General features: G+C 43.1%; 2 protein-coding genes across 2 annotated transcripts; both read left to right on the top strand.

The window, feature by feature from the left end:
* Positions 1–3286: 3286 nt before the first annotated feature.
* Positions 3287–19879, top strand: LOC308300715 (uncharacterized protein; the record flags this gene model as incomplete). The annotated part of the gene is made up of 5 exons (XM_080744602.1): positions 3287–3433; positions 4979–5272; positions 11260–11403; positions 14185–14292; positions 19844–19879. 5 exons carry the CDS (start codon positions 3287–3289, stop codon positions 19877–19879), a joined length of 729 nt encoding a protein of 242 aa, XP_080600728.1.
* A 9652-nt stretch (positions 19880–29531) lies between these two features.
* On the top strand, positions 29532–52351 carry LOC308300705 (protein 4.1-like; the record flags this gene model as incomplete). Its single annotated transcript, XM_080744591.1, has 14 exons — positions 29532–29573; positions 30218–30273; positions 30418–30520; positions 31288–31431; positions 32690–32887; positions 37219–37323; positions 38546–38682; positions 40266–40484; positions 41507–41594; positions 42761–42913; positions 43597–43694; positions 50106–50281; positions 51788–51966; positions 52340–52351. 14 exons carry the CDS (start codon positions 29532–29534, stop codon positions 52349–52351), a joined length of 1710 nt encoding a protein of 569 aa, XP_080600717.1.
* Positions 52352–61380: the final 9029 nt, after the last annotated feature.

The following is a 61380-nucleotide window of genomic DNA, read 5'->3' as shown; positions in this document are numbered from 1 at the left end:
GCTCTGATGAGTCCAAATGCTGCTCATTAAAACCTCTCATCACTCTGCTAACGAGCAATTAAGGAACTGTGTGTGTGTGTGTGTGTGTGTGTGTGTGTGTGTGTGTGTGTGTGTGTGTGTGTGTGTGTGTGTGTGTGTGTGTGTGTGTGTGTGTGTGTGTGTGTGTGTGTGTGTGTGTGTGTGTGTGTGTGTGTGTGCGTGCGTGCGTGCGTGCGTGCGTGCGTGCGTGCGTGCGTGTGTGTGTGCGTGCGTGTCTTACAGTGAGAGTGACCTTGCTCTGAATCAGAGACCGTAACAAATATGGACGGTGGGAACAGTCACATGACCCTTTGGCTATCAGAGCCAAAAAGATGCTTTTTTCCCCTCATATGGGTGTAGCCATCATTGTATCAATGGTACCTCATATGGGTGTAGCCATCATTGTATCAATGGTACCTCATATGGGTGTAGCCATCATTGTATCAATGGTACCTCATATGTGTGTAGCCATCATTGTATCAATGGTACCTCATATGGGTGTAGCCATCATTGTATCAATGGTACCTCATATGGGTGTAGTCATCATTGTATCAATGGTACCTCATATGGGTGTAGCCATCACTGTATCAATGGTACCTCATATGGGTGTAGCCATCACTGTATCAATGGTACCTCATATGGGTGTAGCCATCACTGTATCAATGGTACCTCATATGGGTGTAGCCATCACTGTATCAATGGTACCTCATATGGGTGTAGCCATCATTGTATCAATGGTACCTCATATGGGTGTAGCCATCATTGTATCAATGGTACCTCATATGGGTGTAGCCATCACTGTATCAATGGTACCTCATATGGGTGTAGCCATCATTGTATCAATGGTACCTCATATGGGTGTAGCCATCATTGTATCAATGGTACCTCATATGGGCGTAGCCATCATTGTATCAATGGTACCTCATATGGGTGTAGCCATCACTGTATCAATGGTACCTCATATGGGTGTAGCCATCATTGTATCAATGGTACCTCATATGGGTGTAGCCATCACTGTATCAATGGTACCTCATATGGGTGTAGCCATCATTGTATCAATGGTACCTCATATGGGCGTAGCCATCACTGTATCAATGGTACCTCATATGGGTGTAGCCATCATTGTATCAATGGTACCTCATATGGGTGTAGCCATCACTGTATCAATGGTACCTCATATGGGTGTAGCCATCATTGTATCAATGGTACCTCATATGGGTGTAGCCATCATTGTATCAATGGTACCTCATATGGGTGTAGCCATCACTGTATCAATGGTACCTCATATGGGTGTAGCCATCACTGTATCAATGGTACCTCATATGGGTGTAGCCATCATTGTATCAATGGTACCCCAGGAAGGCACGTTTAGAAACATACTTTGTGATCTTTAGATGTACTGCTATAAATTGACACGGTGCACACATCCAAAATCAACACAGCCTTCTTTTATTTTCCTGAGCTGAGTATGTTGTAAAGGTCTCACTTGTTCATAAATAGTGTTCGTTCATGAGCTGCTCCCACCGACTCCAGTGCGTTCTACCAAACCTCCGGCTGCAGTTTGGCACCCATGGTGCGACGAATCTGCCGGTTGGATTTGGGGGCGTGGGCACCCTGTAGACAATATGCCTTCCGGTGTGTTCCAAGATTTCTAGCGGAAGTCTGCGTTTAACGGACGTTACGTCATGTGGTGCGGGTCTGTTAAACTAAAATAGATTGTAGCTCTTAACTCACTCTTAATAGGTGTAACATTGCTTGAATCAATGTTTTTGTTTGTATATTGTTTATTGCGAGCGCAAACGACGGAGCAGGAGACGTAGACCAGAGTTAATTTCGTGCAGGGAATACGTTTGCAGGAACACCGCACCGTGAAAAAAATACAGCTTCCGGTGAAATTCCTACGGCGGAAGTTGAACACTTTCTGCCTTCTATTGTCACCAGGCTTTTCTCTTCGGAGATGAGTAAGCCTGGCTACGCGAGGCTAGGGCGTGGATGTCTTTACCTCCTATTTACCTTGGTTATCTCTGCATTCATTGGTCTCCTCCTCTTACAGTACAGATCAGCGATATTAACTAGAAATACTGTTGCTACGAAACAGTGTGACACCATGTATGGGCACAAAGATCTTAGCCTGGCGGGGCCTGACGTCATACTGACGTCATACTGACATCATACTGACTGACGTCATACTGACGTCATACTGACATCATACTGACGTCATACTGACGTCATACGGACTGACGTCATACTGACATCATACTGACATCATACTGACGTCATACTGACGTCATACGGACTGACGTCATACTGACATCATACTGACTGACGTCATACTGACGTCATACTGACATCATACTGACGTCATACTGACGTCATACTGACGTCATACGGACTGACATCATACTGACATCATACTGACATCATACTGACTGACGTCATACTGACATCATACTGACGTCATACTGACATCATACTGACATCATACTGACTGACGTCATACTGACATCATACTGACATCATACTGACATCATACTGACTGACGTCATACTGACATCATACTGACATCATACTGACGTCATACTGCGTTCACTCACTCATTCCTTCCCCAGTATAACGTCTGGCCTTCGGCCTATTGGCAGCTTGAAAAGTGGGCGGGAGTACTTGCCTTGACAGACAGACTCCTCTAACCAATCAGCGAACGTAGCCAGTCGGAAGAACGGCAAACAAACACTTTTTTCGGCCGATGAACTCCGCTAGCACATACTCCTGTTCCTTTTTAATTGTTGTAATTGATTCCAACTCTGAAATAACTGCACTTTATTGCTTGTTTTATCGTTAGAGCGTTAACTGTTACACCTGTTGCATCGCGAGGGCAGCCATTGTTGTTTTGAAAATGTTGCAGCAAGCATCTACGTCACCGTCTACACATGGACCAATCAGGGAAAGCTTTTCACTTGTTGTCAGGAAGACTACGTTTGTTGTGCGGACAGCAGTCACTGATTGGCCCCGATCAGAACATAAATACCCGGAATGCCAGACGTTATACTGGGGAAGGAATGAGCTACAAAGATCTACCCTTAGGCTGCTTCTCATTGGCTGAGGGCCCTGCCTTTGTACTGTGGAGAACTTGACTGATAGATAAATAATGAAGATAACATACGTGTGCTCGCTTCAATACCATGAATTAATAAAGACCAAACTGATCTCCGTCTGTGTGAAGAAATGAATCAACATATTTACCCCCCCCCCCCCCCCCACAGCCGCTACCATGACGACAGAGGCGAGTGCGGTGAGCGAGGGCGACACCGAAGCCAATCAGAAGCCAGAGCCTGACGCAAACAACAAGCAACAGGCCAATCAGAACGCAGCGGGGGCGGAGCCGAACGCCCCTGAGGCCACACCCACTGCCGCAGAGGTAGGCCTGCCGCATAATCGTCCAATCGCAATTATTTTGTCAGAATCGTCATAAACGTTTCCTTGTTGAAAACTTAAAAAAAAAAGATTGACGGTGGAAATAGCCGATCTACAAGCTCACAACGCGTCGTAGCTCGGCTATTTCCACTATCAATGTTCTTTTTTTAAGTTGTCAAATATGTCAGTAATTTCTTTGTATATTTATAGGTTATGTGTCATATCTGTGTATTGTATATTTATAGCTTATGTGTCATATCTGTGTATTGTATATTTATAGCTTATGTGTCATATCTGTGTATTGTATATTTATAGCTTATGTGTCTGCCATGTGCAACTTCAAAGCCTGCAAGCCAAGCTGAAATCTTAATTGTCAACGACAAATACACAATTAAATCGTTATTGTTAATTTAGTCAGGAACACTCAGGCTTTGCAGCGAACGATTCCGAAGCTTCGGAAACCAAGCATAGGTAGAGAAAGCAAGCCGTATTTAAAGGAGCCTTTCCTACTGATTGTTGGAGCATGGCAGTCATGTGACGTAATGACCAGCAGATATGTTAATGAGGAATGAGAGCAGAGCTGGCTGACAGCATAAACTAACGCGGTCACTTCAGTTAATTGAGTCACAATCCACTCTTTGTCAAGTCCCACCCCATGTCACTCTGTTACTAGGTGGGACAACAAAGCCAGGGAAGACTATTTTTATAATGGAAGTGAATGGGGAAAAAAGATTTTTCATAGCCTCATTATTGCTATTTAAAGTACCAAAAGAAAAACATCTACCTGATATTAATAAAAAGGGAACAAAAAAGTACAGTAGTTACATTGCAAAACAGGGGTTTTCCCCCGAAAATACATGTTTTAATTAGTTTAATCCTCTGAAACAGGCAGAGGACAGAGAAGAGAGAGAGAGAGAGAGAGAGAGAGGGAGAAGAGCAGTGCATCTTGGGTACCTCACACTGACCAGGAAGTTATGGAACTATAGGTTCACCCTCAACATAACATTTATTTTAATTGTAATTCTGTCCATTTAAAATATATGTACCCAAACGAATATCTTAGTTACATTGATATCGTTCATGTGAACTATAGTTTGTTGAAGCTTATTCATTATACTCATCGAAATCGCTATGACCGCGCCGCGCCGTACCGCATCGTGGCCGTACCGCGCATCACCGCACAATGCAGTGTCTAGCAGGAGACGTCTATGCAAGACTAGTAATCCATATAGCGATTTATTTTATCATTTCAACAAATATTCACTGTGTATTCACTCCATTTTGTTCCAAAATGTTCCTATTTATCATGACAAAGCAACAAATAAAATAAAAATATAAATAAATATCAATTTAAAACTACACTCTTGCCATTAATATTAATGGTAGAATGTGGACTTGCCATTAATATTAATGGTAGAATGTGGACTTTGTCCCACTGCATAACTCCGCCCCCGGTAGCAAAAGAGAATGATTTTTCTGGTTGGCCAGTCTGGGACCAATCAGAAGGCTGACAATTAATCGTCATGTAAAATGTCCTAATCGTTGACAGCCCTGCACAGAGGCCACGCCCCCTGCCGCGACAGCGACCGCCGCGGAGGCGGCGCCCGAGGGCGAAAAGGCCGCCGCCCCTTCCCCCGAGGAGGAGGCGGAGCTTCAGCTGAAGCCGCGGACGCGCACCTCGGCGGGGAAGGGCCTCTCGCGCCTCTTCTCCTCCTTCCTGAAGAGACGCTCCACCTGCTCCTCCGACGGAGAGGAGGCCTCTAGCGCCCCCTCTGGCGGGGAGGAGAAAACACAACACCAGAACGACAAGGTAGAGGAGGACCAGGAGCAAGAGGAGGTCAAGGTAGGGCTGGGCCGCACGGTGATGAATATAAATATCTTACCATGTCTCCACCACGATATGCCTTTTCAGAGATATCCTATATATATGTGACCCAGCATAGCAGAGGGGCAGTCATTTCGGAAAGCACAGCTTTAGACCAGCCCTGAAATTACTTTTTTTTTTCTTCTAAAATGTGATAAAGCCACAAAAGCATTTAATAAATATCAGGCTACATTTCACTTAAACGCCAGAGCTTAACTCTGCATGTAAATAAGACTTTTTTAAATTAATGTGAAGAGAAACCTCACATTTTGCAGGTTACATTTCATCTAAAAGGCTGAATTTCTCAGATCTAGTATTTCTGCATGGCATAACTCTATAAGCCATATCTACAAAACTGTTGGGTCAATCTTCACAACCAATATATCATTTTGTAGCTATGATTCACAGCTTTCAAATGAAATGAAAAAATGAAAATGAAAAAAATGTCAATGACTAGCCCTCAGCTGTGTTCGGACACATATATTAGGGCTGGGCCGCACGGTGATGAATATATCGTTGAGACGATGCCATGTAGGGCTGTCACGATATGACATGATTTTACATGGCGATTAATTGTCACTCAAATAATTGGCGATTAACGATTTAATTGCGTTTTTGTCGTTGATAATTACATTTCTGTTTGGCTTTTAGGCTTTGAAGTTGTACATGGTAGATATGACACATAACCTAAATATACAAAGAAATGACTGACATATTTGACAACTTACTACTTAAAAAATAACTTTGATAGTGGAAATAGCCGATCTACAAGCTCACAACGCGTCACGATGCGACGCGTTGTGAGCTTGTACATCTGCTATTTCCATTTTTTTGGACATTTTTCAACATTCACGATTATGACGATTATGACAAAATAATTGCGATAATGTCAAATAATCACGATTAGGCGATTATGTAATAATTGTGACAGCCCTAATGCCATGTCTCCACCACGATATGCCTTTTCAGAGATCATGTATATATATATATATATATATATATATATATATATATATATATATATATACATATATATATATATATGTCATAGTATATTAGAGAAACAGCACATTCGAGAAGCGGAGCACTCGTGGTGCGGCACGGGGCGGAGCAAGCGGTCGCCACAACAACGTATTCCAGGCGGTGCGCCGCTCTATTGTCCACGACACTGCGAGCGGCTACCGAAGCCCCCCTGTATCCACGAAGCCCAAACGAGTTACGAGGCCCCCCTGGGTCCACGAAGCCCCAAGCGGCGCGAAGGCCAGCGGACCTTGGTCCTGCTCTTCGCCCCCGAGCGCCGCAGGCGCGAGTGGCCGCGAAGAGCGGGCCAGGGCCGCGCGGCCGGCGGAGCGCCGCGTGAGTTACGAAGCCGTGGTGAATGCAATCGTTATATTTATGCCCAGGCCGTAAGGCCTGGGCAAGCGCACGTTAAACGCCCTGTCCAAGTGACTACAATGGAGCTAATGGCTAGGCTAGGCTAGGCTAGGCTAGGCTAGGCTAGTAAATAAAGAGTAAACACTTCCGGTCTGCGGCGAGTTCAAAGCGTGACGTAACTCTCTTATCCAGTGGCTGACGTCGCCATCTGGTGGTGATTAGTGTGTGGTGAACGTCAAAACGAGTGCTCCTTGACAACTTTTACTGGTTTCTTGAACATACTGTAACATATATATATATATATACATATATATATATATATATACATATGTATATATATATATATATATATACATATATATATATATATATACATATATATACATATATATACATGTATATACATGTATATACATATATATATATATATATATATATATATATATATATATACGTATATACATGTATATATATATGTATATATATATATATATATATTGGGGCTGGAATGTGATTAAAAAATTGTAATCTAATTAATTACAGGCTCTGTGATTAATTAATCGCAATTAATTGCATTTTAATCGCACATCGATATTTGACCTGAGAAGAATTTTCTTTTTCAAGTAAAACACATTTTGTTTTACGAGTGAATCAACGAGTGACATTTTTAAATGTAAATTTCGCATCCACTGGGCCAAGCAAAGCGCTCTGATCGGCTACTTCTCCCTTTGCGTTTGTTGTCTCTTCTTGGTTGGTACATCGCGATGATCGGTATGCCCGAAACTGAAGGTTCTGTGGTGCAAAAACTAAGTGCAATTAAAATGTATTTTTTTTAATCGCGTTAATTTTCTGTAATTAATTAATCACAATTAATCAGTTAATGTCCCAGCCCTAATATATATGTATGTATGTATGTATGTATGTATGTATGTATGTATATATATATATATATATATATATATATATATATCTCATGATACAATCATACAATGCCTTACGGGTCCATTTGGTTTTATTTGTATACTGTCAGAGTTTCATACTTGTAAGGATTTAGACCCCACTTCGAGGACCACTGGTCTAAATGGTCTGTTACTCTTTTTTATTTTAGTTTTTGTTACCTTGTACTGTTGGTGATTGTACCGTTAAAGGACAACTTTGTTATTTTTTACAACAAGGGTTCATATTTTAGATTGTAATCAGATAAATGATGAGTGTTAAAATGTTTTCATTTACTTCTTTCTATAGTTTTAGCAATTTTAATGACCTTGATGTCAGTGGGTGGGGGCATGCGTGCAGGTGGCTAAATATGTCTTTTTAGACACAATAAGCCGGTGATTTCTTTACAGTAACACTACTAGTAGCCACCAGCTTGTATTTTTGATATATGGTTTATATTTTAGATAGATGGTGTATGGTGATACATCTTGTATTTTAGATAGATGGTGTATGGTGATACAGCTTGTATTTCAGATAGATGGTGAATGGTGATACAGCTTGTATTTTAGATAGATGGTGTATGGTATTTTAGATAGATGGTGTATGGTGATACTGCTTGTATTTTAGATAGATGGTGTATGGTATTTTAGATAGATGGTGTATGGTGATACAGCTTGTATTTTAGATAGATGGTGAATGGTGATACTGCTTGTATTTTAGGTGTATGGTGATACTGCCTGTATGTTAGATATATGGCAGTGACGTCAATACGTGCGTGTCACGCGTCTCTGACGCATTCACGTTGCCTAAAGACGCATTCACGTCAGTGTCCTTGGGTCCCATGGACGCATCCACGTTAAAATAATTTACCACGTCGCGAAAAAAATATATTTTAAAAAGTCCAGACGCCACCATTGTTCATGGGTGAAGGCATGCTACTTAATGCTATGTTAACACAAATGAAATCCGCGTAGAAGGTCTTAAAACAGACGATAGAACTAACGACAGTGCGTTCTATCGTCCACCGATGCCATTTTGGGCGACCGTAGATGGTCACAGAATTCAATGGGTGCCTGAGTTTTAGCGTAGCACCGGGCCGCTCTCTGACCATAGTGGCACAGCATGTTTGGTGATACACCGAAAAGGGTTCCCCCACAGAACGTGTGCAAGGCACAGCGCTGAAATATGACGTCTCTACACTGCAGCGACACAACAAGCAAGCAACACTTTATGCAGCTGCACCCATCAGAACTTGCATCAAAGCCCTGATAATATTTATAATAAATAATTGCTCTTCCTTGCGTTAGCATGGAGTCTGTTCTTTAGAGACTAGAAGCGGAGTTTTACAGAGTCCATGGAACGTAGTGGGGGCGCTCAGGCTAGCGCACCCCAGGCTAGTGTAGCTAAGGCTAGTGTTAGTGTATTAAATGTGGAGCAGTGTCTGCCTCGCTCTCTCCCCGACCGCGTCCACGGTGGTGTCGCATTAACGTGTATTTTGCGATCATCGCACACGACGGCGACGCTGCCATTAACAAGCGAGCTTTTCGTGTCAAGCATGCATGCAGAGGCAGGAGGTAAACAAAAGCATCCAGTCCATAGAGTTGATACAGTCAGGCAAGTCAACGCGCATTCGCGCACTGCTATGACGCTCGCATCAGCCCGTTCCAGCAGTGTTTCTCAATCAGTAGTCCGCGGACCTGACTAGCGCCGCATGCATGTTAATGCACAACACAGGCATGCACTCGTCTCCGACACACACACACACACACACACACACACACACACACACACACACACACGGTCCTCTCACATATGGAAAACATTAACGCTTATAACGTTTTGAACGATTAAAACCTTTTTTGGGGGAAAAACTTTTGAAAAATAAAGAAAATATATGTTTTTATTTTTCGATAAAATAATCTTACAATTCCAAATTGTAAGATTTGGAATTGTGGTTAATTTCTTTCATACACATTTCTACGTAACATGAACATAACCATATAATAACCAATTCAAGTTAAATGCTGCACTTTGTCAAAAATGACATGACGCGTTGAATTTTTGTGGGACCCATAAAATATCCCTGGGACTCATCCGAAAGACCCCTCTTGGGTCCCGGGACTCATTACATTAAAAACCTATTAACATCACTGATATGGTGTATGGTGATACATCATGTATTTTAGATAGATGGTGTATAGTGATACATCATGTATTTTAGATAGATGGTGAATGGTGATACTGCTTGTATTTTAGATAGATGGTGTATGGTGATACATCATGTATTTTAGATAGATGGTGTATGGTGATACTGCTTGTATTTTAGATAGATGGTGAATGGTGATACTGCTTGTATTTTAGATAGATGGTGTATGGGGATACTGCTTGTATTTTAGATAGATGGTGTATGGGGATACTGCTTGTATTTTAGATAGATGGTGAATGGTGATACTGCTTGTATTTTAGATAGATGGTGTATGGTGATACATCATGTATTTTAGATAGATGGTGTATGGTGATACTGCTTGTATTTTAGATAGATGGTGAATGGTGATACTGCTTGTATTTTAGATAGATGGTGTATGGTGATACATCATGTATTTTAGATAGATGGTGTATGGTGATACTGCTTGTATTTTAGATAGATGGTGAATGGTGATACTGCTTGTATTTTAGATAGATGATGTATGGTGATACAGCTTGTATTTTAGATAGATGATGTATGGTGATACAGCTTGTATTTTCCATCCATGGGTCAAGGCCCAAGGAGGAGCGGACAAATAGCCCCAGAAAACGATGGTTTAGTGATGAAAAGTGATGAGTCATCAGTTTCATCAGTTTTGTGGGCGTTTTCTGGGGCCATTTCTAGCCCAAGGAATGTTTTTTTGTGCAAAACAAATGCTTGCAATGGATTCAGCATCATGACAAACCCCTAGTTAGACCCCTCACATCCTAATTGAATACCCAGAAAAAATAAAATGTTTTCTGGGTATTTTCCTCCTGTATAGAAAGTCGATGGGAGACCGACTATAGCGGCTGATAACATCAATTAAGCTGGGTCTCAGAAAGGGTTATCATACCAAAATGTAAGCTAGAGACATGTAGGAAGTCAAAAAAAAATAAAAATGGACGATCACCTTGGGTGGTACCAATTTGTGAAGATATCAGAAATGGCCTTTGGCCTAATTGGTGATGTTGTATTTTTATGGTGATAAGGTATTTTATTGGTGATGTTGTATTTTTATGGTGATAAGGTATTTTATTGGTGATGTATTTTTATAAGGTATTTTATTGGTGATGTTGTATTTTTATAAGGTATTTTATTGCTGATGTTGTATTTTTACAAGGTATTTTATTGCTGATGTTGTATCTTTACAAGGTATTTTATTGCTGATGTTGTATCTTTATAAGGTATTTTATTGCTGATGTATTTTTATAAGGTGTTTTATTGCTGATGTTGTATTTTTATAAGGTATTTTATTGCTGATGTTGTATTTTTATAAGGTATCTTATTGCTGATGTTTTATTTTCTCAAGGCCCAAGGAGGAGCAGAACAGGAGGAAGACACTGAGGAGCTGAAAGAGGAGAAGAAGAAAGAAGAGGGGGAGGAGGAGGAGGAGGAGGAGGTGAAGAAGAAGAGCGGAAAGAAGAAAAAGAAAGAAGCCAAGAAGAAAGCAGAGGAGAAGAGGAGCAGAGAGGAGGAGCAGACGGAGGAGAAGAAAGCGGAGGAGGAGGACAAGGAGCAGGCGGAGGAGAAGAAGAAGGAGGGAGGAGGAGCGCAGGAGGAGGACAAGAAGGAGGTGAAGAAGAGAGAGAAGGAGGAGCGAGCCAGGAAGAAAGAGGAGGAGAAGAACCGCAGGAGGGAGGAGGAGAAGGAGCGACAGAAGAGGAGAGAGGAGGACAAGAACAAGAAGAAAGAGGAGGAGAGGTTGAAGGAGGAGAAGAAAAAAGAGGAGAGGCTGAAGGAGGAGAAGAAGAAAGAGGAGGAGAGGTTGAAGGAGGAGAAGAAGAAAGAGGAGGAGAGGTTGAAGGAGGAGAAGAAGAAAGAGGAGGAGGAGAAGAAGAGGAAGAAGGACAAGAGCAGGAAGAAGGCAAAGAAAGAGGAGGCTCCACCGGAGGAGGTGAGTTCATAGCGTTAGAGTTCTCCTCAACTATGTTTACACTATGGTAAAGCAAGGAGGAGGTGAGTTCATAGCGTTAGAGATCTCCTCAACTATGTTTACACTATGGTAAAGCAAGGAGGAGGTGAGTTCATAGCATTAGAGATCTCCTCAACTATGTTTACACTATGGTAAAGCAAGGAGGAGGTGAGTTCATAGCGTTAGAGATCTCCTCAACTATGTTTACACTATGGTAAAGCAAGGAGGAGGTGAGTTCATAGCGTTAGAGTTCTCCTCAACTATGTTTACACTATGGTAAAGCAAGGAGGAGGTGAGTTCATAGTGTTAGAGATCTCCTCAACTATGTTTACACTATGGTAAAGCAAGGAGCCAAATCTGTGCGGGTTAGGATACACTTCACTGGTAGTGACTTTGGTCCAAAGTCATTTGCATTGTGTTCTACAAGTTTTTCTTTTTCTTTTTCTGCATAGGGTTAGTACTGTGATTTGTCTGTCATTCTATGTTATAAGTTAAAAAAGGACCCAAATTGCTGGACAAAAGCTTTTTTGAAGTATCCTTTTAGTTGACTGTAACACTACCAGTGAAGTGTACGGTCACAAAACTGTAAGGGGGAGTCAACTTTTGGTTGCAACCTGCACAGATTTTGCTCCTCGATATGGTAAATGGTAAATGGTGCATTTATACTGCGCCTTTATCTAGGGTTGGGGCCGTATGGACATTTTGTTATCGCGGTTATCATCTTCCCATTACCGACGGTATTGCGGTAATTACCGCACCCCCGCATCTATGAATTAAGGTTCGGCAATAAGCGAAAATATTCCTATCATCTGCCCAAAATTCGCCGCTCCACAGCCAGAGTTATACATCCCCGTACAGCACAGCGGGTCTGGCTTCGAAAGCATCAGATCTACAAGCTCACAACACGTCGCATCCACGACGCATTCTGAGCTTGTAGATCTGTGCAATGTTGGGTTACTATAGTAACGTAGGCTGGGGCTTTTCAAACACAGCTGTGTGTAAACAGAGTCAACAAACCAGATGAGAGACGGGTAGATCGTGTACAGTGATTCCTACGCCTGTATGAATAAAAAAGAAACTGCCACAAGGTACTGTGTGATAAACATACAGTATGATAAACATACAGTATGATAAACATGGTTTATGGAGAACGTTTAACGCTGCTGCAGCCTGTCGTAGCAGCAGACTCTCCCACTCTCTGTATCACGGCATGAGCTTCCAAACATGTGGTACGCGGCCCAGAGCAGAGCGGCATGGAGCGCATGCGACCCTCGCTTCTCCCACGTTTTAAAACTTGCTCGTTCTCAATGAAAATTGAGAATTGACTGCGGTAAGGACCCTGACACCTGACACCTGGCGGTTACCGTCCCCAACCCTACCTTTATCCAAGACACCTTAGGCAGGGTACCAACACTGGTACAGGGTAACCTTAGGCAGGGTACCAACACTGGTACAGGGTAACCTTAGGCAAGGTACCAACACTGGTACAGGGCAGGGTGATGACTGGCACACTGGCATTATGTGTGAGGATTTAGGTTTTAAAAGCGTGGTCAATTACATTAAAGGGATATTTCACTTTTTGTCATTTTATCATCTAACCAGGCTTTTGGGAACACCCAGGACAGTTTTTGAATTTCTTCATTCAGTATTTAGATATTTGACATTCATTTCCCCCATTTCTCCCCTTCCAGGACCTTCCTATACACATTTACGCCTGTTCACATTTTCGGAGGGTGTCAGGAGTCACCAGAAAAAAGGACAGTTGTTTTCATTGAATCTATCATGGTTAAAATGGAGTTTGAAGTTATAATGGGTTTGTATAGGAAGGTCCTGGAAGGGGGCAAAATGGGAGGAAATTAATATCAAATATCTAAATACTGAATGAAGAAATTCAGAAACTGTCCTGGGTGTTCCCAAGAGCCTGATTAGACGATAAAATGACAACAAGTTTTTTTGAAAGTGAAATATCCCTTTAAGTCATTCTATTTCCTGTGTGTCTGTTTGCTCTTCCTCCTGAGCCTCTGTTCTGATCCATAACGTTTGAAGGAGTTCTCTTTACACTATGTAACGTTTAGCTCAACTAGCTCTAGAAAATAACCTTATACTGCTGTGCTGCCTCTGGGCAACTGATTGGGATAATAAAGGCATCTATCTAGCTCTAGAAACATTCCTTTGAATTCCTTTTGACCAGAATCTCAGACGCTATCAAATGTAACTCAATATCACAAACACACAGAGTCATTTCTCTAAAGGCTTTTCACATAATGAAAACTAAACTCAACAGCAAAGCAAAACCCAGCATTAAAGATACATTAAACCTGAACTGACATTGATATGTATGAAGTCTAAACGATTTGAACATAAAGTAAACATTGTGACATTTAAAATCCTTGTTAGGAGGTGAAGAAGCAGGAGGTGGAGGTGGTGGAGGTGAAGGTGGAGGTGGAGGAGGTGGAGGTGAAGAAGGTGGAGGAGGTGAAGCAGGTGGAGGTGAAGGTCAAAGCTCCCATCGCTGACCCTGAAGATCCTGAAGTGAAAGCTGAAGACCAGGTGAGGATCAAACCAAGCAAGAACACAAAACAACACAATTCAGAATTCAGGCCGACACCATCGCATTAACACATATGGTGCCAACCCCGAGTTTAACAAAAAAAAAAAAAAAATCAATTTTTTTTTCAAAAAGTCTTTTTGGACCTCCAGAAATGTATTAGGCATGATCGCGATCGCGAAATTGCATGTTTAACCCCCATACCAACTCATTCTTTCAAACATGGCAGCCATGTTTGTTTACATCTGAAGAAAACATAATGGCTGATAAATCATGAATGCCTGAACGGATTTCCAAGCGGATTTTTTTGTTTGAAAGCTGTGAACAGCATCTACACACGTGGTGCATCATCTAGGCATGGGCGTGCACTTTTTACACAATTGCACAATTACATGGAAGTCTATGGTAACCATGGCAACGCGAGACATTGAAGAGAACTAGAAAAGAAAATTTCTAAGAAATTTTAAGTGTGCCTGCAGCTCGCTAAGTGTGTGCAACCTTGTATGTGTTAACATTAGCATATTTGTTAGCATTAGCATTTGTTAGCATTAGCATGTGTTAGTATTAGCATTTGTTAGCATTAGCATTTGTTAGCATTAGCATTAGCGGTTACGTTTTGCGTGTTTGTGGTGCCCCCTATGGGTCGAAGTGGAAACACTTGTGGTTAAAATTTGGTGTTGACTGGATGTTTCGTTTGTGATTTATGGCTACTTCTTACAAAACAGGCTCCTCCCGCTAACTTTGGAACCTTGTTACGGAAGAACGGTATGGACTATCAAAATATCGTTTAAATATGTTTATCGCATGAGTCCATAGATCGTGTGTATCGATTTTTGTGACATTTGGAGAAAATATGTAGGAAAAGGAGCAAAAAGTGTGTTTTGAAGAAAATTCAAAATGGCGGAAAATCTATCCTGACGCAAATGGGCGTGGCCTATATGAGGAGATGCTTCATGACCCAAGGAATCCGGGGAAAAAGGAATTTTAATTTTCCGACCCACGGTTCAAGAGTTACAGGCCGAAAGGTAAAGTGGACTGTTATAGCGCCACCATGAGGCCAACTGACGAAATTATTTTTTATTTAATCCTTGATATCATTATAAATCTCCTCTCTAAGTTTTGAAACTGTAGCCCCTATGGTTTGCGAGAAAAAAAATATTGAATGTGAGTTTTTGCGATTCCCATTATAAGTCAATGGGTAAAATTAATTCACTAATAAATTAATATCAATTAAACGATACAACTTTTCTCTTAGAAAAGTAATAGCACACCATTGCGGCGGTGGCGTAAATTGTGCGGCAGTTTTTACCGCACCAAATTTGTGGGATCATTATTATTAAGTGTGCCTGCCATGCAATGGCAAAACACGCCACCCACGCAATATATACATCAAAATGTGCGGCTCGGCCGGGAATGGTGTGCTATTACTTTTCTTTCCGATCCGCGTTACCATTGCGTCGTAATTCGCAAAAAACGACGCCCAAAAACCCCCATTGACTTTGAATGGGGGACTCCGAAAAAAACCAGAAACTTTGGCGCCACATAACTCTGCCATACTTTTGCCTAGCAACGTGATTTAAACTTTAAAATGCACACACAACTTTGGTCTTTTTCCAGCCAATAGGGATGAGCTGTAATTGATTAAGCCCCGCCCCCTCTATAACAGGAAGTGCCCTTTGCCAAACAGGAAGTGCCTCTATAACTCATGAACCGTTTGTCGTACAGACTCGCGGCTGGTGTCATAATTAAGTGTGCCTGCCATGCAACGCAATGGCAAAACACTTATTGTAATCCGCCATACTTAAGTAAGTAATGTTCTTGCAAATTTCGGCACGTAATAACTGCCGCACGATTTACACCACCGCCGCAATATATACATCAAAACGTGCGGCTCGGCCGGGAATGGGGTGCTATTACTTTTCTTTCCGATCCGCGTTACCATTGCGACGTAATTCGCAAAAAACGACGCCAAAAAACCCCATTCACTTAGAATGGGGGAAATTTCGGCACGTAATAACTGCCGCACGATTTACGCCACCCCCGCAATATATACATCAAAATGTGCGGCTCGGCCGGGAATGGTGTGCTATTACTTTTCTTTCCGATCCGCGATACGATTGCGATGTAATTCGCAAAAAACGACGCCCAAAAACCCCATTGACTTAGAATGGGGGACTCCGAAAAAAACCCAGAAACTTTGGAGCCACATAACTCTTGCCATACTTTTGCCTAGCAACGTGATTTAAACTTTAAAATGCACACACAACTTTGGTCTTTTTCCAGCCAATAGGGATGAGCTGTAATTGATTAAGCCCCGCCCCCTCTATAACAGGAAGTGCCCTTTGCCAAACAGGAAGTGCCTCTACATCTCATGAACCGTTTATCGTAGAGTTGTGGCTGGTGTCAGACATTTTTTTTTCTCAAATTTTTTTTTTCTCAAAATCTTTTTTTCTCAAAAAACTTTTTTTCTCTCAACATTTTTTTTTTCTCAAAAAATTTTTGATAATTTTTTTTCTCAAAAACGTTTTTTTTTCTCAAAAACGTTTTTTTTCTCAATTTTTTTTTTCTCAAAATGTTTTTTTTTCTCAAATTTTTTTTTTCTCTCAAAAATGTTTTTTTTCTCAATTTTTTTTTCTCAAAATTCTTTTTTCTCAAATTTTTTTTTTATCTCACATTTTTTTCTCAATTTTTTTCTCAAAAAACTTTTTTTTTCTCAACTTTTTTTTGTCAAATTTTTTTTTTTTTCAATTTTTTTTTCTCAAACATTTTTTTTTCTCAAAAATGTTTTTTTCTCAATTTTTTTTCTCTCAAAAATCTCTATTTCACCAAACAGGAAGTGCCCCTCACCAAACAGGAAGTGACCCTTTACCTCGTGAACATCGTGTCGTGTCGTGTCGTGTCGTACAGACGCGTAGATGGCATCAAATGACTTGATTAAGAGTCCTTAACCTTAATTGGGGCCTATTTCGCCAAACAGGAAGTGCCCCTCACCAAACAGGAAGTGACCCTTTATCTCGTGATCTGTTTGTCGTACAGACATGTGGGTGGTGTCATATGAAGAACCATAATGTTAAAGCTTATGCAAAAAATGCTAATGTTAAAAAATTTAACGCTAATGCTAACACCAACCGCTACACAAGGTTGCACAGACTTAGCGAGCTGCAGGCACACTTAAAATTTCGTATAAATTTTCTTTTCTAGTTTTTTTTTTCTCAATTTTTTTTTTCTCAAAAATTTTTTTTTTCTCAAATTTTTTTTTCTCAAAAATGTTTTTTTCTCAAAAAAATTTTTTTCTCAAAAAATTTTTTTCTCAAAGATTTTTTTTTCTCAAAATTTTTTTTTTCTCAAAAAACTTTTTTTTCTCAAAAAACTTTTTTTTCTCAAAAAACTTTTTTTTCTCAAAAAACTTTTTTTTCTCACAAAACAATTTTTTCTCAAAAAACTGTCGTTAAAGTGCGACCCGTGATAACGGCCAAAAATGCGCCAAAACGCCACTAATTAGTCAAAATGGCTGTGGGTGGTGTCATATGAAGAACCATAATGTTAAAGCTTATGCAAAAAATGCTAATGTTAAAAAATGTAACGCTAATGCTAACACCAACCGCTACACAAGGTTGCACAGACTTAGCGAGCTGCAGGCACACTTAAAATTTCTTGGAAATTTTATTTTCTAGTTATTATTATTATTATCATTAATTAAGTATGGCGGATTACAATAAGTGTTTTGCCATTGCATGGCAGGCACACTTAAAAAATCATTGCAACATAAGTGTTTTAACTGAGGTGCCGGCTACACAGAGCTGGATATTTAAATCATTTAAATGAACATTAAGGTGCCGGCTACACAGAGCTGGATATTTCTGAAGCTAGACATTTGTCTGTGCTGTTGTTGCTTGCAGCCTCATGAAGCTGGATATTTCAGCTGTGAAACTGGATATTTTGAAGACATTAAAACATGTCTGATTCACTGGATCCGTGTAGACATGGAACCCGGATATCTCTGAAGACTTTACTGTGTGTGTGCTTGTCCCCCTAGTGGAGGTCTGGGGAATCAGATTATTTTAGACCCAGATATCTTTGTCGTGTGGACCTAGATATTTTTCTATGTGGATATCTGAAAAACCGGGATATATGAAAAATTCGGCTCCGTGTAGCCATGGCCTGAGTTCCAGACAGACAGACAGACAGACAGACAGACAGTGTGTACACACATACGCGCGCACAGCTGGCTGAGCCTCGTATATCACAGAGTTAATGATGGCTGAGGGCCAAAACACATGAGGTCTCACACGCGCACACACGCACGCACGCACGCACGCACGCACGCACGCACGCACACACACACGCACACACACACGCGCACACACACACGCACGCGCCCGCAGCATGCAGTATGTTTAACATACAGAATAAAACCAGACGCAGCATGCAGTATGTTTAACATACAGAATAAAACCAGACGCAGCATGCAGTATGTTTAACATACAGAATAAAACCAGACGCAGCATGCAGTATGTTTAACATACAGAATAAAACCAGACGCAGCATGCAGTATGTTTAACATACAGAATACTATGGAATGCAATGATTGTACTCTAAAATGTCCACTCAAGGATAGACAAAGCATGGCCTCTTCCAGACAGAGAGCCTGCCGATCGTTGCAGAGACTGAGCAGTTCTTGGCCAGTCTTTAGAGAAACTGCCGAGTTGCAGTCCACTGAGCACAAGTCTGTGGGTTAGGGTTAGGTAACCCTAACCCTTAGGGTTAGGTAACCCTAACCCTAACCCTAACCCCAGACTTCAAAACACCAGCAGTCTGACGTAATTTACCCATCCTACCTGGTTCCTGTTTTTTGCCCCCCATTCTGAATTCCTAATTTTTTTTCATATCACGTAATATAAGAACTGTGTTCCAAACATAAACAAATGATCTCAGTGGTTTGACTCATATGGATATGAAGAATCAACTGATGGTGAGAAAAACGCTAATGTTACTGTCACCCAATTGGTTACATTTTCACCAGAAACAGACTGTATCAAATATGAGTGACTGACTATCATAAACCATACAGAGCCTCCTCCCCGACAATATCGAGGAGACAGTTTGTTTATTTTTGGAACGCAATGCTTATATGAGACGATTTTTAAGAGGTGGTGCCATGATTCCCCCCCCCCCCCCCCCCCCCCCCCCCAAAACATGATTATCAGGTATTATGATTATACTAGGAGGAAGATCTTTTCCAAAAAAGTATACAGAAAGTGTGTATGTGGCCACACCCCCAGTTCATTAAGTATGCATGGATGGCATGGTGGGTGGTGACCCAGCTGAAGTTAGCCACACCCCACAGTGTTGGATGAATGGTAATTAGGGGAGGAGTTGATACTGTGACATACTTAGTATCTGTGTTTTTTAACTGTGTTTTTTGACTGCTGATAAAAACCACACCAGGGGGTCTAATGAAGTACTTTCAACCTCCTAGACACATGAAGAAAAAGAAAAAGTACAAAACTATGGCACCACCTCTTTAAGATGACCCAATGTTATTCTCCATAGGGAAATTACTGCATGAACCGGGGGATGAGCGAGTGACATCATGACTTCACTGCTCAGTACATTTTAACAACAAGGCATCTCAATCAGAACATCCAAAAATAACAACAGATACAGTTAAGCTCTTTGCACACAGGACAGTTGCGTTTTTTTTCCTTTGCTGCATGAATAAAACGCATTGGATTTGGTGTGCAATGCTGTGCGGAATCGGCGCTGCGGATCCCAAAAAGAGTCATTAAAGGAGTGATGAGTTTTTCATCGCATGCGACAAGACGCACGAATCGAACTGGGTTCGATCGAGAAAAAAACGCATGGCCGCAGCCACTCGTCGCACGGCTAATTCGGATCAGGTGTGCATGAGGTCGTAGAGAATCATTGTTTTCTTTTAAAAAAATGAAATTGTCCGTTTTATCCGTGCGGATAAACGCGCCTGTGTGCAAAGGGCTTTATAGTGCACCCTAGTGGAGAGAAAGGAAACAACACATGGTAACAGAAAGAAAAGAACTAGGGTTTTTGTGCCTTGTATTTAGCAATTTGAAGATGAAAAATGAAAAAGAGGGGTCTAAGTACGTTTCCATTCCATTTAGCTAGTCTTGGTCTATGGATAAATATGTGTAATCTCTGTCTAAAGTGTGTTCATGTCAAGGTGCGGGTTTGTCCATATGTGGTGAAATATAATGTCCATGTATTTGCTAGAGAATCACAGCGTTTAATTATTTATGTCCATAATAATACGATTTTCCTTAAAAGAAACTGCGTTATCGACAAGTTTCACGCAGATTTAATGTCTTTGCTAAATAGTTACTATAGGGATTTTAAATCATTGAATCGTATCGTATCGCCATGAATGAACCAATATCGTCCATGAATCGTATCGTCAACCATGTATCATTAATGCGTATCGTTGGTATCGTTCTGTTAAATGTATCATTAAACCCCTAAAGCAAGGTTTAAACCACACCAATTCGGCAGCTGCAGAAACAAAGCCAGAATAAGCCAGAGACATTTTCCCATCGCACATTTTAACTAAATACCATATTCTCAATCTCAACTCTCAATTCCTATTTTTATTCCAATCTGATCCAAAGCAAAGCTAGCAGTAAGCTAGTAATGGTGCTGCAGCTGCCTGTGTTTTTTCCTCGGTTGCCAGATTCTGTGAGTGAAATAAGCGACCAGGTCTATGAAAATAAGCCCAAAAGCAGCGACCAGTTTCACCTATTGAGCTCTATTACATTAGCTATTTTCAAAAATAATGTTGAAAGCAAGGCCAAATAAGCAACTACACTTCAGAAACAAGCCCAAACAAAAGCAACCCACAACTAGCAACATTATAGGAAAAGCGGATCAACGTTGCTTATAACGAGCAGACCTGGCACCACTGCCATACAGAAACTACAGTCGGCGTCGGCTGAAAAAAAAAGAAGTGCTTATTCAGTTTTTTGCCAACACATTTTGATGTAGTTTTAGTCATAGTCTTTTGAATAAAATGTCTTTTAGTTTTAGTCATAATTTAGTCACCTGAAAAGTTTTATTTTTTGTCTAATTTTAGTTGACTGAATATCATAAGGTTTTAGGTCGACTAAATCTACAGTTGATTCAGTCAACTAAAATGTGTTTTGGCAGGCCTTGATGGCATCGTAATGACTGGTTTTACACTTGGTCTCCTGATAGTAAGGTAAAGTTAGCCGAGTATTAAACCAATCTGGGAACTAAATCTAAATCAATATCTTTAGTTCCCAGATTGGTTTAATACTCGGCTAACTTTCCCTTACAATGTAGACTGTTTGGTGTGTCCAGTCAGAAGGAGTCTCCTGTAGGCTGTTTGGTGTGTCCAGTCAGAAGGAGTCTCCTGTAGACTGTTTGGTGTGTCCAGTCAGAAGGAGTCTCCTGTAGGCTGTTTGGTGTGTCCAGTCAGAAGAAGGAGTCTCCTGTAGACTGTTTGGTGTGTCCAGTCAGAAGAAGGAGTCTCCTGTAGGCTGTTTGGTGTGTCCAGTCAGAAGGAGTCTCCTGTAGACTGTTTGGTGTGTCCAGTCAGAAGGAGTCTCCTGTAGACTGTTTGGTGTGTCCAGTCAGAAGGAGTCTCCTGTAGGCTGTTTGGTGTGTCCAGTCAGAAGAAGGAGTCTCCTGTAGACTGTTTGGTGTGTCCAGTCAGAAGGAGTCTCCTGTAGGCTGTTTGGTGTGTCCAGTCAGAAGGAGTCTCCTGTAGACTGTTTGGTGTGTCCAGTCAGAAGGAGTCTCCTGTAGGCTGTTTGGTGTGTCCAGTCAGAAGGAGTCTCCTGTAGACTGTTTGGTGTGTCCAGTCAGAAGGAGTCTCCTGTAGGCTGTTTGGTGTGTCCAGTCAGAAGGAGTCTCCTGTAGACTGTTTGGTGTGTCCAGTCAGAAGGAGTCTCCTGTAGACTGTTTGGTGTGTCCAGTCAGAAGGAGTCTCCTGTAGACTGTTTGGTGTGTCCAGTCAGAAGGAGTCTCCTGTAGGCTGTTTGGTGTGGAGACACCTTAGAAAGAACACATGGAATCAGAGCAGGAACCGTCGTGATCTCCTCCTCCTCCTCCTTTTCCTCTCAGTTCTTCTGTTTCTCATCAATTTTTCATTTCTCTGCTGCTTGTTCAGCGAAAGTAAAGACCCTCCCCTGGCTGGGAGAGAGGACACACACGCACGCACACACGCACGCACATACACACACGCACGCACGCACGCACGCACGCACGCACGCACGCACGCACGCACGCACGCACGCACGCACGCACTCACTCAGCAGTGTTACCAGAGGTAATAGAGCTACATAAACAGCGTGTCTGTCTACATCCGGTACGTCGTTTAAAACCTACTTATGATGTCATATGACTGTCCAGCATCACCTGTGATGATAGGACATTTATTTTATATTGTTATTAAGATCAGAGGCTGTTATTGGTTCATCAGATGATCTGCTCGGCCAATCAGAAATGAAACTTGCCTTTCATAAATAAACAAACACAAACGCTAGCATGTTGCATCGTTTATTGTGACCGTAGGTCGCAGTTAACCATGAAAACCGGCACATCTTGTCCGTCAGAGTGTGGGTGGGTCAGTGACCTGTTGTGACATCACGTTGTTGTGACATCACGTTGTTGTGACATCACATTGTTGTGACTTCAAATTGTTATGACATCACATTGTTGTGACTTCACGTTGTTGTGACTTCAAATCGCTGACCCATATTTGGCAATACCCATATATGGATGCTCCCAGATGATGCCCTGTTAGGGGAACCAATCTAACAGAATCCCTTTTATGCCCATATAGGGAGATCCCTGATGTCATCAATATTAAGCCCATATCTGGGAATGCCTATATATATATATATATATATATATATGTGTGTGTGACCGCTCGTTTTTACATTTTATGAAAGTACAGAATGTAAGCTTTCATATGATGTATCATTCATTGCAATTGGACAATATTTGAAGAAGATTTGATCAATTGAAACGTGTTGATCCAGAAACAGCAAAGGGGAGAAAATGCCCTTCAAAGAATTCTCATTTTAACACCTTTTCCAGGCTCAGAAAATGGGAGTGACATAGTAGTTAAAGGGCCTACACCATGCTTTTAAAACTATATTTTTTGTATAAATATATGCTCAAAATTGAGTCTAAGGTTTTAACCCTCGACAAACACTCTGACCATTCTTTTTGTTTGTTCTAGCTCTACTATAATGAGGCTCTCCAGCTGCAATACCAAAACGGCCTCTGTTTGCTCAGGGGCGCATCTAGTGGGGTTTTTCCAGAAAAAAAAAAAGTTTTTGAAAAAAAAAAGTTTTTTGAAAAAAGTTTTTTGAAAAAAAAGTTTTTGAAAAAAAGTTTTTTGAAAAAAAAAGTTTTTGAAAAAAAAAAGTTTTTTGAAAAAAAGTTTTTTAAAAAAAAAGTTTTTTGAAAAAAAAAGTTTTTTGAAAAAAAGAATTGAAAAAAAAAAATCTTTTGAAAAAAAAATTTTTTTGAATTTTTTTTTTTTATTTATTTTTTTGACAGTTTTTGACTCTGAAAAAAAAAAACGGGAATCCGTGTGACGTCACACGGATCAACTCTCAGAACAGCACTGTTCTGAGAACCCGTGGAAAGCTTTTCATCTCTGTCTTCCCAAAACCAGAGAAAGACACAATGTACAGAAATAGGACTTTGTGAGGATAGAAGGTGCCAGTGGGACCCCAAAAAAAGGTTTTAAAATAGAAAAAGTGAAAATTCATGGTGTAGGTCCTTTAATCCCACCTCTAACCACTCCCCCACTAGCTGTCAACTGTCTGTCAATACTTGAAACACATTTCACAAGACAGGCCTTCAAGCCAGTAGATCAAATAATACTCATGAATGGTAATGCCTATATATATATATATATATATATATCAGAGATTGCGTTAGACCGGGAATTGCCGGATTTGACCGATTTTTTATGGCCAAGACCGAAAAATAAAATTCCTCCCGGACATCCTGACCGATTGAAAAACCAATGGTCATTTATTATTATCGCTGTCTGCTCCTCTGCGCAGGCTGCCTGCCTCTCTCTCTCTCTCTCTCTCTCTCTCTCTCTCTCTCTCTTTCTCTCTCTCTCTCTCTCTCGCTCGCTCGCTCGCCCGCGCGCTCCCCCGTTCTCTCTCTCTCTCTTTCTCTCTCTCGCTCGCTCATTTCAGTGTCAGTTTGCGATGCACGCACAGCATGTAAAGCCATGGGAATTAAGGAATGCACGCACGGTCAGCAATCAACCCATAAACAAACATTATACACTTGATTGAAGTTATGATGAGAGGAGATGGAGTGGAGACAGTAGGAAGAACAAAGCCTTTTCAACTCTCCCAAAGTTGCATAACATGCGCATGGACGCACTGTCACCACTTGACAGTGAGTATTGGATTAATTGCTGGCCAGATGAATCTATCAACCTTTTCATTATTCTGAAGTCAAGACATGGTATTGTATTGTTGTTGGCATGAAACATGATGCAACAGAAATACGTTGTTGTGAAAGCAGTGTGCGTGTGCCACATGCAGACAGCCTGCGCGAACAGCGCGATTAGTCCAATATAATTAATTCCCTTATGCAAGATTAAAGCGTTTTTTTCTTTTTAGCCTATACTTTTTCATTCAATTCGTTTTCAGTCCCAACTATGCAGTAGGCCTAATACTTTAACTGTTGCTATTGGCTGTTTGTGCACCTGCTTGTAATGTATGCATTAAAATGATTATGTCCGGTATATTCTTCAGATGTCCGGTAAATTTTAATCATGTCGGTCACGGTGACCGGCAGTTAAAAATCCTAGCGCAATCACTGATATATATGTGTGTGTGTGACCGCTCGTTTTTACATTTTATGAAAGTACAGAATGTAAGCTTTCATATGATGTATCATTCATTGCAATTGGACAATATTTGAAGAAGATTTGATCAATTGAAACGTGTTGATCCAGAAACAGCAAAGGGGAGAAAATGCCCTTCAAAGAATTCTCATTTTAACACCTTTTCCAGGCTCAGAAAATGGGAGTGACATAGTAGTTAAAGGGCCTACACCATGCTTTTAAAACTATATTTTTTGTATAAATATATGCTCAAAATTGAGTCTAAGGTTTTAACCCTCGACAAACACTCTGACCATTCTTTTTGTTTGTTCTAGCTCTACTATAATGAGGCTCTCCAGCTGCAATACCAAAACGGCCTCTGTTTGCTCAGGGGCGCATCTAGTGGGGTTTTTCCAGAAAAAAAAAAAGTTTTTGAAAAAAAAAAGTTTTTTGAAAAAAAAGTTTTTGAAAAAAAGTTTTTTGAAAAAAAAAGTTTTTGAAAAAAAAAAGTTTTTTGAAAAAAAAAGTTTTTGAAAAAAAAAGTTTTTTGAAAAAAAAAGTTTTTTGAAAAAAAGAATTGAAAAAAAAAATCTTTTGAAAAAAAATTTTTTTTGAATTTTTTTTTTGATTTTTTTTTTGACAGTTTTTGACTCTGAAAAAAAAAAACGGGAATCCGTGTGACGTCACACGGATCAACTCTCAGAACAGCACTGTTCTGAGAACCCGTGGAAAGCTTTTCATCTCTGTCTTCCCAAAACCAGAGAAAGACACAATGTACAGAAATAGGACTTTGTGAGGATAGAAGGTGCCAGTGGGACCCCAAAAAAAGGTTTTAAAATAGAAAAAGTGAAAATTCATGGTGTAGGTCCTTTAATCCCACCTCTAACCACTCCCCCAACCACTCCCCCACTAGCTGTCAACTGTCTGTCAATACTTGAAACACATTTCACAAGACAGGCCTTCAAGCCAGTAGATCAAATAATACTCATGAATGGTATAAAGTAATTAAGTAAATGTAATTAAGAAATCTACTTAAGTATAATTTTGAGGTAGGTATTTGTTCTTACTTGAGTATTTCCAGTTTCCAATACTTAGACTCTACTACAGGGCTACTCAACTTGAGATGGCTCAGGGGCCACTCAGTAAAATACCAAAAGTCCAAAGGGCCGCAAGCTAAAAATGACGGTCCTATTTTGGACGTTTACATTGATTTTGTACAGTACACAGTCTAATAATTAAGGAAACGCACAGAAAACAGCCACATTTCCATAAGCCAGGCCAAACCTCATTGAACCAAAAGATTGTCATGGATGGAATGATGAAATTGATGACATTTGAATTTTTTATCAAATTAGGCTTTATTCACAAAATGTGAAGTGAAAATGAACAGTTCTGGTTCAACCCTCTGGGTATGCAAGGCTAGTGAACTTTGGCAATGTAAAGGTATGTTTTCCCATGCCACTAACACTCCTTTTCATTAATAGGACAGATTTAAAATAAATAAACGTTTATACTTATTCAATCACTCAAACCCCAGCATCCCTATTCTTGGGGGACATTCACCAAAAATAGCCGATCTACAAGCTCACCACAAGATGCATTGTGAGCTTGTAGATCGGCTATTTTTGGTGAAGAGAGTTATTGTATGGAAAAACAACTCAAGTACAGTTCAACTCCCCCTCAGATGCACTGTACTTGTAAAACAGTTTGATGCTTTGAGCTTTGTAAAACACAACAGCTCGTTGGAGGAGATTTGTGTTAATAAGCATAGTTCCTTGGCTGCAGCGCGATCTGTTGGAATGCTTGCACTGTCGGTGCCATAGAGTTATAGTCGGAGCTGACTGGCGGAGTCGCGGAGGGAGAGACAAGCAGCGGAGACAAGGGCTAGGTCTTCATTAGCCTGAAACATGACGATCGCGGGATTCGCGGCCGTTCATATCGCACGACCGTCATGCGTCTCCGCTCCAGTGAGCCCGACTGTGGTTGTCTGCTGCAAAATCTCCGCATATTTGTCTGTCTGACTGTCTCGTTGTACTGTAGCTCTAGTGTAGCCGCCTGCATCTCTGCACTGCTACTGCATTCGCTTCCTGACTCTTATCCCTAACTACGGAGTGCACCGAGGGTCAAACATCACGGCGTTTTGCGTTTCGCGTTAACTTTGACAGGCTTAGAAAAATCATATTTTTTTTGGCATGATCATGACGGGCCGCACAGACATGCGGAAAGGGCCGCATGCGGCCCGCGGGCCGCGGGTTGAGTAGCACTGCTCTACTACACTGTGAGCTTGTAGATCTGCTATTTTCAAATTAGTATTTTATACTTTTTGAAAACAATTTGAAATGAAAGATGGCTACTTCATGATGTATTAATAGGCTACTTTAAGTACATTTTGAAATAGTTTTATACTTTTACTCTGGTATTCTGAATACCAGACTTTTACTAGTAACAAATATTTCTGCATTATAGTATTGATACTTTTACTTGAGTAAAGATCTGAGTACTTTTCCCACCACTACTCTCTTATTTCTTTGCCCAAAAATGCGCTATCCTCTCTCTCTCTCTCTCTCTCTCTCTCTCTCTCTCTCTCTCTCTCTCACGGGGATCTTAGCCGTTGTTTTGTAACATGATGGAGACGGAGGGAAGGACAGAGTCACAGAGAGTGGTCATATAATGCATGCAATAATAAGAATAACGTTAATCTGGCGTTGATTTTAAACCAATTGAACCCCGGATCCTTTGAGCTTAAACCCACCAAGCCATGACAAAGAAAGAGAGAGGGGGAGGGGGGGAGAGAAAGATAAAGAGAAAGAAAGAAAGAAACGTCCCTCCTCGCAAACAAGCGACTCCTCTACAACTCAGTGAAGCCGGACTTTAACTTCGCCGTACGACATGTTGCATTCTGAAACTAGTTGATCTATACAACACGTTGCATTCGCGACGCGTTGTGAGCTTGTAGATCAGCTCTTTTCACCACGCTAAAACTTGCAGATCGAGTCACCGCCGCTATGATTTAGGCAAGGCGTCCTGTTGTATTCCTGGTACATTCACACACATTCCACTGATTCTCCTGTGTCACTGTTTTATTTTACGTCGGGGAGCGCTGTAATCAGCGCATCGCCTGATTTTCGCCTCCGTTTACTGGCTGTCCTGTACATTAAAAGCTTTAAGCTAGCGTGCTGATATAAAGTGAGTTGCAAACTAGCCATTATAAGAAAGATACATTGAATCTGTTGTGTTTACTGTTTAGAAACACATGTGCTTATGGGCGGTGCTCGGCCAGTGGGGAGAACCACCGGAGAACAATGGGCGAGACCAATCGCAAGCACTCTATGTAAATATGCGGAGGAATGTTCCACCCCCAAATAACTACGGAAAATGTCTTAAAACAGAGCCATGTTTAAGACTATGAAACGATGACTGTATGAATGTAAAACGCCTATCTGTTGTTATTAAAACCCTCATCAACATTCAAACTGTTTTATTATGCCTAGAAACGAAAAAGACAAAAAAATAAAATCGAATGCATTTTGTTCTATTGTAGAAATCCATTACTGCCGAGTTTGTCTGAAAACTCTGTGAGTGGTCACACACATATATATATATATATATATATATATATATATATATAGCGATATATATATAGCGATATATATATATATATATATATATATATATATATATATATATATATATATATATATATATGTATATATATATATATAGCGTCAGCCTAACCAGTGTGTCACACTTGCAAATTAATTCCATCATTGTCCCTTGTATCATCAATATTAAGCCCATAGCTTGGCATGCCCATATATGGACATATTGTGTGAGTCATGTGGTCTATAACATAAGACATCTATGATGTCAGACTTAAGCACCTCCAATCACACTTGCAAATTAATTCCGTCCTGTGCAAATTCTGTCCTGTTTTCACCCTTAGGCGTCTTACTGGTATTATTATTATTATTAGTAGTTCTGTCTCTGCCAGGCCCACACTATGTTTTATTATTAGTAGTTCTGTCTCTGCCAGGCCCACACTATGTTTTATTATTAGTAGTTCTGTCTCTGCCAGGCCCACACTATGTTTTATTATTAGTAGTTCTGTCTCTGCCAGGCCCACACTATGTTTATTATTAGTAGTTCTGTCTCTGCCAGGCCCACACTATGTTTTATTATTAGTAGTTCTGTCTCTGCCAGGCCCACACTATGTTTATTATTAGTAGTTCTGTCTCTGCCAGGCCCACACTATGTTTATTATTAGTAGTTCTGTCTCTGCCAGGCCCACACTATGTTTTTGCCCCCGTCTGATCGTCCGTCCGTCCGTCCGTCCGTCCGTCTGTTCAAAGCTAATCTCCAGTGTGAAACTGTGCACACTCTCCCAGCATGGCAGAGCAGCTGGGGTTTTCATCGCCCAAAGATCCCAGGGCACACCTAGATATACAGTGTGTGTGGCTATTCTCAAAATGTTTGCCTCTTTCTTATATATTATTTTACAATTTGGCCAATGTTTTATCAGTTTTTATATTGTTTGTTGATTACATTTGATGCAGTAATGAAGCAATAAGCCACAAGAGGCGAGTGGTTTCCTGGTATGCGCCTCGTGTCTCCCTACACCTCTCAGCCTCGTGTCTCCCTACACCTCTCAGCCTCGTGTCTCCCTACCCTCGTGTCTCCCTACACCTCTCAGCCTCGTGTCTCCCTACCCTCGTGTCTCCCTACACCTCTCAGCCTCATGTCTCCCTACACCTCTCAGCCTCGTGTCTCCCTACCCTCGTGTCTCCCTACACCTCTCAGCCTCGTGTCTCCCTACACCTCTCAGCCTCGTGTCTCCCTACACCTCTCAGCCTCGTGTCTCCCTACACCTCTCAGCCTCGTGTCTCCCTACACCTCTCAGCCTCGTGTCTCCCTACACCTCTCAGCCTCGTGTCTCCCTACACCTCTCAGCCTCGTGTCTCCCTACACCTCTCAGCCTCGTGTCTCCCTACACCTCTCAGCCTCGTGTCTCCCTACACCTCTCAGCCTCGTGTCTCCCTACACCTCTCAGCCTCGTGTCTCCCTACACCTCTCAGCCTCGTGTCTCCCTACACCTCTCAGCCTTGTGTCTCCCTACACCTCTCAGCCTCGTGTCTCCATACACCTCTCAGCCTCGTGTCTCCCTACACCTCTCAGCCTCGTGTCTCCCTACACCTCTCAGCCTCGTGTCTCCCTACACCTCTCAGCCTCGTGTCTCCCTACACCTCTCAGCCTCGTGTCTCCCTACACCTCTCAGCCTCGTGTCTCCCTACACCTCTCAGCCTCATGTCTCCCTACACCTCTCAGCCTCGTGTCTCCCTACACCTCTCAGCCTTGTGTCTCCCTACACCTCTCAGCCGGTGTAAAATACAGCTAACCACAAGCCTCGCGTGGCTTATTGCTTTTCTAAAACGGTTACAATATGGCAACATGAAAAATCATTAAAACTGTTCTGTTTCACTAATAATTCACTATAAGGTCTGCTGCTCTGCAAGAAAGTAGTTCCCAGCTACAAGAAAGTAGTTCCCAGCCAGGCTGTAGAAACAACACAGGTGCAGATAATTGGTGCACTGTGGAAAGAAATAACACACCTGGGTTTGATATAAACTGATTCAAGGTGTGGGTTATAGTCTCATATACCACAGCAACCTGCCAATCAGAATCAAGGAATGGAACTAGCCGTTTTAGAATGGTCTTTTTTCTTTTCTTTCTTGAGGTATTAAAAACGTTTTTCAATGTCAAAGGGACACCAAAGGTCCACGGCATACTGGTTGAACAACACTGAACTAAAGCATGTCTGTCTGTCTGTCTGTCTGTCTGTCTGTCTGTCTGTCTGCCTGCCTGCCTGCCTGCCTGCCTGCCTGCCTGCCTGTCTGTCTGTCTGCCTGCCTGCCTGCCTGCCTGCCTGCCTGCCTGCCTGCCTGCCTGCCTGCCTGCCTGCCTGCCTGCCTGTCTGTCTGTCTGTCTGCCTGTCTGTCTGTCTGTCTGTCTGTCTGTCTGTCTGCCTGCCTGCCTGCCTGCCTGCCTGCCTGCCTGCCTGTCTGTCTGTCTGTCTGTCTGTCTGTCTGTCTGTCTGTCTGTCTGCCTGTCTGTCTGTCTGTCTGTCTGTCTGTCTGTCTCCCTCCAGTCCGCTCCAGAGGAGCCCAGGGAGCAGCAGGAGGCGACCAATCACCAGGAAGCGCAGCAGGAGGCGACCAATCAGAACCAGGAGGAGGTACAGGAGGAGGCGGAGCCTACAGGGGAGGACCAGGGGGAGGAGTCCAAGAAGGAGGTGAGCAGTGATGGAAAGTAAAGCCCGTATCAGAGTGTACGGTGGAGAGCTATCCACCGCAAATTTGAGGTGGAAAGCTTTCCACCTCAAGTCAGAAAATAAGTGCAGGACATCATAGTCACTCACGGTGGAGTCCTGTACACCGTGACTGACTGGTCTAGATCGACCAATCAGTGAACGGGGTGTAGAGCCTGTCTGTCTGATAGTAAAAACAGAGAGATGTGTTGGGACTTGCGGTGGAAAGCTCTCCACCGTGAGGAATGATGTAACGTTGTAGTTTCATGACTCAAAAAGACTCGAAAAGACTACACCGCGGTGTAAAGCCTTCCACCGCCCAGGCGACTATGATGCCCCCCAGATGATTAACTTAATGTTTCACATTAACTCATTGCATGCCAGGCCCGATAGTCCCGAGATTATTTCAATGTCTTTCCCTGCCAGGCCCGATAGTCCCGAGAATTTCCGCCATGTTGAAAAAAAAAAAAAAAAAAATCAAAAAATTCTTTTTTTCAAAAAAAAATTCTGACCCCAAAAAATGTAGTAGGCATGATAGAAATCGCGAAATTGCATGTTTAACCCCCATAGCAACCCCATCTATCAAACATGGCAGCCATCTTTGTTTACATTTTAGGAAAACATAATGGCTTGTATCTCATGAATGCCTGAACGGATTTCCATTCGGATTTTTTTGTTTGAAAGCTGTGAGCAATGTGGACACACGTGGTGCAAAATCTAGGCATGGGTGTGCATGATCCGTGCACTATGAATTACATGGAAGTCTATGGAGACCAGAGGCACCGTAGAGTACGAAGGTATGTTAAAATGGCGGGGAATGTGTTAAGTGAATCATCTGGGGGGTCCCCAGATGAAGATTAACTTAATGTTTCACATTAAGTTAATCTTCATCTGGGGACCCCCCAGATGATTAACTTAATGTGAAACATTTGCCCCTGCACTCCCGCAGTGGGAGTGCAGGGGCTGTCGGTTACCATGGTAACCAGTTAACCCTTAAGTTCTGTTCGGGTCATTTTGACCCGTTTTACATTTTCATTTGAAAGAAAAAGGTAGAAGTTTATATTTACCATGTTAACTGGTTACCATGGTAACCAGTTAACATGTCTGTTAATGTGATAATGGGGGAATGGATATCACGTTCACAGACGTGTTAGGCATCCCATGTAGCCATCAGCCGTTTGAAAATATACGATCTACAAGCTCACAATGTGTCGCAATGCTTGTACCTTTTCCACCACTGAAGGAGGTGAAGAATCAGGAGAATAAGGAGGGGAAGAAGGAGGTGAAGAAGGAGGTGAAGAAGGAGGTGAAGAAAGAAGGGAAGAAGGAGAAGACTAAGGAGGACAAGAAGACAGAGGACAGTAAACTGTCCAAGCGTCAGAAGACCATGCAGTGTCAGGTCGTCCTATTGGACGATACTCACTTTGACTGTGAGCTGGACGTAAGGCCCCTCCCCTTTTCTCTTCTATTCATGAATACTTAGTTTTCACTTCTCTCTTCTATTCATAAATACTTAGTTTTCACTTCTCTCTTCTATTCATAAATACTTAGTTTTCACTTCTCTCTTCTATTCATAAATACTTAGTTTTCACTTCTCTCTTCTATTCATAAATACTTAGTTAAGTGTGCCTGCCATGCAACGCAATGGCAAAACACTTATTGTAATCCGCCATACTTAATTAAGTGTGCCTGCCATGCAACGCAATGGCAAAACACTTATTAAGTGTGCCTGCCATGCAATGCAATGGCAAAACACTTATTGTAATCCGCCATACTTAAGTCGGTAAGTCGGTCATGTTCTTGCAAATTTCGGCACGTAATAACTGCCGAACGATTTACGCCACCGCCGCAATATATACATCAAAACGTGCGGCTCGGCCGGGAATGGGGTGCTATTACTTTTCTTTCCGATCCGCGTTACCATTGCGACGTAATTAGCAAAAAACGACGCCCAAAAACCCCATTCACTTAGAATGGGGAAAATTTCGGCACGTAATAACTGCCGCACGATTTACGCCACCCCCGCAATATAGACATCAAAATGTGCGGCTCGGCCGGGAATGGTGTGCTATTACTTTTCTTTCCGATCCGCGTTACCATGGCAACGTAATTCGCAAAAAACTACGCTCAAAAACCCCCATTGACTTTGAATGGGGGACTCCGAAAAAAACCCAGAAACTTTGGCGCCACATAACTCTGCCATACTTTTGCCTAGCAACGTGATTTAAACTTTAAAATGCACACACAACTTTGGTCTTTTTCCAGCCAATAGGGATGAGCTGTAATTGATTAAGCCCCGCCCCCTCTATAACAGGAAGTGCCCTTTGCCAAACAGGAAGTGCCTCTACATCTCATGAACCGTTTATCGTACAGAGTTGTGGCTGGTATCATATGACTTGATTAAGAGTCCTTAACCTTAATTGACGCTTCCTTCGCCAAACAGGAAGTGCCCTTCACCAAACAGGAAGTGCCTCTTTAACTCATGAACCGTTTGTCGTACAGACTCGCGGCTGGTGTCATACATTTTTTTTTTCTCAAAAAAAAATTTTTTCTCAAATTTTTTTTTTCTCTAAATTCTTTTTTTCTCAAATTTTTTTTTTCTCAAAATTGTTTTTTTTTCTCAAAAAAAATTTTTTTTCTCAAATTTTTTTTTCTCAATTTTTTTTTCTCAAAAAACTTTTTTTTTTTCAAAAAACTTTTTTTTTTCTCACAAAACAATTTTTTCTCACAAAACAATTTTTTCTCAAAAAACTGTCGTTAAAGTGCGACCCGTGATAACGGCCAACAATTTGCCAAAACGCCACTAATTAGTCGAAATGGTTGACTTCCTGTTTGGTTTCTGATTGGCTGCTGGCCTTGTGACGTGGGTAGAGCTGCGAGGGCCCGGTCATCGCTGCTTGCAGCTTTAATTCATTAATCGTCCATGACCTTAATTGGGGCCTATTTCGCCAAACAGGAAGTGCCCCTCACCAAACAGGAAGTGACCCTTTACCTCGTGAACCGTTTGTCGTACAGACGCGTAGATGGCATCAAATGACTTGATTAAGAGTCCTTAACCTTAATTGGGGCCTATTTCGCCAAACAGGAAGTGCCCCTCACCAAACAGGAAGTGACCCTTGATCTCGTGAACCATTTGTCGTACAGATGCGCGGGTTGCGTCAAATGACAAGAATAAGAGTCCTTAACCTTAATTAGGGCCTATTTCGCCAAACAGGAAGTGCCCCTTACCAAACAGGAAGTGACCCTTTATCTCGTGAACCGTTTGTCGTGCAGACGCGCGGGTGGTGTGAAATGACTTGATTAAGATTCCTTAACCTTAATTGGGGCCTATTTTGCCAAACAGGAAGTGCCCCTCACCAAACAGGAAGTCACCCTATATCTCATGAATTGTTTGTCGTACAGACGTGTGGGTGTCATCAAATGACTTGATTAAGAGTCATTAACCTTAATTGGGGCCTATTTCGCCAAACAGGAAGTGCCCCTCACCAAACAGGAAGTGACCCTTTATCTCGTGATCTGTTTGTCGTACAGACATGTGGGTGGTGTCATATGAAAAACCATAATGTTAAAGCTTATGCAAAAAATGCTAATGTTAAAAAATGTAACGCTAATGCTAACACCAACCGCTACACAAGGTTGCACAGACTTAGCGAGCTGCAGGCACACTTAAAATTTCTTAGAAGTTTTCTTTTCTAGTTTTCACTTCTCTCTTCTATTCATAAATACTTAGTTTTCACTTCTCTCTTCTATTCATAAATACTTAGTTTTCACTTCTCTCTTCTATTCATAAATACTTAGTTTTCACTTCTCTCTTCTATTCATAAATACTTAGTTTTCACTTCTCTCTTCTATTCATAAATACTTAGTTTTCACTTCTCTCTTCTATTCATAAATACTTAGTTTTCACTTCTCTCTTCTATTCATAAATACTTAGTTTTCACTTCTCTCTTCTATTCATAAATACTTAGTTTTCACTTCTCTCTTCTATTCATAAATACTTAGTTTTCTCTTCTCTTCTATTCATAAATACTTAGTTTTCTCTTCTCTTCTATTCATAAATACTTAGTTTTCACTTTCCTCTTCTATTCATAAATACTTAGTTTTCTCTGACTAGTTTAGCTCCTGTCAGAACCTCTCCCTCCGCTGCTCTGCAGCTTTGAGATGAGCTTCCTCCCCGTCGTACAGCAGAATCGTCTTGCTGGGTGGAAGATCCACCGTTAGCGATCACTTCTTACCTTTGGTGAACATTCTATCCAAAAAGTGAAGGTTTTCTGCTGATCTATAATCGTTTTACTTCTTTAATGTGGAAGGCAAGGTGTTGAAATAAAGAGTTTATATCGCTCATTTTGTCAGCCAGTTCTGTGTTTTTCCCATTGACTAACTTCCGGGCTCCTGACAAAATGAGCGATATAAACTCTTTATTTCAACCCATTGCTTTGATTTTTCTTCCACATTAAAGAAGTAAAACATCTCATCTTTTCGACACCCGACTCTAACCCTCACCCTAACCTTAACCTCCGTGGAGTGAGTCGCTAACCCTCCGGTCGAAATGATGGGCGTTCGCAAAAGCGAGATTTCCCCTCAGCAGAAAACCTTCAGTTTTTGGATAGAATGTTCACCAAAGGTAAGAAGTGATGGCTAACGGCGGATCTTCCACCCAGCAAGACGATTCTGCTGTACGACGGGGAGGAAGCTCATCTCAGAGCTGCAGAGCAGCGGAATGAGAGGTTCTGAAAGGAGCTATGACTGGTTTAAAGCAGAGCCGTTACCCGGGGGTACCCACACATACCCTACTCTGGTTTAAAGCAGAGACGCTACCCGGGGGTACCCACACATACCCTACTCTGGTATAAAGCAGAGTCAGTACCCCGGGGGTACCTGCACATACCCTACTCTGGTATAAAGCAGAGACGCTACCCGGGGGTACCCGCACATACCCTACTCTGGTCTAAAGCAGAGCTGCTACCCGGGGGTACCCGCACATACCCTACTCTGGTATAAAGCAGAGACGCTACCCGGGGGTACCCGCACATACCCTACTCTGGTCTAAAGCAGAGCTGCTACCCGGGCCCGGGGGTACCCGCACATACCCTACTCTGGTTTAAAGCAGAGTCGGTACCCGGGGGTACCCGCACATACCCTACTCTGGTATAAAGCAGAGCTGCTACCCGGGGGTACCCGCACATACCCTACTCTGGTATAAAGCAGAGACGCTACCCGGGGGTACCCGCACATACCCTACTCTGGTCTAAAGCAGAGCTGCTACCCGGGGGTACCCGCACATACCCTACTCTGGTATAAAGCAGAGTCGCTACCCGGGGGTACCCACACATACCCTACTCTGGTTTAAAGCAGAGCTGCTACCCGGGGGTACCCGCACATACCCTACTCTGGTTTAAAGCAGAGCTGCTACCCGGGGGTACCCACACATACCCTACTCTGGTTTAAAGCAGAGCTGCTACCCGGGGGTACCCACACATACCCTACTCTGGTTTAAAGCAGAGACAGTACCCGGGGGTACCCACACATACCCTACTCTGGTTTAAAGTCTTCTTTCAACTGGAGACCATAGCTGTCCAGTCAGGATATGGAACTGTAAGCACCACTACAGATCCCATAGTCTGCCAGGACATGATCAGTGTATGATAAAAACACTGATCTCTCTCTCTCTCTCTCTCTCTCTCTCTCTCTCTCTCTCTCTCTCTCTCTCTCTCTCTCTCTCTTTCTCTCGTTCTCTATATTAAATGTATGTTTATGATATTTATATTTCAGAAACATGCCAAAGCTCAGGAGCTGGTCACTAAGGTGTGTGATCATCTCAACTTGATGGAGAAAGATTACTTTGCTCTGGCTCACTGGGAAACTCCTACTGGCAAGGTAACTACCCAACTACCTACCCAACTCCCTACCTAACTAACTACCCAACTACCTACCTACCTACCTACCTACCTACCTACCTACCTACCTACCTACCTAACTACCAAACTACCTACCTACCTACCTACCTACCTACCTACCTACCTACCTAACTAACTACCCAACTCCCTACCCACCTACCTACCTACCTACCTACCTACCTACCTACCTAACTAACTACCCAACTCCCTACCCACCTACCTACCTACCTACCTACCTACCTACCTAACTAACTACCCAACTCCCTACCCACCTACCTACCTACCTACCTACCTACCTACCTACCTAACTAACTACCCAACTCCCTACCCACCTACCTACCTACCTACCTACCTACCTACCTACCTACCTAACTAACTACCCAACTCCCTACCTACCTACCTACCTACCTACCTACCTACCTACCTACCTACCTACCTAACTAACTACCCAACGCCCTACCCACCTACCTACCTACCTACCTACCTACCTACCTACCTACCTACCTACCTACCTACCTACCTACCTACCTAACTAACTAACTACCAAACTAACTAACTACCAAACTAACTAACTCCTACTGGCAAGGTAACTATCCAATTGCTGGAATGACCAACAAGCCAAGAGCTGATAAAAGGCATTGGTTAGATTCTGTTCAGTGTCTGTGATGATTGGCAGTGGCCATATATGGAGGAGGAGATGCTTCTTGTACCCATGATCTGTATCATAAAATGCTGTTGGGTTTCCCAGGTGTGTGAGAGGCCTGCAGATTGAAGCCTCTGTAATGTCCATAAACTAGTTGTGAGGCCTGCAGATTGAAGCCTCTGTAATGTCCATAAACTAGTTGTGAGGCCTGCAGATTGAAGCCTCTGTAATGTCCATGAACTAGTTGTGAGGCCTGCAGATTGAAGCCTCTGTAATGTCCATAAACTAGTTGTGAGGCCTGCAGATTGAAGCCTCTGTAATGTCCATAAACTAGTTGTGAGGCCTGCAGATTGAAGCCTCTGTAATGTCCATAAACTAGTTGTGAGGCCTGCAGATTGAAGCCTCTGTAATGTCTGTAAACTAGATGTGAGGTCTGCAGATTGAAGCCTCTTGAAGTTGAAGTTTGTGTGTTAAAGGTGTGTGTGTGTGTGTGTGTGTGTGTGTGTGTGTGTGTGTGTGTGTGTGTGTGTGTGTGTGTGTGTGTGTGTGTGCGTATCAGACATGGATCGATCCATCTAAGGAGTTGAGGAAGCAGGTTCCAGGCTCCTCCCACCAGTTAGGCTCCTCCTACCAGTTCACCTTCAACGTTAAGTTCTATCCTCCGGACCCCGCCCAGCTGACTGAAGACCTCACCAGGTATCTGACCACGCCCCTAACCACGCTCATAACCCTTTAACTCTTTTGCTGCCCCCTCCCGAGTATCCTGAGTTATTACCATTGCCAGGGCCCGAGTTTCCCGAGTTGGCAGCCATTTCTTTTTTTTTCAAAAAAATTTTTGGACCTAGGCATGATCGCAATCGCGAAAATTTTATGTTTAACCCCCATACCAACCACATCTTTCAAACATGGCAGCCATGCTTGTTTACATTTGAAGAAAACATAATGGCTTCTATCTCATGAATGCCTGAATGGATTTCCAAGCGGATTCTTTTGTTTGAAAGCTGTGAACAGCGTGCACACATATGGTGCATCATCTAGGCATGGGCATGCATGATCCGTGCACTATGAATTACATGGAGGTCTATGGAGACCATGGCATCTTGGACCTTCAAAAGAGATTAATTGATTGCAATAATTGTGTTAACAGTGTGGTGTTATACCTCCTGTCCTCTAGTTTACAGTTTACAGTTTAGGCATTTAGCAGACGCTTTTAATCCAAAGCGACTTACAATAAGCAGATAAAACATCACAATAATAAACAAGATAATATGTCAGTACATCAACAGCAATATAACAAATGCAAATGAATATCTATCTAGAAAAAACAATATAATCAGTAAAGAAAAAAAGGATTCTAAAAACCTAAAAACAAATGCAAACTAGCTTCATGTATGGTCATTGAGTGTTTCATTAGTGCTAAGGGTTTAGGTGGAGTCTGAAATGGTGAGTCTTCAGTCCACGGCGAAAGCTAGCGAGTGAGTCCGTTGTTCTAAGTGCGACAGGGAGTTTATTCCACAGTTTGGGGGCCAGGAGGGCAAACTGTCTCGGACGAGTGGATTTTCGTCTCTGGCTTTTAGTGAGGGTTCTGTCAGCATCCCTGTGTTGGCTGATCTGAGTGAGCAGGAGGGGGTGTAGGGGTTGATCAGGTTTTGGAGGTATGGAGGTGCCGTACCTTTGGCTGCTTTGAAGGTCAGCATCAGTGTTTTGTATTTCTACCTCCAGGTACCTGCTGTGTCTCCTCTCCACTAGAGGGCAGTGTTAACAGTGTGGTGTTACCTGTCCACTAGAGGGCAGTGTTAACAGTGTGGTGCTACCTCCAGGTACCTCCTCTCCACTAGAGGGCAGTGTTAACAGTGTGGTGCTACCTCCAGGTACCTCCTCTCCACTAGAGGGCAGTGTTAACAGTGTGGTGCTACCTCCAGGTACCTCCTCTCCACTAGAGGGCAGTGTTAACAGTGTGGTGCTACCTCCAGGTCCCTCCTCTCCAGTAGAGGGCAGTGTTAACAGTGTGGTGCTACCTCCAGGTACCTCCTCTCCACTAGAGGGCAGTGTTAACAGTGTGGTGCTACCTCCAGGTACCTCCTCTCCACTAGAGGGCAGTGTTAACAGTGTGGTGCTACCTCCAGGTACCTCCTCTCCACTAGAGGGCAGTGTTAACAGTGTGGTGCTACCTCCAGGTACCTCCTCTCCACTAGAGGGCAGTGTTAACAGTGTGGTGTTACCTCCAGGTACCTCCTGTCCACTAGAGGGCAGTGTTAACAGTGTGGTGCTACCTCCAGGTACCTGCTGTGTCTCCAGCTGAGGAAGGACATCCTTAGCGGTGTTCTTCCCTGCTCCTTCGTCACCCTGTCCCTGCTGGGTTCTTACACCGCCCAGTCTGAGCTGGGGGAGTACGACCCTCTGCTGCACCCTGAAGACTACGTCAGCCAGCTCCACCTGGCCCCCGGACAGAGCAGAGAGCTGGAGGACAAGGTGATGGAGCTGCACCGCACCTACAGGTGAGCCCTGGTACTACACCCTCACACCTACACCTACAGGTGAGCCCTGGTACTACACCCTCACACCTACACCTACAGGTGAGCCCTGGTACTGCACCCTCACACCTACACCTACAGGTGAGCCCTGGTACTGCACTTACACACCTACACCTACTGGTAAACACTGGTACTGCGCCCTCACACCTACACCTACTGGTGAGCAGTGGAACTACACCTATCTCTGGTCTGTAGCCTTGCAAGGCGTTAGTGATGCGCGGGTCAGGTTTTTTTTATAGTCCGCAACGCCCTCAGCCCGCATGGAACGTAACCCGCCCGCCCGCCCCACAGAACAATATACAAATCAACGAAGCCGCCCGCCCCGCAACCCACATAAAAAAAAAGATGATATCATCTCCACAATAGCTCATCTTCTAAGTACCCAAAGTCACTTTACAGAAAGGTCTACAGTAGCACAATATTGTCATGGGCTAAATAAACAAACGTGGTGTTCAAAACAGGGTTCTTTACTATTATTTGACAGCAAAAAGACATTCATTCAAAGATGTTCATTCTCTCTAAATCGGGGGCATCGTCGGGGTAAGAATGGCGTTTCAGGTATTATGCCAATCATAACGCCTTGGTCATGTTTTCAAACTCACTTTGGATGTGTGTAATGTGTGGTCAGTATGTGTCTGAAGAGTGTGTGTGTGTGTGTGTGTGTGTGTGTGTGTGTGTGTGTGTGTGTGTGTGTGTGTGTGTGTGCGTGTGCATATAATGTATTGTCTATGTGGTGTGTAGGTCCATGTCTCCAGCTGTGTGCATGTGCATATAATGTATTGTCTATGTGGTGTGTGTGCGTGTGCATATAATGTATTGTCTATGTGGTGTGTGTGCGTGTGCATATAATGTAATGTCTATGTGGTGTGTAGGTCCATGTCTCCAGCTGTGTGCGTGTGCATATAATGTAATGTCTATGTGGTGTGTAGGTCCATGTCTCCAGCTGTGTGCGTGTGCACATAATGTATTGTCTATGTGGTGTGTAGGTCCATGTCTCCGGCCCAGGCTGACTTGATGTTTTTGGAGAACGCCAAGAAGCTCTCCATGTATGGAGTCGACCTCCACCAGGCCAAGGTCAGAGGTCACAGACCCCTCCCCCAATACTAGATGTTTACAAAATATTTCAAATTTTTCCAAGCAATCTTCAAAAAAGCTGATCTACAAGCTTCAATTCGTCACGATGTGATGCGTTGTAAGCTTGTAGATCTGCTATTTTCATATGTGTATGATGTATTTAGGTTTAAAAACATTAAACTGATTTTGATGCTATACATTAAACTGATTTTGATGCTATATTAACTAATATAAACATAATGTCCTGAAAACAAGAACAGATTCAGTCAAATCAAAGGGAAGCCTGCCCTCTTGTGGTGATCTGCTATAGGTGCAAAATATAAATATAATGTGTATGTGTTTAATAGGATCCAGTGGACTGATGGTCTATAGAGTGTATATACATACAGTATATATGTAATTATATAATGTGTTTAATAGGATCTAGAAGGAGTAGACATCACCCTAGGAGTCTGCTCCAGTGGACTGATGGTTATGTGTTTATAGGATCTAGAAGGAGTAGACATCACCCTAGGAGTCTGCTCCAGTGGACTGATGGTCTATAGAGTGTATATATATGTAATGTAATTATATAATATATAATGTGTTTAATAGGATCTAGAAGGAGTAGACATCACGCTAGGAGTCTGCTCCAGTGGACTGATGGTTTATAGAGTGTATATATAATATATGATGTGTTTAATAGGATCTAGAAGGAGTAGATATCACCCTAGGAGTCTGCTCCAGTGGACTGATGGTTATGTGTTTATAGGATCTAGAATGAGTAGACATCACCCTAGGAGTCTGCTCCAGTGGACTGATGGTATATAGAGTGTATATATATGTAATTATAATATAATATATAATATGTTTATAGGATCTAGAAGGAGTAGACATCACCCTAGGAGTCTGCTCCAGTGGACTGATGGTTATATGTTTATAGGATCTAGAGGGAGTAGACATCACCCTAGGAGTCTGCTCCAGTGGACTGATGGTTATATGTTTATAGGATCTAGAAGGAGTAGACATCACCCTAGGAGTCTGCTCCAGTGGACTGATGGTTATATGTTTATAGGATCTAGAGGGAGTAGACATCACCCTAGGAGTCTGCTCCAGTGGACTGATGGTCTATAGAGTGTATATATATGTATTTATAATGTATATATTATATATAATGTGTTTAATAGGATCTAGAAGGAGTAGACATCACCCTAGGAGTCTGCTCCAGTGGACTGATGGTCTATAAAGATAAGTTGAGGATCAATCGTTTCCCGTGGCCCAAAGTCCTGAAGATCTCTTACAAGAGAAGCAGCTTCTTCATCAAGATCAGAGCGTCAGAGGTAATCTCTTTCAATGTATTACTTTTACTTCATTACTTCACAGAGGTAATCTCTTTCAATGTATTACATTTACTTCATTACTTCCCAGAGGTAATCTCTTTCAATGTAATCTCTCTCAATGTAATCTCTTTCAATGTAATCTCTTTCAATGTAATCTCTTTCAATGTATTACTTTTACTTCATTACTTCACAGAGGTAATCTCTTTCAATGTATTACATTTACTTCATTACTTCACAGAGGTAATCTCTTTCAATGTATTACATTTACTTCATTACTTCACAGAGGTAATCTCTTTCAATGTATTACTTCATTACTTCACAAGCTTGAAAGCCGTCGCTTCGTGTCTTTCTTGGAGCTTGTAGGTTTGCTACGTTGATGCTTGTTGTATGATGCTGGTGTGTAATCAAGTAGATGTTAATTTACAACATGATGCTTGTTGTGTGATGCTGTAGTGATCAAGTAGGTGTTAATTTACAACATGATGCTTGTTGTGTGATGCTGTAGTGATCAAGTAGGTGTTAATTTACATAAAAAAACATGGAGATAAGATGTTTCTTCCAGACACCAACCCTATGTACTATAAGTGTATTTATGTGTGTGTTTCAACCATATACTAAAGTATATTTATGTGTGTGTGTGTGTGTGTGTGTGTGTGTGTGTGTGTGTGTGTTTCTGGTTGCAGCAGGAGCAGTATGAGAGCACCATAGGCTTCAAACTGCCAAACTACAAAGCTGCCAAGAAGCTGTGGAAAGTTTCAGTAGAACACCACACCTTCTTCAGGTAAACACTGTTTTAGAACATCACATCTTCTTCAGGTAAACACTGTTTTATAGAACATCTTCTTCAGGTAAACACTGTTTTATAGAACATCTTCTTCAGGTTAACACTGTTTTATAGAACATCACATCTTCTTCAGGTAAACACTGTTTTATAGAACATCACACCTTCTTCAGGTAAACACTGTTTTATAGAACATCACATCTTCTTCAGGTAAACACTGTTTTATAGAACATCACATCTTCTTCAGGTAAACACTGTTTTAGAACATCACATCTTCTTCAGGTAAACACTGTTTTAGAACATCACACACATCTATCTTGATCAGTGGTAGCAAATTCATTTTGGGGTTAGGGTTAGGGTGAGGGTGAGGGTGAGTGTGAGGGCCGCATTGGACGAAAGGTGACTTGATGAGGGCCACAACGGTGCAACCCGTCGCGGATCGGATGGCATGCACACTTGCGCACAATCACATGTTCGCTCTGTTTTTCTTCCTGTTGTCTCAGTCACTGCTATAGCTAGCAGTATAGCTAGCAGTATAGCAGTATATCATTTTACAAATAGTTAAGTGTGCCTGCCACGCAACGCAATGGCAAAACACTTATTGTAATCCGCCATACTTAAGTAAATAAGTACATAATGTCGCCACAAAATTTCGGCACGTAATAAGTGCCGCACGATTTACGCCACCGCCGCAATATGTACATCAAAACGTGCGGCTCGGCCGGGAATGGGGTGCTATTACTTTTCTTTCCGATCCGCGTTACCATTGCGACGTAATTCGCAAAAAACGACGCCAAAAAACCCCATTGACTTAGAATGGGGGAAACTTCGGCACGTAATAACTGCCGCACGATTTACGCCACCCCCGCAATATATACATCAAAATGTGCGGCTCGGCCGGGAATGGTGTGCTATTACTTTTCTTTCCGATCCGTGTTACCATGGCAACGTAATTCGCAAAAAACTACGCTCAAAAACCCCCATTGACTTTGAATGGGGGACTCCGAAAAAAACCCAGAAACTTTGGCGCCACATAACTCTGCCATACTTTTGCCTAGCAACGTGATTTAAACTTTAAAATGCACACACAACTTTGGTCTTTTTCCAGCCAACAGGAAGTGCCCTTTGCCAAACAGGAAGTGCCTCTATAACTCATGAACCGTTTGTCGTACAGACTCGCGGCTGGTGTCATAAATTATTTTTTTTTCTCAAAAATTTTTTTTTTCTCAAAACTTTTTTTTCTCAAAAAATTGTTTTTTCTCAAAAACTTTTTTTTTCTCAAAAAATATTTTTTTTCTCAAAATCTTTTTTTTTTCTCAAAAAAATTTTTTTTTCAAAAAATTTTTTTTTCTCAAATTTTTTTTTTCTCAAATTATTTTTTCTCAAAAATAGTTTTTTTCTCAAAAATTTTTTTTTTTCTCAAAAATCTTTTTTTCTCAAATTTTTTTTTTCTCAAAAAAAAATTTTTTTCTCAATTTTTTTTTCTCAAAATTCTTTTTTTCTCAACTTTCTTTTTTTCTCAACTTTCTTTTTTTCTCAACTTTCTTTTTCTCAAAAATGTTTTTTTTCTCAAAAAACGTTTTTTTTCTCACAAAACAATTTTTTCTCAAAAAACTGTCGTTAAAGTGCGACCCGTGATAACGGCCAAAAATGCGCCAAAACGCCACTAATTAGTCGAAATGGCTGACTTCCTGTTTGGTTTCTAATTGGCTGCTGGCCTTGTGACGTGGGTAGAGCTGCGAGGGCCCGGTCATCGCTGCTTGCAGCTTTAATTCATTAATCGTCCATGACCTTAATTGGGGCCTATTTCGCCAAACAGGAAGTGCCCCTCACCAAACAGGAAGTGACCCTTTACCTCGTGAACCGTTTGTCGTACAGACGCGTGGATGGCATCAAATGACTTGATTAAGAGTCCTTAACCTTAATTGGGGCCTATTTCGCCAAACAGGAAGTGCCCCTTACCAAACAGGAAGTGACTGATCTCGTGAACTGTTTGTCATACAGACACGCGGGTTGCGTCAAATGACAAGATTAAGAGTCCTTAAACTTAATTGGGGCCTATTTCGCCAAACAGGAAGTGCCCCTCACCAAACAGGAAGTGACCCTTTTTCTCGTGAACCGTTTGTCGTACAGACATGTGGGTGGTGTCATATGAAGAACAATAATGTTAAAGCTTATGCAAAAAATGCTAATGTTAAAAAATATAACGCTAATGCTAACACCAACCGCTACACAAGGTTGCACAGACTTAGCGAGCTGCAGGCACACTTAAAATTTCTTAGAAATTTTCTTTTCTAGTTTTACTTATTAAGTAAAATAGCTACTTTCAGTATTGGTATTACTGTACAGTTGCAGCTTACAAGAAATTTGGTACGAGAGTTTGGAGGTTTCCATCAATCAACTCAATTGCCGCCAGCTGGTAGCTGTGTCTGTGAGGGTTTGAGAAACCTAGACTGCAGTGTGCAGGCATTAGTTGGTTAATTCTAATGCCTCCTGGATTCTCCTGGGTTCTAAGTTCTAATAAACATTATTAAGTGTGCCTGCCATGCAACGCAATGGCAAAACACTTATTGTAATCCGCCATACTTAAGTCAGACGGTCGGTCGGTAATGTTCTTGCAAATTTCTGCACGTAATAACTGCCGCACAATTTACGCCACCGCCGCAATATATACATCAAAACGTGTGGCTCGGCCGGAAATAGGTTGCTATTACTTTTCTTTCAGATCCGCGTTACCATGGTGACGTAATTCGCAAAAAACGACGCCCAAAAACCCCATTGACTTAGAATGGGGGAAATTTCGGCACGTAATAACTGCCGCAAGATTTACGCCACCCCCGCAATATATACATCAAAATGTGCGGCTCGGCCGGGAATGGTGTGCTATTACTTTTATTTCCGATCCGCGTTACCATGGCAACGTAATTCGTAAACTAGAAAAGAAAATTTCTAAGAAATTTTAAGTGTGCCTGCAGCTCGCTAAGTCTGTGCAACCTTGTGTAGCGGTTGGTGTTAGCATTAGTGTTACATTTTTTAACATTAGCATTTTTTGCATAAGCTTTAACATTATGGTTCTTCATATGACACCACCCACATGTCTGTACGACAAACGGATCACGAGATAAAGGGTCACTTCCTGTTTGGTGAGGGGCACTTCCTGTTTGGAGAAATAGGCCCCAATTAAGGTTAAGGACTCTTAATCAAGTCATTTGATGCCACCCACGCGTCTGTACGACAAACAATTCATGAGATATAGGGTGACTTCCTGTTTGGTGAGGGGCACTTCCTGTTTGGCAAAATAGGCCCCAATTAAGGTTAAGGACTCTTAATCAAGTCATTTCACACCACCCGCGCGTCTGCACGACAAACGGTTCACGAGATAAAGGGTCACTTCCTGTTTGGTAAGGGGCACTTCCTGTTTGGCGAAATAGGCCCTAATTAAGGTTAAGGACTCTTATTCTTGTCATTTGACGCAACCCGCGCATCTGTACGACCAAATGGTTCACGAGATCAAGGGTCACTTCCTGTTTGGTGAGGGGCACTTCCTGTTTGGCGAAATAGGCCCCAATTAAGGTTAAGGACTCTTAATCAAGTCATTTGATGCCATCCACGCGTCTGTACGACAAACGGTTCACGAGGTAAAGGGTCACTTTCTGTTTGGTGAGGGGCACTTCCTGTTTGGCGAAACAGGCCCCAATTAAGGTCATGGACGATTAATGAATTAAAGCTGCAAGCAGCGATGACCGGGCCCTCGCATCAGAAACCAAACAGGAAGTCAGCCATTTCGACTAATTAGTGGCGTTTTGGCGCATTTTTGGCCGTTATCACGGGTCGCACTTTAACGACAGTTTTTTGAGAAAAAATTGTTTTGTGAGAAAAAAAAAAGTTTTTTGAGAAAAAAAAAGTTGAGAAAAAAAAAGTTTTTTGAGAAAAAAAGTTTTTTGAGAAAAAAAAAGTTTTTTGAGAAAAAAAAGTTTTGAGAAAAAAAAATTTGAGAGAAAAAAAATTTTTGAGAAAAAAAAAGTTGAGAAAAAAAGAATTGAGAAAAAAAACTTTTTGAGAAAAAAAAATGAGGAAAAAAGAATTTTGAGAAAAAAGAATTGAGAAAAAAAAATTTGAGAAAAAAAAATTTGAGAAAAAAAAATTTGAGAAAAAAAAATTTTTGAGAAAAAAAAATTTTTGAGAAAAAAAAATTATGACACCAGCCGCGAGTCTGTACGACAAACGGTTCATGAGTTATAGAGGCACTTCCTGTTTGGTGAAGGGCACTTCCTGTTTGGCGAAGGAAGCGTCAATTAAGGTTAAGGACTCTTAATCAAGTCATATGATACCAGCCACAACTCTGTACGATAAACGGTTCATGAGATGTAGAGGCACTTCCTGTTTGGCAAAGGGCACTTCCTGTTATAGAGGGGGCGGGGCTTAATCAATTACAGCTCATCCCTATTGGCTGGAAAAAGACCAAAGTTGTGTGTGCATTTTAAAGTTTAAATCACGTTGCTAGGCAAAAGTATGGCAGAGTTATGTGGCGCCAAAGTTTCTGTTTTTTTTTCGGAGTCCCCCATTCAAAGTCAATGGGGGTTTTTGAGCGTAGTTTTTTGCGAATTACGTTGCCATGGTAACGCGGATCGGAAAGAAAAGTAATAGCACACCATTCCCGGCCGAGCCGCACATTTTGATGTATATATTGCGGGGGTGGCGTAAATCGTGCGGCAGTTATTACGTGCCGAAATTTTCCCCATTCTAAGTGAATGGGGTTTTTGGGCGTTGTTTTTTGCTAATTACGTCGCAATGGTAACGCGGATCGGAAAGAAAAGTAATAGCAACCTATTCCCGGCCGAGCCGCACGTTTTGATGTATATATTGCGTGGGTGCCGTAAATTGTGCGGCAGTTATTACGTGTAGAAATTTGCAAGAACATTACCGACCGACAGACAGACCGACCGACTTAAGTATGGCGGATTACAATAAGTGTTTTGCCATTGCATTGCATGGCAGGCACACTTAAAAACTACGCTCAAAAACCCCCATTGACTTTGAATGGGGGACTCCGAAAAAAAACCCAGAAACTTTGGCGCGACATAACTCTGCCATACTTTTGCCTAGCAACGTAATTTAAACTTTAAAATGCACACACAACTTTGGTCTTTTTCCGGCCAATAGGGATGAGCTGTAATTGATTAAGCCCCGCCCCCTCTGTAACAGGAAGTGCCCTTCGCCAAACAGGAAGTGCCTCTACATCTCATGAACTGTTTGTCGTACAGATGCGTGGATGGTTTCATATGACTTGATTAAGAGTCCTTAACCTTAATTGGGGCTTATTTCGCCAAACAGGAAGTTTCCCTCACCAAACAGGAAGTGACCCTTTACCTCATGAACCGTTTGTCGTACAGACGCGTGGATGGCATCAAATGACTTGATTAAGAGTCCTTAACCCTAATTGGGGCCTATTTCACCAAACAGGAAGTGCCCCTCACCAAACAGGAAGTGACCCTTGATCTCGTGAACCGTTTGTCGTACAGACGCGCGGGTTGCGTCAAATGACAAGATTAAGAGTCCTTAACCTTAATTGGGGCCTATTTTGCCAAACAGGAAGTGCCCCTCACCAAACAGGAAGTGACCCTTGATCTCGTGAACCGTTTGTCGTACAGACGTGCGGGTTGCGTCAAATGACAAGATTAAGAGTCCTTAACCTTAATTGGGGCCTATTTCGCCAAACAGGAAGTGCCCCTCACCAAACAGGAAGTGACCCTTTATCTTGTGAACCGTTTGTCGTACAGACGTGCGGGTTGCGTCAAATGACAAGATTAAGAGTCCTTAACCTTAATTGGGGCCTATTTCGCCGAACAGGAAGTGCCCCTCACCAAACAGGAAGTGACCCTTTATCTTGTGAACCGTTTGTCGTGCAGACGCGTGGGTGGTGTGAAATGACTTGATTAAGAGTCCTTTACCTTAATTGGGGCCTATTTCGCCAAACAGGAAGTGCCCCTCACCAAACAGGAAGTGACCCTTTTTCTCGTGAACCGTTTGTCGTACAGACATGTGGGTGGTGTCATATGAAGAACCATAATGTTAAAGCTTATGCAAAAAATGCTAATGTTAAAAAATGTAACGCTAATGCTAACACCAACCGCTTCACAAGGTTGCACAGACTTGGCGAGCTGCAGGCACACTTAAAATTTCTTAGAAATTTTCTTTTCTAGTGTTTATATTATTCTCCAGGGTGTCTACAGTAGAACCTCCGTCCTCTCGTCGCTCCTGGGTGGTCCTGGGTGGCCCTGGGTGGTCCTGGGTTCTAAGTTCTAATAAAGTGTATAATATGTTCCTCAGGGTGTCTACAGTAGAACCTCCGTCCTCGCGTCGCTCCTGGGTGGTCCTGGGTTCTAATAAACATCATAATATGTTCCTCAGGGTGTCTACAGTAGAACCTCCGTCCTCACGTCGCTCCTGGGTTGTCCTGGGTTCTAAGTTCCGCTACAGCGGGCGAACGCAGGTCCAGAGCCGCCAGGCCAGCTCGCTCATCGCCCGCCCCGCCCCCAGGTTCACCCGCTCTGCCAGCAAGAGGCTCTCCAGATGTCTGGATGGAGGTATGGGTGTGTGTGTGTGTGTGTGTGTGTGTGTGTGTGTGTGTTGTGTGTGTGTGTGTGTGTGTGTGTGTGTGTGTGTGTGTGTGTGTGTGTGTGTGTGTGTGTGTGTGTTTAAATGCCTCAGCCTCAGTCTTCTTAAACCCCAGCCTCTCTCATCAGGAGGAAACTTTCACCCAAAGACATCCGATCTACAAGCTCACAACAATGCTCCAAAGGATGTCTTTTGGCTTAGACGTTTGAGACAGTGGCGTCAGTTCAGAAAAAGCTAAGGTATGGCAACATGACTGGTGTCTTGCACGCGCGCGCCCTCGCGTGTGCAAGACACCAGTCATGTTGCCATAACTTAGCAACAGGCACGATGAAAAGTACATTTTATTATTTCCCCCTGTAGCCAAGGTATGGCAGCTGCCATAGCTTGCCATACCCAATTGACGCCTCTGGTTTGAGATCCTTTTCCATTACGAGGCGTAACCAGAACTAGAACCAGAACTAGAACCAGAGCTAGAACCAGAACTAGAACCAGAACTAGAACCAGAACTAGAAGCAGAACCTTCCAGAACATGTGAAGTTCCGGGGACCAGGTTCTGCTTACGTTTCCATAAAACCAGACCAAACCGAGAAGGTCCCAAAAAGGTTTAGTAACACATCAAGAGCAGGACCTCAAAAAAGGTTCCCAGAACCAGAATCTGAACCCAGGCCGTGCGCTATGGAAACAGAACCAGAATCTGAACCCAGGCCGTGCGCTACGGAAACAGAACCAGAAGCACAAAAATAGGTTCAGGTTCTGTAAAGTTCTGGTTTCCGCCTCGCAGTGGAAAAGGGGCTTTAGTGTAGATTGAATAGAAGAGCTTGGACGTTTGGTCTAGAGAACAGTAGAGTGCTCAGACCTGTCTGATCTGTGGTCAAAGGTTTGGTGTTGATGTAACATCTCTTTTAATCTCTGGTTAAAGTTCTTCTGAACAGCAGAGTGTCTGATCTGTGGTTAAAGAGCTTCTGAACAGCAGAGTGTCTGATCTGTGGTTAACACATCGGGTGCCCACGTGGTGTCTACGCGTCAATCTCTTTGATCTTTACGAGTGCCCAACGACGCGTTTGACGCGTTGTACAGTAAACTATACTGTACTGTAGCTACTGCACTTGGCTACCGCGGTGATGAAACAACTCCATTTCCCAACATGCAGCGCGCAATTACGTCACCCGGACGTGCTGTTTGGCTCGTTGACTTCCTGTTTACCGGCTGCACAAAAATGCTGTTTTCTCCGGATTCTCTTCCTTTTTTCATTTTTTTCTCAAAACGGCAGCCTCTTCTACATGCCGTAACACAAACACTGTGGCTTAGAAATGATAAAAAACGGTCCTGACTGAAAGAAAAGATTTTCGCGAAATAAACAGGACATACTCGGATTACATTTACTCTAAAATGACGCGTTGCCATGGGCACCAGCAAATTAAACGTCAGAGATCACGTGGGCATCCGATGTGTTAAAGTGCTTCCACTCCTTGCAGCTCCAGGCCCGCTGCAGCTCTCAGTCCCCAACAGGTGTGAAGATGACGACTGGTTCCTCGTGCTGGCGCCTGACGGCGTCAACACCTTCTGGGAGGCAGCAGGTACAGCAGGACTTCTTTCTAACAAACGCATGGTGTGTTTCTTCTGTCCAGCTTTGCTAACATCACCTCCCGTCAAGGTGAACCCACTGCTTTTCACCTGGGCTTTGACTTTGAAGACTTTCGTCTTGAAAGTATTTTGGGCTTTGGATCAGGAACAGACGCGTCTTCCCTGGCATCTGGCAGCTTTCTCTGGCCTGGTCCCCAGGCTCGCTTTGATTGGCCTTCAAGGTGTGGTCACGTGATCCCCATGGTCGCTGTGATTGGCCACACAGCGTTGCATTATCTTAGCCTGAGAGCTCTTTACCTTTCATCGTCTCATGGCCGTTTCTGAACCAGGAAACCCTGGATTCATGTTCTTTGAAGAGTTCTGTCATTGCTTTGCCTGTTTGACCTGCAGCTTATAGATCTGTTTGTCTGTGGTCTGTTCTGTCTGTAATGTCTTGTCTTCAGTGTCTGGACTGACTCTGAATGTCTTGTCTTCAGTGTCCAACGTCCAAAACGTCACAACGTCATTCGCTGTCACTCAGCTTCATGATAACCTCCGCTTACCGCATGCACTTTAACCTTTCCACCTCTGGCTCAACACCTGGCTTAACGTCTGACTTAATGTCTGGCTTAACGGCTGGCTTAACGTCTGGCTTAACGTCTGGCTTAACATCTGACTTAGCGTCTGGCTTGGACATTTAAAGCTTGCAAAAAACGCTGCCAACAAAACCGATCAGCAACGGCCATCCTCATGGTCGTCATCTTCATCATGCTCTTCATCTTCATCATGGTCTTCATCTTCATCGTGTCCACAGTCAGAGCAGAGGTCACAGAGGTCACTCAGCCCGTCCAGACTCTCTCTTCTTCCAGCAGCACCACTGTCAGCCAATCACAACAGGGCTGGACCACTGTCAGCCAATCACAACAGGGATGGACCACTGTCAGCCAATCACAACAGGGATGGACCACTGTCAGCCAATCACAACAGAGCTGGACCACTGTCAGCCAATCACAGCAGAGCGGGACATCTGAGGACCAGCAGGAGGCCAGCAGGCAGCAGCAGGCCGAGGACACTGAAGACAAGGAGGACACGGGGGACAAGGGGGACAGAGAGGACACAGGGGACAAGGGGGATACTCTGGAAACTCTGGACACTCTGGACACTCTGGACACTCTGGGCAGAGACCAGTGGTTTGTCTTCCTGCATCGCCGTCCCTCTCTCCCCTCGCTGCCCTCCGTCCAGTCTGTCCAACCAGCAGGTAATGTTGATGTTTACTTCATGCATGTTTAATATCTACTCCTGCTCATGAATAATGCATGCTTAATATCTACTGCTGCTCATGAATAATGCAGCAGCTAACTTTAGTCAAAGATGAGTGAAAAAGTGTCAAATGTCAGTGATGTCATCAATGTTACTGATTAAAGAAGAGTATAGCCGCACACTCGTAGCTAACACTCGTAGCTAACACTCGTAGCTGCCAATGCAAACTTTTTAAATAATATCGTATCTGAGGCTGAGTGATTCACAGCCTCATTCTGATGGCCTCAAAACTCTGGTATCTTCTGGTTCTGGACCAGAGAGAGGTCTCTTTGGTCTAGTGGTTAAGATGTTGGCCCTTTGGTCTAGTGGTTAAGATGTTGGACTCTCACGCAGGAGACCCGGGTTCACATCCTGGGTGTTACATTATGACACAGAAAGAAAGGACAGACAAGCTGCCTTCTTCATGGTTGACTGTTATAATAAAAAGGTTTGCATTGGCAACTACGAGTGTGCGGCTCTACTCTTCTTTAATTAGTGTTTGTTCCGTTGGCTGGCACCTCATAAGGACTGGTGTGCTGTGAACTGTTTGATATTCTCAATGTTACTGATGTCATCAATGTTACTGATGTCATCAATGTAATTAGCATCACCAGGTGGGCGTGGCTACACAGCATCCAGCTCATTGAACAGGTTGCTACGACCGGTCTTCAAACAGGAAGACGACTGGTACCACCAACTGGACCGCAGTGAGTTCATTATTATTATTATTATTATTATTATTATTATTATCACCAGTAAGACTCCCTAATCGGGAGATAAGCGACCGTAGGTGGACGAATAGGTACCGGCCCCGGCTCTCCCGGACGCTCCTAGGCCGAGTTAAGGCATTTTATGTGAGCTGCAGTGGAGGGGGTCCTCCACTGGGGGCGCCACCACTTTTGCATCCGTTCTGGAGCACCAGGAGTGGGTGGTCCCCAGGAATTCCCCGTGAGCAGCCCCGTTGGGGTGGTCATTTGGTCATTTTTGCACATTTGGTCATTTTTTACATATGGGGGTCCCCCAGGGACCTGGGGGTCCCTGGGGCTCGGGGGGTCCTTGGAGGTTGTAGTTTGGCAGGCAAGGAGTGTTTGTGCAAAATCTGGCATGGATCGGGTCAACGGTTGCGGAGATATGAGCAGGGAAAAAGTGTGACGTGTGACGTGTGACGACATTTGGTCATTTTTTACATCTGGGGGGTCCCCCAGGGAGCTCCGGGGGTCCTTGGAGGTTGTAGTTTGGCAGTCAAGGAGTGTGTGATTGCAGAGGCCGAGCCTTTTCTCTTGTCCAGGGAAGCTCAGCACAGGAACACAAATTCAACAGGGTTTTCTCCCCAAATATCCTCCAGTAGGAAAAGCTTCCTTCCCCACCTTGAATGCTCTTCCACCATGTCAATCATTCCATCTTCATGTTGTTTTGCCCCATATCAAATCAAACATATCAAATGGTCAGATTTTGTCCAAAGATCACGCAAATCAGTAGAAAGTATGTCTATAATCATGTGATCAGCATGGATCTGTCCGATTTTCCATATTCCATCCTGAAGATTGGCTTCCAAAGTTTGCAGGATTGGACCGTTTTGAACAAAATGCCTCACATCTTGAACGCAGCGGGCGATTTTGGTGAAATTGTGAACGCACATTCCCACTAGGCAAAGAAATGTCATTAATTTACCGTATTTTCCGGACTATAGGGCGCACCGGACTATAAGGCGCACTGTCAATGAATGGTCTATTTTCTAACTGTCTCCATATATGAGGCGCACCGGACTATAAGGCGCACATAATAGACGCTACCGTTGCGTTATGCATCCAACAGATGGGGCTGTGCTAAAGGGAATGTCAATGTCAATGAATGATCCATATATAAGGCGCACTGGACTATAAGGCGCACTGTAGTTTTTTGAGAAAATTAAAGGCTTTTAACACTTATGTTGCAATGATTTTTTCTCTTCAATGTCTCGCGTTGCCATGGTTACCATAGACTTCCATGTAATTGTGCAATTGTGTAAAAAGTGCACGCCCATGCCTAGATGATGCACCACGTGTGTAGATGCTGTTCACAGCTTTCAAACAAAAAAATCCGCTTGGAAATCCGTTCAGGCATTCATGATTTATGGGCCATTATGTTTTCTTCAGATGTAAACAAACATGGCTGCCATGTTTGAAAGAATGGGTTGGTATGGGGGTTAAACATGCAATTTCGCGATCGCGATCATGCCTAATACATTTCTGGAGGTCCAAAAAAAATTTTGAAAAAAAAAAAATTAAAAAAAAAACAAAAACATTTTTTTCAAAAACGGCCCAAACTCGGGAAACTCTGGGTTGGCGCAGCGTTGGTATCAATACAAACTCGGGAAACTCGGGGTTGGCACCAGATGTGTTAAGTGCGCCTTATAGTCCGGAAAATACGATATATTATATAATGTATATTTAAGTCATTCATTGATCCCACACAGCAGCCGTGGATCTGTTTGATCAGCTGGAGGAGCTCATCTCTCTGAGACAGAGCATCCAGGAAGAGGAGAGAAGACGTCAGGGTAAGTCATGGAATTCTGGATCAAATGAGGCAACATTCAGGTGATGATGGATAGGATTTAATGTACATGATATCATGGTTATGATTTAATGTACATGATATCATGGTTATGATTTAATGTACTTGAATTCATGGTTGTGATTTAATTTACGTGATATCATGATTATGATTTAATAATTAGTGGGGAGAAGTACAATATCGGTCACACACATCCTGGCCCGGACGGCTAGCATAGCGGCTAGTGTAGCGGCTAGCGTAGCGGCCCAGGCTAGCGTAGCGGCCCCGGCACCTGGCCTGACAGCCTGCTAGCGTAGCGGCTAGCGTAGCGGCCCAGGCTAGCGTAGCGGCCCCGGCACCTGGCATGACAGCCTGTCGTGGGTTCCAATTCCAATCCCGACAACCTTTGCTGTGCTGTGGGTCACAAAAAGAGGTTTACGCACCATAACAAGACATAAACAACATAGTTCTACTCCTACAAGGAACCATAACTTAAGCAATAACTGTCAGACTCAGCTGAGACACCCTGGCTTATACAGGCTACAACGTATCATGTCTAAGTAAGGTACTATATAGTACTATATATATACTGGTACTATATATATACATGTATAAGTGAATGTTAAATATAAAAGGTTAGACATAAACAAGCATAGTAACATTATGGTGTGATGTAACCATTCTTCCTCAGATACTGGAGAAGGTCAGGACCTCCTCACCGAGGTGTCGGGTAGGAGTGAAGCGAGGCGCGTGGAGACGACCAAGGAGGTGAGATCCAGGAGCCAGGAGGTCAGGACCATGACGTCCTCCATGAAGGAGGAGCAGGTTCTGGAGGAGGTCAGGACGGTGGGGTCCTCCCTGGAGGAAGAGGAGCTTCTAGAGGAGCGTCTCAGGGAGGTGTGTTATGGAAATATTGGAAGTTTGCTTCTTGAAGTTTTAGTTTCTGTGGGACAAATGCTATTTACATGTGTAAGCATCTCTGGCCCTGGCTAGGGGGTCTGACACCTACCTCTTTTGTGCTTACGTCCTCAGAATTGAATGAATTCTGTAGGATATGTAGAAAGCCATGCCACACCAATTGTTTGTTGGCCATGGGACCCCCTGGGTTTAGCTTGAGAGAAGGGTATAAAGACACCAAGAAAGGAGATGAGAGGGACTTCTGTAGGGAGAGGTGAAGGACTTTACCCAGGCCGTGGGCCTGGGTAAAGTCAAGTCAAAGTCTGTGGGCAGACAAGGCTGAAGCCTTGTAATGGTATATGCTGTATATGCTAACTTGGACATTTCATCTTCATCTTCATCTGGACAATATATTTCTTCCCATAACAGGTGAAGATCCTGGAAACGAGGCTCCAGGAGGTGGAGCTGCTGGCGGGGAGGATCCAGGACGCCATAGAAGGAGAGCTGGGGAAAGAGGAAGTGGCCAAGCTCCGACAGGAAGTAGACCTGGGGAAAGACGAAGTGGCCAGGCTCCGCCGGGAAGTGGACGACTCCTCGTCTCGCCGAGAGGTCAGGCTGGCGAAAGACGCCGCCGAGGGCGGGGCGAGTTCGGCCAGTCGGGAGGCGAGGGGCGTGGAGGACGTGGACGAACTGGCGGAGGACATAAAGAAGGTGTTTTTAAAGGGTCTGCTAGAAGAAGAGGTGGAGGACCAGGGCAGCAAGGAGGTGGAGGCTGAAGACTTGTCTCAGAAAGAGGTGGATGTTCTAGTGGAGGCTGAAGACTTGTCTCAGAAAGAGGTGGATGTTCTGGTGGAGGCTGAAGACTTGTCCCCGAAAGAGGTGGATGTTCTGGTGGAGGCTGAAGACTTGTCCCCGAAAGAGGTGGATCTTCTGGCTAAAAGCCTGGTGAAGAAGGTTGTGGGGACCACAGTGGAGGAGATCAGCCCGGCTGAGGTACAGCAGCAGGTGTTAATGTCGTCCACTAAAACTATGACATAAGATTTGGGTCGACTACCTTTTTTTTTCCACAGACGAAAACTAAATACAAAGTAGGCCTAAATAAAAACTACGATCTAGTTGTGAGCTTATACATCGATTATTTTCAGTATAAATCAGGCATTACGACGGCATCACGGCACCGCCAAAACTCATCAGTCGACTAAATCAACTAGATTCAGTCGACTAAAATCTTATGATATTTAGTCGACTAAAACTAGAAAGTAAAACCTTTCAGATGATTAAAATATATTTTTAAAGACAAACGGCTAAAACCACGTCAACATGTTCTGTGACCAGCAGGAAGTGGAGGAGGAAGTGAAGGAGGAAGTTCCTCCACCGCAGCAGGAAGTGACGAGGAGGCAGGAAGAGGAAGACGAAGAGGGGGTAGAGGAGCGAGTGGAGCGCGGCATCCTGAGACGAAAACTCCAGGTAAGAGATGTAACGACACATTCCGTACGCATCACCATTCATGGTTGACGATACGATACATGGACCATGTTGGTTCATTCATGGCGATACGATATGATAGAATGATTTAAAATCTATACATTTACTATTTAGCAAAAATCTGCGCTGTTATTTTTACCTATGACGTCTGACATCATAGATGTCTTATAGACCACGAGACTCAAACAATATGTCCATATAAGGTATGGGCATTCCAAGCTATTAATATCGATGACATCAGGGATCTCTGCTGGCTGCGTCTGAAACTGGTCCGATTATCGGGCATCCATGTCGTCTAGTGTGAGGGGGCATCCATGTCGTCTAGTGTGAGGGGGCATCCATGTCGTCTAGTGTGAGGGGGCATCCATGTCGTCTAGTGTGAGGGGGCATCCATGTCGTCTAGTGTGAGGGGGCATCCATGTCGTCTAGTGTGAGGGGGCATCCATGTCGTCTAGTGTGAGGGGGCATCCATGTCGTCTAGTGTGAGGGGGCATCCATGTCGTCTAGTGTGAGGGGGCATCCATGTCGTCTAGTGTGAGGGGGCATCCATGTCGTCTAGTGTGAGGGGGCATCCATGTCGTCTAGTGTGAGGGGGCATCCATGTCGTCTAGTGTGAGGGGGCATCCATGTCGTCTAGTGTGAGGGGGCATCCATGTCGTCTAGTGTGAGGGTTCAAAGATCCAATCTGAACCCTGCCGAGTTGCATGCAGAACGATCTGGGCCGACCGACTCTTTTCAAACATGTTTGATATTTTTCTGGAGGGCTACTGGTATGGAACATCAGTCAAAGTACACACCCATTTCCTACAGAAGCCTGATCTACAAGCCCTACAACGTGGCACGGAGGGACACGTTGTGGTCTTGGAGATCTATATGTTTGTGCGCTGCACAGTCATACGACTAATCATAAATCAGGCATCTTTATAAGCAGACGCAGCAGCTGTGTTGACTAGTTTAGCAGTGGAGAGAGAGTGAGGGGGAAAGTCAGAGTTGAACAGATCCATGGATGGACATGAAACGTGTCAAAGTGAACTCATATTATCATCCAAATGGGACACAACTTCCATATAGAAGGTTTTTTTAGTGGATAATGTGTGTGTGTGTGCGTGTGTGTTGCAAGGTGAAGCTCTCACAGAAGGGCAGCTCCATGACATTTTGTATTCATTATATTATTTATTATTGCTGTGTTCGGCCCTACTCAGTCTGGATAGAATCCTGTAGTGTGCGTAGCCCCTGGCTTTTTAAGTTGAGTAGTGTATGCCTGTTTAGATTATCTGGTCAGAGAATCTTAAAGGATTATCCTGTAGTTTGTGAAGCTACCATATTTCAATGTCCCGGTATTCTTGTAATGTAAGGCCAGCTTTAGTCATTGAGTCAACAATGTGACGTCACAACAGGTCAGCTATAGACATTGAGGCGTTACCTACAGTACCTACCTACTGACTGCCGGGTTTCACAGTAAATGCTCCCTACGGTCGCAACAATCCATTATTTGCATTGCAAAAGTGTATGACACAAAGTCATATGATAGGCTGTATGAACTGATGTGTGGTTCCACCCCTACTCCAGATTGAAGGAGGATCTACATGTCTATAGTTCTTATAATGTGTTGTGTGAAGGAGGATCGACATGTCTATAGTTATTATAATGTGTTGTGTGAAGGAGGATCGACATGTCTATAGTTATTATAATGTGTTGTGTGAAGGAGGATCTACATGTCTATAGTTATTATAATGTGTTGTGTGAAGGAGGATCTACATGTCTATAGTTATTATAATGTGATCTACATGTCTATAGTTATTATAATGTGTTGTGTGGTTCCATCCCTACTCCAGCCTGAAGGGGGCGCCCTCCTCGTCACCTCCTCCTCTGAGGAGGTCCAGATGACGGAGAGGAGGAGCCAGAAGAGAGTGACCATCGTAGAGGAGGAGGAGAGGGGCCAGGGGAGAGTGACCGTCATGGAGGAGGGGAGGGGCCAGGGGAGAGTGACCGTCATGGAGGAGGGGAGGGGTCAGGGGAGAGTGACCGTCATGGAGGAGGAGTCAGGGGAGATGGGCGGAGTCAAAGACCAGTGGTTCATCCTGATGGAGCGCACGCCGTACAAACCTGCAGGTACGCCTTAATGTGTTACCCTGTAGAATATGGTTCCCCTCTGAATGTGTGACCCTATACCTCTATGGTACTGTCTTAATGTGTGACCCTATACAATATGGTTCCCTCTATGGTACTGTCTTAATGTGTGACCCTATGCAATATGGTTCCCTCTATGGTACTGTCTTCATGTGTGACCCTATACAATATGATTCCCCTCTATGGTACTGCCTTATGTGTTACCCTATCGAAGGGGAAGCATATTGTACCTGTTAATACGCAGCTTGTGATCAATCCATGGATGATGTTGTGTCTTGGATCCATGGCACTGACACACTTTACCTTCATGTCACTCTGTTACAGTGGTGGAGCGTGTTCAAGGGAACCCCCACCCTCCCTCTACAGCAGAGGTTAAGATGACCTCTGGGGAGCAGGTCACGGAGGTCACGGAGGTCAGAGGAAAATCCCAGCCCAGGCTGATGACCAGAGAAGTTCTCCTCTACGCTGATGACGACTGGTTTATACTGATGGACTTCGCTCCCAGACAGACCGCTTACGTCCCACCAGGTATGGAATGGATGAAACTTTTCTTGCCAACTAGTGGTAAAAACAAGGAACATGACTTGACATGTTCCTCCGACGGGCTTGCAGGACTCTAATCCCCACACCTGCTTCTCAGTCACTTGCAACGTTGATACTGTTTGGAGTTGTTTGTCTCACCTCCTTTATATATTATTTGTCTCACCTCCTGTGTGTAAGAATTCTTCTCATGTTTTTGTCTTCATATCAGTGAACTGGGAGCAGAGAGTCACAGAGGAAACAACCTCCAAGACTCCAAGAAGCACCGCTGAGGAGACAGGAGAGGAGAGACCAGAGGTGTTCGTTGAAGAGCAACAGAGACGCGCCGCTGACATCGCACCGCAGCCAATGAGAGTGATACTGGATACCCGGCAGCCAATGAGAGAGAGGGATGATGACTGGTTCCTGTTGCTGGATGTGGTGCCCAGAGATGTGTCTTATGCACCACTAGGTAGCGCTAGAATCCACGACACCACCTTCAACATCTCCACCAGTTATAAACTATGTTTTTACACCTTCAACATCTCCTCCAACTATGTTTTTACAGACGTCATGATCCTTTGTCTTAATGAGTTGTGTGTGTTTTCCCTGTCAGGACCTGTGGTGTCTGTGGTTGAGAAGA

The sequence above is a fragment of the Nannobrachium achirus genome (assembly GCF_963921795.1).
Source record: "Nannobrachium achirus genome assembly, chromosome: 2".
NCBI lineage: Eukaryota > Metazoa > Chordata > Actinopteri > Myctophiformes > Myctophidae > Nannobrachium > Nannobrachium achirus.
The sequence above is the reverse complement of the archived record's forward strand: the minus strand, read 5'-3'. Positions and strand labels throughout refer to the sequence as shown.